This window comes from Salarias fasciatus, unplaced genomic scaffold (genome assembly GCF_902148845.1).
Source record: "Salarias fasciatus unplaced genomic scaffold, fSalaFa1.1, whole genome shotgun sequence".
NCBI classification, from domain to species: domain Eukaryota; kingdom Metazoa; phylum Chordata; class Actinopteri; order Blenniiformes; family Blenniidae; genus Salarias; species Salarias fasciatus.
Window position 1 is genome coordinate 38074 of NW_021941374.1, and position 71934 is coordinate 110007.

A 71934-nucleotide genomic window follows, 5' to 3' on the forward strand; every position below is an offset into this window, starting at 1 on the left:
TCATAAAACTGAATTTAACTTTGAATTTGAAGACGTGAGATGCAGTCAAATGAAACTGACAGGAACATGTTTTTACCTGCATTTGTTAAACTGTGAGTTTCACAGTGCTGACCACATGAAGGTGTGACTGGTTCTCTTAACAGGTGAAGACAGGAAGGAAGCTGAGGGCAGAACCACAGCTTGTGAAATCCTGTTTGTTGTGAGCCTCAGTTTTCAGCCTGCAGAAGATGCGTCAACACCTAAACCTTTTTTTTTCTTCATTTAAATCAGACTGCTTTAAACTGAGAGAATATCTCTAATTATATATCTCTAATTCTGTCATGGAAACACAACCCCACCCTGACTTATGACAGCAGCCTCCTAACAGATCTGATTATACAAGTCAGTTTCTCAGGAAATCACTTCTTACTCAGCATGGAATATCTATATATATTAGTGCTGTCATGCAATAAAAAAAAAAGTAATTACAGGATTCGTAATTCAATAATCTAATTAATCACATTTTAATCTCATATCTGCTTTCGGTCCCCAAGTGAAGAATTAGAATTCTAGGACGTTACAGATTCTAGTGCGTGACTCATCACATGAAAACACTGAGAAGAGAAGATTTGAAATGCACATTTTTATTGATGATGAATGAAGCTCAGTCAGGACGTCTCGTCCAAAATAAATTCTAAGACCAATCAGGCAACTCAAGTAACACTTTCAGTGTGTTTCACTAATGAAATTCAAAAGAAGAAAAAGTTTAAGGACATCCCAGCAAACCAACTCGGTCTGGTGCTCTGTTCAAAAATGCAGTGCAAATATAGATTTAAAAAAAATCTGAAATAAAATAAAGCTGAATCTCAAATAGCCACTGAAGCAAACTAAATTCAAAATGAACACTACTGAATAAGTATAACGTTCCTCTAAATAAGACAATTCATTCACACTGAATTGCCACTCAAGTGTGCTATAATTAATCTTAATTTTTAATGTGATAATTTGCGGTGTAATAATCTAATTAATGCATTAAAGTGACATATATATATATATATATATATATATATATATATATATATATATATAGATTTAGATATAGATATACACATACACATCTATACACATGTATAAAAGAAGAAAATAACATGCTTTCTTCTGAAATTATGTATATTTCAATTTTTGACGTCCCTGAATCAACCAGAGGTCGTGTGTCAACCTGTGCTGGAGGGTCAAAGAAGTGAGACCAAACTCTGGTGCGGGTCCTGCTGTGGCCCCCTGCAGGCAGGCAGGAGAGAGTGCTACATGGAAACACAGGTTGTGTTGAGGACACACACACACACACACACACCGTCTCGTATTTCTATCCTCATGGGGACCGTCCATTGACTCCCATTCATGTCTAGCCCCTAACCCTAACCCTAACCCACACCACAACAAAGCCTAACCCTAAAGAAATGTTTTTGCACTTTTACTTTTTTCAGTAACAACAACATGGTCAAGAAAACACTGTTTCTCCTACTTAGGACCGGAAAAAGGTCCCCACAAGGCACGTCGTTCCACGTTTTGCTATCCTTGTGGGGACATTTGGCCCCAACAAGGATAGAAATACGAGAACACACACACACACACACACACACACACACACACACACACACACACACACACACACACACACACACACACACACGTTTGTATTTATATCCTCGTGGGGACCTTCCATTGACTCCCATTCATGTCTAACTCCTAACCCTGACCCTAACCCTAACCCACACCAAAACAAAGTGTAACCCTAAAGAAATGTTTTTGCACTTTTACTTTTTTCAGTAACAACATGGTCAAGAAAAAACTGTTTCTCCCCATGGGGACCCAAACAATGTCCCCACGAGGTAGGTCGTGCCAGGTTTTCCTATCCTTGTGGGGACATTTGGTCCCCACAAGGACGGAAATACCCGTACACACACACATACACACACACACACACACACACACACACACACACACACACACACACACACACACACACACACACACACACAGGTTCGTATTTCTATCCTTGCGGGGACCTTCCATTGACTCCCGTTCATGTCTAACTCCTAACCCTAACCCTAACCCACACCACAACACAGCCTGACCCTAAAAAAATGTTTTTGCACTTTTACTTTTTTCAATAACAACTGATTAAACCGATTATTCAATCCTTGTATTTCAAAAAGTGTATCTCTTTTAAACAAATGCAATTTCTTTTAGGTCTGGACCCGCCACGTCCTCGATACTTCTATCTCCTTCCTAAATCCAGAAACCATCCAGTTCTTGGACTATTCCTCATAGATTCCCATCGGGTCGACCCATTGTAAGTGATTGTGGATCCGAAACTTAATAATAATAATAATAGTAATAATAATGAATTTTATTTATCATGCACTTTACATTTGTAAAACAAATCTCAAAGTGCTACAATGGAATTTAAAACAACAGTGACGATTAAAAGTAACAGATACAGGCTAAATCAGTAAAAACACTCATACTTACACTCATAAAATGCAACAGAGAACAGTAAAATCATTCAAAAGCTTTCAAAAACAAAAACATTTTCAGGCGAGATTTAAATGAGTCCACCGACTGTGGTGCCCTCAGGTGGACAGGTAGGGCATTCCACAGTCGGGGTGCTGCAGCCTGAAAAGCCCTGTCCCCCATGGAACACAGTTTGGTTTTGGGGACCTTCAGCAAATTGATGTTGGCGGAGCGGAGGCGTCTGGTCGGGTCATGTGGGGAGAGAAGTTCTTTAAGGTACACTGGTGCACTACCATAGACACACTGATGGGTCAGGAGGCAGATTTTGTATTCCAGCCTGAACCTAACCGGGAGCCAGTGAAGGTTATGGAGAATGGGAGTGATATGGTGTCTTTTTGGCACCCTCATCAGGATCCTGGCAGCACAGTTCTGGATCGACTGAAGCCGTTGAAGGCTTCTTCCAGAGATCCCGATGAGGAGTGCATTGCAGTAGTCCAGCCTGGAGGAGACAAAAGCATGGACCAGCTTCTCAGCAATGGGGAGGGAGAGGGAGGGGCGTAGTTTGGAGATGTTCCGGAGGTGAAAAAATGAGGTCTTACAGATGTGTTGGATATGGAGGTCAAAGGAGAGGTGGGGTCACAGCGGACACCCAGGTTGGTAACGGCAGTTGTTGGGTTGATTATGTGACCGGCAAATGATAGAACTGTGGAAGGGGAGGACTTGAGTTGATGTGGAGTTCCAATTAATAGAAATTCAGTTTTGGAGCTGTTGAGCTGGAGAAAATTGTCATTCATCCATGCTTTAGTCTCCTCCAGGCAGGCGGTGAGTGATTGAATAGAGAGGGAGGAGGTCCGGTCCAGCCTGACATAGAGCTGAGTATCATCAGCATAGCAATGGTAGGAGACTCCATGCCTGCTGATGATGTGGCCCAAAGGGAGCATGTAGATGGAAAACAGGCTGGGTCCCAGCACTGACCCCTGGGGAACCCCACAGGTGACAGCGTGGGACCTCAACCTGGCTTCCCCAAGGGCCACATACTCAGCCCTACCAGTCAGGTAGGACCGGAACCACTGGAGCGCTGTATCTGAAAGACCAATGAAATGCTAGAGTCTATGGAGGAGGATGGAGTGGTCAACAGTGTCGAAGGCGGCTGAGAGGTCCAGGAGTAACAGGAGTGATGGAGAGCCCTGGTCAGAGGCCACCAGCAAATCATTGGTGACCCTGAGCAGAGCTGTCTCAGTGCTGTGAGCTGAACGGAAACCGGATTGGAATTTGTCATACAGATAAGAGGACTGGAGGTGTGTGTAAATTTGTGAGGAGACTACCTTTTCAATGATTTTTGACAGGAAGGGAAGATTGGAAATGGGCCGGTAATTTGATGTTTTTTCAGGGTCAAGGGAGAGTTTTTTGAGAAGTGGTTTAATTATTGCAGTTTTCAATGACTGTGGCAGGTGACCGTATTGCAGGGAGTGATTGATGATAGTTGTGATTAGGGGGCTCAGTGTAGAAACATGGGATTTGATCAGGGAAGTGGGAAGTGGATCCAGGTGACAGGTGGAGGGCCTCATCTTGCGAATGACGTACTCCACCTGTCTGTCTGTAACAGGGGAAAACTGGGAAAATTTGGAAGCTGGAGTGGGAGGTGTGGAGTTAGGAGAACTGGAGGGCAGAAGAGCAGAACGAATGTTATCAATCTTGGATATGAATGTATCCAAGAATGCATCACATTGTTCGTTATTGTTTGTTTTTTGTGTAAGAGGTTGTGGTGCGAGGAGTTTGTTTACAGTTTTAAACAGTTGTTTAGAGTTTCCCGGGTTATTGTTAATGATGTTTGAGTAATATTCAGAGCGAGCAAGACTGAGGGCTTTGGAATATGATTTTTGATGTTGTCTGTAAATTTGTTTATGGACTGTTAAACCTGAGGCCAAAAAGCGCCTCTCGAGGACCCTCCCAGCCGCCTTCTGTCTACGCAGTGCACCAGTGTACCACGGAGCAGATTTTGTGAAAGTCACGGTCCGAGTCTTCAGTGGGGCATGGGTGTCAAGGATCAGCTGTAGTCTGGGTGAGGTTATGGAAGTCACGGGTCAGGTGGTCTTGGTCAATGTCTTTTATTTTGCGGAAATGGATTTGTCGTTTGTCCTTATGATTTGATGCTTGCAGGGGGAGGTCGAGTGAGATGGCACTGTGGTCCGAGATGCCGAGGTCACAAACATGGAGGTTTTTTATGGGGGTGTTTGTAATGATGAGGTCCAGGGTGTGTCCTTTGGCGTGGGTTGGAACATGTATATGCTGGGTGAGGTTAAGTGAGTCAAAGAGTTGGGTGAGTTCCATAGAGTACTGACTCTTGGGGACCTCAACATGAATATTGAAGTCCCCAAGAATCATGACATTGGAAGATTTTGCACAGACAGAAGGAGATCAGTCATTTCTGTGATGAAATTTGAATGTGGTTTGGGTGGCCGGTAAATGAGGAGAACAGTCAATGGAGATGGATTTGAACAGGTAAAAGCCAAACATTCAAATGAGGACAGAGTGGGAAGTGAGAGTGGCGTCAAATGTAAGTCAGTCCGGTAAATAATCGCTAAGCCTCCACCCCGCCCGGTCCCACGTGCCCTGTCTAGGTAGGAATACCCAGGGGGGCATGCTTCATTTAATATGAGGTAATCACCAGTTTTCTGCCACGTCTCGGTGAGGCACGAGTCCAATATTCTTTTCTAGGATGTGACTGTTGATCAGGGACGCCTTATTTGTTAATGACTGACAGTTAAAAAGTTCTATTTTGATTTGTGGTTTTGATGGAATACACTTTACCAGTGAGCGCAGAGAGCTGAAGTCCACCCCGCGTTTTCCGTGCAGCCTGCCGCGGCGCTGTCCCAGGACTACAGGGCTGTAGTTTTTAAGCCCCGAGAAAGCCGCGCTCTGATGACGCGTCGGATGACGCAGTGGGTGAGCGCCAGTGCGAGCAGGTGTCCACACGCTGGGGATGAAACCCTCTGCCCGCGGTCCGGAGTACCAATATCTCCGCACGGCTCCTCTATGGAGGCATCGGGGCCGGCCGAAAGTTCCCGGAGGTTCCGCGGTTGCCGCGTGGGCACCGAGCTCCCGAAACGGACCCGGCAGATGACGGAGCATGGTGGACGGTGGGGTTAGCTTCACGTTGCTACTGCCTCCTGGGAACCATGGACCAGGCACCCAGAGATTGAAAACTGCAGCGGACAGCAGCAACACGTTCAGTGCCAGAGGTGTGACGGATAAGCGCCGAGGAGGGAGACCCATGGAGACAAGGTAGGCCAGATGGTGTTGCCAGAGAGACCGCGTGCTTGTCCCAGAGGTGGGCCAACGGTGGGCCAGACTCTGCAGGCTCCAGGAGGGGGCTCCGGCTCAGGCTAGCAGGTTTCGGGTGTAGAGAAGGCTCCAGGAGGGGGCTCCGGCTCAGGCTAGCAGGTCTCGGGTGTAGAGCAGGCTCCAGGAGGGGGCTGACTTATAGAGTTGCTGAATTCATTGATTTCTATATCAACCCGCTTTCTAAGAAACATGCTAGTTACATTAAGGATACTTATCAATTTGTTTCAAAACTTCAACAATTGATTGTTCCAGAGGAAGCGTTTCTCTTTTCTATTGCTATAGAATCACTTCATACAAACATTGATACACAATTGGGTTTACAGGCGGTTAGAAAAGTCTTCTCTGAAAGTCCGGATCCCAGTCGTCCTGATGATGAAATATGTCAGTGACTTCATCTTACTCTAACGAGAAATGACTTTATCTTCAACGACAAATGCTATTTGCAGGTATGTGGGTGCGCTATGGGCTGTAAATATGCACCGGCCTACGCGGATATCTATATGGCGGAATGGGAGCGTCCTGCCTTAAAGAGATGTAAGGTGCGGCCCCTCTTATATTTGCGTTATTTGGACGACATTTTTGGAATATGGAATGACTCCACTGAGTCGTTTGAGCAGATTCTTGAAGTTCTTAACACTCATCATCCAAATATAAAAATAAAGCATAATAGACAAAAATATAAGATTGAGTTTCGCAATACCACTGTTTTTTTTCATAATTACAAAACCAATACAGAACAGTTGGCTACGAAAGTGTACTTCAAGGAAACAGACAGACACACATTACTCCATAAATCCAGTTACCATCCAAAACACACTTTTAGGGGGATCATTAAATCCCAACTGATAAGATTTCATAGAATCTGCACTTACCACGAAGATATTGAGGAGGCGACAGGCATCCTGTTCAGAGCGCTCAGACTCAGAGGATATTCTGAACGAATTCTGAGAGGGATCAAAATGGAGGTGAAGAATAACCCTCCTCGTGTCTCCCAAGCTCCCGGCGCCGGAGAGAGCCCCCTGCTGGTCCCATTTATCTCTACTTTCAACCAACAACTTCATGTTTTCAATAGAAATCTTCAAATTAATTTTCATCAATTGCAGGAGTCATGTCCACCTCTTCAAAGATTTAAAACGATCACCGCGTATCGGAGGAATAGGAACCAGGGGTGGAAAGTAACAAATTACTTTACTCACGTTCCTGTAATTGAGTAGCTTTTATGTGTACTTATACTTTTTCAAGTACTTTTTAAAAAGTGTATTTTACTTTTACTTAAGTACAGTTTCGTTTAAGTAAAGTACTCCGGTACATGTTACATCATAAACGTCACTGAGTAAAAAAAAGAAAAGGAAAAAAGGCTGAAACAGAAGAGAAGACGCGTTCTGGTGCTGAATCACGGGAGGGAGGGTTCATTGGTGCGAGCAGAGACAGACATGGAGCAAGTCTCACACAGACGATGGCGAGCATGGAGACAGGCGAAGGCGTTGTGGTGGACGACCGTGGAGAGGTCCAGGACAAAGATACAAAAACTGCAGCGCACCCCTGGCTCCTATGCGCAGGCATGTTGAGGTGAGTCGTGTTTCTGGTTTTCTTTCCAACAAGCTAACTAATGCTGTTATTCGGCTGGCTAATCATGAGCGCAAGTTAGTTTGCAACCTGACGTGATCAGTATTCCAGGTACCACAGCAAACATCCTGCAGCTGCTCCCACCCTGTGGTCTGTACAGTCCAGGCAGGATTTGGCAGCTTTTTAACTCTTTTATCGCCTCCTGATAAATAACTAGCTTGCAAATTTGCATTTAACATCTGTCTTAACCTGGTAATCCTACAGCTGAGAAAGCATAGGAATTCATGATGCAATCTTTTCATAAACGGACACTTTCTTCCCTCCATTTTCCAAAATAACTGCTCACACTCCAGCAGACAGGATGGAGGCACTGATTCTGAAGCCAGCCTCCATTTTTCTCTGCTGACATGCAAACGCCAAACCACAGGGTTTTTTTTCAAGCCTCCACTTTTAATGTCAGAGTGGGAGCCCTAAATCTTTTCCATTGGCATCCTCAAAACAGATTAACAAATCACAATTGTTTAAGTTTTATCTGTTCTTTTATTAGATCATTATTTGAACCAAACTAAGACACATTGTGTGAATAAATTCATCATTTAAGATCACAGTTTCTCTTGTTTATTATTATGTACCTCATACTCATAGGTGAAAGTAAGCCGGAACGCACCGGAACGCCGTGCCGGTAAGAAAAATACTGGCCTGTTCTACAGGAACGCCCCGGAACGCCTCTGAAAAGCAACTTTCACTCATGCATACAAAGCGAGCCCTTTTTTTTCCAATTAAATTTTACCGAAATAAGTGTAAAATTGATGAATACATAAAATCTCATCTCCAGACTACATCTTCTGTGACGTGTTGAACAAGGTTAATGTGCCTGACGAGCACTGGAGCACTCGCTTACCGTGACAGGTTGCAGCTTGTAGCGGCAGTCACTCTCTGCAGCGTAACGTTAATCCAATGTCCACTGTTGTGTGTTTTTTGCAGACAACAGGGAAGTCATTTTTGCAAAATAAACAAAACATAAATCCACAAGTAATAAATTGTGAGGGTTCACGCGTCATAAAATATTCTCCGTCTCTCTGTCATACCAGCAGCATCACTCCTTCCGCAAACAAGCACACGTGGAAGTGAGGTAAACTCAATGCTTCTTTTCATTCGATGGCTGGTTGCCTAGGTGATGTAAGGACACTCCCCCCCGTCCCCGTCTCAAGAGACAGCCAGGACAGGTCAAAAATGCAAAGAAAAAATAAAAAAAAAAATTTAACTAAAAACAACATATATTATATATATATATTATATATGTTGTTGCGGCGGCTGGCGCCGCTGGGGGCCGCCATACTGTTTGGTGCCGCAAGGGATCATGGGAAGGGGTTTGTTCGGGCCGTTTCAAGATGTATTTTGTGTTAAAATGTGTTAAAATCTACTTCGTTTTGTTATAGTTTGTTAAGTTATTGTTTTTCTATGTGTTGAAGCCGTTTTTCCGGTCTTTTTATGTTAAGTTTCATTTACGTTATGTTGGACCAACAGTGAGAAGGGTCGGTGTGAGAGTGACTTGGCCTCTGTGCCGGTCTTGTTTGGCGTGAGCGTCATGTTTCCAGAATACATTGGGTGTTACAAAAACAAAACATTAAGATGGACTGAAATGCAGCAGTCCTCGTCAATTGTTACCTTTGTTGTGAATAGGTTGCTGCGCTGTTACAATATGTATTGTATTTAAACATTCAAAATAATAATCAAGCAATTAAAAAAACATGCTTTCAAGAATGTCAAAAAAGAGCAGGATTTATCAATATCTGTTTTGTAGGATGCTTGCACGCTTTGTGCACAAACTAAAAAAAAATTTTGAGTTGCACAGTTCCTGCAAGAATCTTATCTTACTTTCACCCCTGCTCATACTTAATATGTTTTTGTGACCAAATTTTGCATTCTGATGCACAAATGCATTAGCTGTAGAAAACATATCTATGAGTACAATAAATACAATAATAATAATAATAATACATTTTATTTCAAAGCGCCTTTCAGGGAACTCAAGGACACTTTACAAAGTTAAAACAACAATGAGAGGAACAATAATAATAATAAATAAATAAAATCATAGGTACCAACACAGCAAATAATGTCGGTAAGGAACTGAGAATAGTAGAAGAAAACTAAGTGGAGGATGCAGATCTGAACAGATGGGTTTTAAGTCTGGACTTGAAGAGGGGCAGAGAGTTCAGATTACGGAGGTCCGGGGGGAGAGAGTTCCAGAGCTGGGGAGCAGAGCGGCTGAAGGCCCTACTCCCCATGGTGCTGAGGCGGGCAGGGGGCACAGTGAGGTGGATGGAGGAGGAGGATCTGAGGGAGCTGGAGTGGAGATGTGGAGGAGGTCACACAGATATGGGGGTGCCAGGTTATTGATGACCTTAAAAGTGGACAGTAGAATTTTGAAATGAATCCTGTGCTTGACCGGGAGCCAGTGCAGGTGGTGGAGGATGGGGGTGATGTGGTGGTGAGAAGGGGTCTTTGAGATGATTCGAGCAGCTGAATTCTGGACCAGTTGAAGTTTATGGAGTGATTTCTGTGGAAGGCCGAAGAGGAGAGCTTTACAATAGTCGATACGGGAGGTTACGAGGCTGTGGACAAAGATGGAGGCAGCGTGAGGAGTGAGGGAGGGATGGAGGTGATTGATATTGCGGAGGTGAAAGTAAGCAGACCGAGTAATGCAATTTATGTGAGACTGGAAGGAGAGAGTGCTGAGGGGAAGGGGAGACCGAGGAGCTGTCAATGGGGAGAGAAAAACTGTCAACTTTAGCAAGTGTGGATTTAGTGCCAACTAGGAGGATTTCAGTTTTATTGCTGTTTAATTGGAGGAAATTTGCAGTGAACCAAGACTTAATGTCAGAAAGGCAGGAGATGAGGGAGGGGGGTGGGAGTGTGGAATTGGGCTTGCAAGAGAGGTAGAGCTGGGCGTCGTCCGCAAAGCAGTGGAACTGAATGTTAAATTTGCGAAAAATACTGCCAAGGGGGAGGAGGTAAATGATGAAGAGGAGGGGCCCCAGGACTGAGCCCTGGGGGACACCTGTGGTGACTGGGGAGAGGTCTGATTTAAATGACTGAAGCTGAATGAACTGAGTGCGGCCTTTGAGATATGAATGCTGAGTAATGAAAATATTTGTATCTTTCTGTTTTCAGAGGAGACATCCATCAGAGCTGAAGGCCTTTGGTGACGGTGTGGCAACACGGAAACAAACACTGGAGCCTCCAGGAATGCTGCTCAAACAACCTGAACTGGACGACATGATGGCAGGACGGCAGACGAGGACCACAGGCAGCAGTGGACAAACTTGTCATGAGCTTCATGTGTGGTGGGCTCATCCAGCTTCAGTGGTAGAGCGAGTATATATTCAGACAGTTCATGTTGATAATTGAATTTGCTTCACTACCTGTAAATAAAACAGTTTAATTGATATGTACGTACAACACGTCCTCGTTTCCTTTTTGCACAACACATTAGAGGCAGGAAACACCTGTTGTTAAAAAGTGACTTTTTACTTTTACTCAAAGTACATTTTAAATCATTTACTTTTACTTGAGTAGATTTTTTGACAGGTAACTTTACTTGTACTTAAGCAAAATCACAGAGTAACAGTAGTTGTACTTGAGTATAATATTTTATACTCTTTCCACCTCTGATAGGAACCTTCAGGACATTCTAGTTTTTTCTCAGTTTAAAGCCTTGAGCAGGAATAGATCTCCTTCCCACATTCGAACAGCTCCTTCACATCTGTCTAACAGTTACTCGGGTGAGGGAGCTCCCACCAAAACTTCTTGGCAATTACAAGAAAGGAATCTGATTTATGCCATAGAATGTGGCCGTTGCAACAAAATATATATAGAGGAAACGGGGAATCCTATTAAAACTACAATGTTCCAACATTTCCACCTCATCAGAACAGGGAAAGCAGGAGGTCTCCTACATACACATTTTCAAGAAGTTGGTGCTCACTTTCTTCATTACCGTGTGGTGGAACAGAACCCAAACTGGTCAACAACTCAGCAGAGACGTCAGGAGCAAACTTGGACCCGGACCCTGAAAACCATCTGGCCTCAGGGTCTGAATGAGAGAAGGATCTCCTTCTATTCTCCGGCTGAATTACCAGCCCCTCACGACCACCTTCTTCACTGTAGGCTTATCCTTTTTTATTTTCCATTCTTCTCCTTCAAACAACAACCATCAAATCATTTAATTATTTATTTTGTAAAGAGTCCATATTTATGAAATGGGGGGCACACACACTGGCCTCTTCTTTAACCCTCTTGGTTTGATTTTTCTAATGATTTACAATATAATGGTTTGATCATGGTTTGGATTCTTGAATGATTTATTGTCGTGGGGGTTCTCCTCCACCTTTTTCCTTTGTCGTGTTTAACCAACTGAAGAGTCTTGGGAAGACGCCGTTGTTTATATTCGGTTAAAATAATTGAATTATCTGTTCACCATGAATTTGCTTTGTATCAGATAGAATATGGAGGAAGAGATTTTACTCATCTACATTCTATCTCCCACCCTTTTTCTTTTTGTGTTCTCCCCCCCCCCCCCCCTTTTTTTCCACAGATACTGGGAGGAGAACGAGTTCACTGATTGATTAACATGGGATTGATTTTATCTTATTTTTGCAATTTTGGGTTGTTTGGTTGTTTCATTAATACTGAGTCATTTTCCCCCTATAGTGTGCAGAGTGAAGCACCTACAGTTAAGTCTCCTCCAGTTTCTCCCCCCTCCTCCAAATCCTGCCTTATTTCCACCTTGTATTTTACCTGATTGATTTTCTGATCCTCATATAGATCCTCTCCTTTTCCTGAACCTAAATTCTAGCCCCCCTTTTTCCCCCCTTCTACATTAATTGTTGTGATCCCAACCCCTTTCCCCTCCTTAACCCTGAACCTAACCCCTCCTTTGACCCCCCCCCTTTTTTCCCCCCTGCCCCCATCCCTTTTTTCCCCCTCTTCTCTTCTGTCTAATCCTCAGCCTTGCAACTGTGAAGGTGGTCTGATAATATCCATGGGCTTGTTGGACTAATCTTTCTAAAAATTCTTTATCCGAATACAATCTTATACAGAAACCCACCTCAGGTTCTGCTCCCCCATGTTAGGACTCCTTCTTTTAAAGATTTACTGTTCATAAATTTTCAATCTTCTGGTTTTTATACTTCACGGAGTGTTTCTCTATCAAATATTTTTGTCTCGCTCCCCTTCTCATCTATTCTCTTTTGGATTTCAAAAAGTTATCAGACTGTACAGAAAATCATTGGGATTTGGAAGAAATGATTGCTGTTGCTACAAGGAAGGATGCTGTTGCCCATGCTTTTCTCTTTTATGTTTTCACACCTAACCCAAACCACAACACAGCCTCACCCTAAAGAAATGTTTTTGCACTTTTACTTTTTTCAGTAACAACAACATGGTCAAGAAAACACTGTTTCTCCTCATTAGGACCGGAAAAAGGTCCCACAAGGCACATCGTGCAGGTTTTCCTATCCTTGTGGGGACAAGGATAGAAAAACAAGTACACACACACACACACACACACACACACACAATTTCTACAATTCTACAATTTCATTGAGCAGACGCTTTTGTCCAAAGCGACGTACAACACAAGAAGAATACAGACATAAGAAAGAAAGAAACCATCAGTAAATGCTTCAATTGCTTCCAGTGCGATTGGTCAAGGGAGTTGCCATCAAGGTGCAGAAGAGGAGCCACTACCCCCCCCCCCCTTTTTTTTTTTGTGTGTGTGTGTCAACTTAGTCAGCGGTACATAAGTGCTGGGTTTTAGAACACCTGATCTATTCTTCCCCGAACATGATGTCGGATTAAGACCCTCGGTGTTCTCTTAACTATTGAGTCTTCAATTGTCTCTTGAAAGTAGAAAGAGACTCGGCGGAACGCACCGAGTTAGGAAGTTCGTTCCACCATTTGGGAACAACAGAGGAGAAGAGTCTGGCTGGAGGTTCAGAGCCGAGCTGGGCTGGAAGCTCCAGACGTCTCTCACATGCAGAGCGAAGAGGGCGTGAAGGAGAGCAGACCTGGATCAGGGAGTCCAGGTCGGCCGGAGCCGGTCTTGAAGAGTTTTGTAAACAGATTATCATCTGTGTGTTATATTGTAAATCTGTGAATAAATGTAGTAGAATTAAAACTACACCTGTATTTATTTATTTATGTGAGAGGGGGAAACTGTATTTAACCGATGGAGTTCTGCTTCCGGGTGCTGTGACGTCAGCGGTGTGTTGACATGTGGGAACAGCTGATGGCAGAAGATGGCCTCACTGAGTGAAGGTTGGCACGTTAAGCCAAGATGTGAAAGACTCCAGCCTGAGCCGTAAGCAGGCCAAAGCAGGATGTTCATTTTCCTCTGTAAATATGTGGATATATTAGTGCTGTCAATCAATTACATTTTTTTTTTTAAACTAATTAATCACAACTCTCACCATAGTTAATTGCAATTAATCATACAATTTGTGAATTTGTAACCAACACAGAAAATCATCAAAACATAAATGGCCACAAAAGGATTGTGAGGGACCGAGTGGTCCCCCTGACTCGGGACCAGCTCGCCTGGATCGCGTTGGAAGAGGATTGGTGGAGAAATGAGGTGGAGGTTCACAGGTTCTTTGCAAATTCTCTCGTTTATTTGCAGGTTTCAAAGTTGCACACCCTCAAAACAGGCTGCTGACAGAGGCCTCTCCAGACTGTCAGCCTCACAGGGTCTCCCCCTGACTTCACCATGGTCCTCCTTAAATAACTCCAGCCCAGACCGAATCAACCAATCCCTGGGCTGGATCAAATCAAAGTTCTAGGAGGGGTGTCGGTCGTCTTATTAATGTTTACAAAAAGATTTCTACAAAACCCCCAGTGATATATTAACACAAATGAAAATATTACTTCAGTTGCACACCACAGATGACCTTCCCCATAAATCCATTCCCCAGAACATCAATATTTACAATAAATACACAACTGTGCTCCCCTTCACACCTGGACTGCTGCTCCCTGCATCAGCCAGGTGAAATGCAGCTTCTCCAGCGGCGCTCCGCTAGTTTCAGCTGGGCAGAGAGGAGGAGGAGGAAGTGTGCGTGGTGAGTGTTTTGGTGGTGTTTCTGCTTGTATGTGTCCTCAGGGGGTCGTGGGTACCTCACTACCCGCACTCCAGCCACAGCCACGCCTCTCCTCACTTCCACACTCCCCACTGTCACACGTGAGAGAGTCTCAGTTCTGGATGAGAAGGGCTGCCACCTTCTCACAAGGATATCTGTAACATTTTCAACCTTCAAATGAATCTAATCCTCATAATGCAAAAACAATGTCCCATAATGCACCTGTACTGCACAGGGATGAAACAATGGCTGTGTCCGAAGTCACCCCCTACTCCCTACATAGTGCACTATATAAGGAATAGGCCATTTAGTAGGGGCGTCCGAATGCCGAGTGAGCATCGATGTTCCCCACATAGTGCACTCAATGTATCCCACAATTCACCGAGAAATCTAGTGGACAGCCGATGGTCACTCGATGAAGCAATATATCCCATAATGCACTGCAGTCGTGACGTCACATCGCACAACAACATATGGAAGAGGGACGCAGGGAAGAGCCTCAGCGACGGCAGAACAGCTATAAATGTGAGTAAATTCCCATTTCTAACAACTTTTACGCGACATGTCACGGAGAAAGGGTCAAAAAACGTTGGACACTTTTCCGAAGTCGGAGGAGCACAGGAGGAGACGATGAGGCCGCTCGTTCACACCAGGCCAAGGGAGGTGAGAGTTAGCATGGATGTTAGCACGTCGTTAGAGCAGCCTTCTGCGAGCCGCGATGTTAAACATCAAACTTTAACCCAAAGTGGTCAGCTGACCCTAAATTTAGCAGATGGCTCCACAAGTCCGAGTATAGTGAGCATATTTTGTACTATATTAGAATATTAATATTATGCTGGCTAATTTCATGCTGGTTTATCAAATGTTGCTATTCCATTGAGCACTAGAGAAGTCCCAGCTGGAGGTAAAGCAGGAGCTGGCCTCAGACTGATGAGCTGAAGCTCCTGGACCAAACCTGGCCCAGCTCTCTGCCACTGCACCGACACTTCCTGTGTCAAGTTACCTGTGATGTTTATTGTGGTGCTTATTTAACACTCCAGTGTAAGAGTGACGCATAAGCAGTTAATAAATATTAATTGTGAATACATGTAAGGTGATCTCTTCAGGGACCGACGAGGATGTGGAACAGCTGATCAAACTGAGGACACAGAGGGACGATCTGTTCTCAGGCAGGAGATCTGCTGCTGCTGCAGGATGGAGTGAGTTATGTCAGAACAAAAGAGAAATTATTCTTAATCCTTTTACTAAATGACCATATATGAATGTTGTTAACGGCACGGAGAAATACATTTGTTTTCAGTTCACACATTACAATATGTTTATTTCATGTCTCAGTGCTGTGCTGAAGGAGAGGGGCTGGGCTGGGTGGTGGGTCCTGCCCCAGCAGCCAAGACATGGGAGAACCTGGAAAAAACCTATAAGGTATTCATTGCTTTCAACTGTCATTCCACACAGGGAAAGCTCAGATATAAGATCAGTTCCTCCTGTCTGTAGAAGAGAGTATATCATACAAACTGTTGAAATGTGTGCAGGAGCTCCGGACACCCCCATCAGGGAGTGGCTCTGAATCGGGGGAGGCTGCAGCAGCATGGTGGGAGTGGTTCTCCCTCATGGATGAGGCATGAGGCAGCAGGCCATCCATTGCGCCTCCTTGCCTAATGCCTCAGCCTGGGGGGAGAACCCTCCAGCCTCAGCATCAGCCCCCCTGATTCAGTGCCCACAGAGCCAGAGTCAACTGAAGAGGGCGATGCAGAGCCAGGGCCTTCTGAAAGGCAGAGGAGGGACCCAGACCCCATTCTGGACCTGCTGGGGAGGGAGGAGAGGAGGGCTGAGGAGAGGGCGAGGAGAGAGGAGGCCAGGGAGGAGAGACTGTTGAGCCTCTGAGAAAATCGTTGAAGAAATGTGAAAAAAAAAAATAAAGAAGTTGAATAAATATCTTGCAGAAAGAGAGTTATGAGTGTTGATGTTTATACAAATTGGGAAACTTGAGAGATTTTCATTAAAGGTCCATATTATGCAGTGGAAGAGTTTCAGTTCCTCAGAGCTACAAAGTCGTGAAGACAAGTGTCTGATGAGGATGGAATGGATTCACTTCTCTTTTTTTAGGAACAATTACAACTAATAATTACAGTAACTAACAATATCTGCAGCAAACTGTCTCCCTTCTGTAAAGCACAACAAGACATGTATCAACCATTCATGTAACATTTGGAACACATTTAACAAAATACTGGTTCATAGCATTCAGAAACACTGGAACTACTCACACTGACACTTCTTTATTCAATAACAGTCATGAGGAGCAGGAGGAGCGTCTGTCGGTGCAGAGAGCAGCAGCCGGTCTCCACACTGCATGTCTGCCTGAGGAGGACCATCTCCATCCTGTGCTTCCAGATCCTCTGCCATCGGCTCAAGATCGGCTCCATTTTTCAGGAAAATGTGCAAAATGTCACAGCATGCAATGATCTTCACTGCAAACACGCGGTTCACTTCAAGTGCCTTATAAAGTACAGAGCGCCACCGTGTTTTCATGACGCCAAAGGCCCGTTGGATGACAGAACGAGCCTTTGCCTGGTGCCTGTTAAACCTGGCTGCCACCACATTTCTTCCTGGCTCCCTGCATGGCGTGATGAGAGCAGCTGGCTCCGACATACAGGGGGAGCCTCCGTCGCCCAGAATGGCGCCGCTCATGATGTGCGTGCCAAATTTGATGAGTTTTCGTGCATGTTTAGGGGGTCAAACTGGCATTTATTTGGGCATTAGTATAATATAGAACGACAATAAACGAACGAAGAACAACAGAGACCTGGGTCACCATGCCCGGAGGGCTCGGTCCCCAATAACAGCCTTTCTCTCACGGAGTCTCACAGGAACACATGCTGCATGAGAAACAACCAGGAAGGGCTGGAAAACTGCTGCTCATGTTTAAACTACAGAAATATGATGAAGAATGTTGAGAAATGTGTGTAACCCAGACAAGTGTGAGAGAATATATGAAGATTATTGAATTATGGAATGAGTTTTGCAAAGAAGTGAAATTTATGTTTGTTTGAGTAAATGTTTACCATCTGACTGACAGAGATGAGGAATGACATGTATGACTTGTATTTTATTTTTGTTTTGTTTTGAAGGGCGACACACAGGAAGCTCTGTGTCTGTGTTTTCTTATTGGCGCCATGGTGTATATTAGCTTGATTGAATCTGGAGGAGGAGGTGTGTCCTATGCACATGCTTGACGGCAGAAGCCACGGAGAGGAGACGCTGCCGTCGGACTAATGAAGTGGTTTTTCCTGAGATCGCTCGCCCAGCGGTCGTCAGGGGACACGGAGTCCTGCTTTGTGGACCGGCGGTAGTCCGGAGCCACCCGGTCTGGCCGGTTACAATCCTGTTTGGGCCATCAGCGCCGTAGCCTTCGCTGGCACAGCGGAGGCAGAGGAGAGTTTGCTGCACAGGCAAACTCTGCAGACGCTTCACGATCCGGCCTGGAGGTGAAGACCACGACCTGCTCAATGCTGCTCAAACAACCTGAACTGGACGACATGATGGCAGGACGGCAGACGTGGACCACAGGCAGCAGTGGACACACTTGTCATGAGCTTCATGTGTGGTGGGCTCATCCAGCTTCAGTGGTAGAGCGAGTATATATTCAGACAGTTCATGTTGATAATTGAATTTGCTTCACTACCTGTAAATAAAACAGTTTAATTGATATGTACGTACAACACGTCCTCGTTTCCTTTTTGTACAACACAGTAGAGGCAGGAAACACCTGTTGTTAAAAAGTGACTTTTTACTTTTACTCAAAGTACATTTTAAATCATTTACTTTTACTTGAGTAGATTTTTTGACAGGTAACTTTACTTGTACTTAAGCAAAATCACAGAGTAACAGTAGTTGTACTTGAGTATAATATTTTGTACTCTTTCCACCTCTGATAGGAACCTTCAGGACATTCTAGTTTTTTCTCAGTTTAAAGCTTTGAGCAGGAATAGATCTCCTTCCCACATTCGAACAGCTCCTTCACATCTGTCTAACAGTTACTCGGGTGAGGGAGCTCCCACCAAAACTTCTTGGCAATTACAAGAAAGGAATCTGATTTATGCCATAGAATGTGGCCGTTGCAACAAAATATATATAGAGGAAACGGGGAATCCTATTAAAACTACAATGTTCCAACATTTCCACCTCATCAGAACAGGGAAAGCAGTAGGTCTCCTACATACACATTTTCAAGAAGTTGGTGCTCACTTTCTTCATTACCGTGTGGTGGAACAGAACCCAAACTGGTCAACAACTCAGCAGAGACGTCAGGAGGAAACTTGGATCCGGACCCTGAAAACCATCTGGCCTCAGGGTCTGAATGAGAGAAGGATCTCCTTCTATTCTCCGGCTGAATTACCAGCCCCTCACGACCACCTTCTTCACTGTAGGCTTATCCTTTTTTATTTTCCATTCTTCTCCTTCAAACAACAACCATCAAATCATTTAATTATTTATTTTGTAAAGAGTCCATATTTATGAAATGGGGGGCACACACACTGACCTCTTCTTTAACCCTCTTGGTTTGATTTTTCTAATGATTTACAATATAATGGTTTGATCATGGTTTGGATTCTTGAATGATTTATTGTCGTGGGGGTTCTCCTCCACCTTTTTCCTTTGTCGTGTTTAACCAACTGAAGGGTCTTGGGAAGACGCCGTTGTTTATATTCGGTTAAAATAATTGAATTATCTGTTCACCATGAATTTGCTTTGTATCAGATAGAATATGGAGGAAGAGATTTTACTCATCTACATTCTATCTCCCACCCTTTTTCTTTTTGTGTTCCCCCCCCCCCTTTTTTTCCACAGATACTGGGAGGAGAACGAGTTCACTGATTGATTAACATGGGATTGATTTTATCTTATTTTTGCAATTTTGTGTTGTTTGGTTGTTTCATTAATACTGAGTCATTTTCCCCCTATAGTGTGCAGAGTGAAGCACCTACAGTTAAGTCTCCTCCAGTTTCTCCCCCCTCCTCCAAATCCTGCCTTATTTCCACCTTGTATTTTACCTGATTGATTTTCTGATCCTCATATAGATCCTCTCCTTTTCCTGAACCTAAATTCTAGCCCCCCTTTTTCCCCCCTTCTACATTAATTGTTGTGATCCCAACCCCTTTCCCCTCCTTAACCCTGAACCTTACCCCTCCTTTGACCCCCCCCCCCCTTTTTTCCCCCCTGCCCCCATCCCTTTTTTTCCCCCTCTTCTCTTCTGTCTAATCCTCAGCCTTGCAACTGTGAAGGTGGTCTGATAATATCCATGGGCTTGTTGGACTAATCTTTCTAAAAATTCTTTATCCGAATACAATCTTATACAGAAACCCACCTCAGGTTCTGCTCCCCCATGTTAGGACTCCTTCTTTTGAAGATTTACTGTTCATAAATTTTCAATCTTCTGGTTTTTATACTTCACGGAGTGTTTCTCTATCAAATATTTTTGTCTCGCTCCCCTTCTCATCTATTCTCTTTTGGATTTCAAAAAGTTATCAGACTGTACAGAAAATCATTGGGATTTGGAAGAAATGATTGCTGTTGCTACAAGGAAGGATGCTGTTGCCCATGCTTTTCTCTTTTATGTTTTCACACCTAACCCACACCACAACACAGCCTCACCCTAAAGAAATGTTTTTGCACTTTTACTTTTTTCAGTAACAACAACATGGTCAAGAAAACACTGTTTCTCCTCATTAGGACCGGAAAAAGGTCCCACAAGGCACATCGTGCAGGTTTTCCTATCCTTGTGGGGACAAGGATAGAAAAACAAGTACACACACACACACACACACACACACACACACACACACACAATTTCTACAATTCTACAATTTCATTGAGCAGACGCTTTTGTCCAAAGCGACGTACAACACAAGAAGAATACAGACATAAGAAAGAAAGAAACCATCAGTAAATGCTTCAATTGCTTCCAGTGCGATTGGTCAAGGGAGTTGCCATCAAGGTGCAGAAGAGGAGCCACTACCCCCCCCCCTTTTTTTTTTTGTGTGTGTGTGTCAACTTAGTCAGCGGTACATAAGTGCTGGGTTTTAGAACACCTGATCTATTCTTCCCTGAACATGATGTCGGATTAAGACCCTCGGTGTTCTCTTAACTATTGAGTCTTCAATTGTCTCTTGAAAGTAGAAAGAGACTCGGCGGAACGCACCGAGTTAGGAAGTTCGTTCCACCATTTGGGAACAACAGAGGAGAAGAGTCTGGCTGGAGGTTCAGAGCCGAGCTGGGCTGGAAGCTCCAGACGTCTCTCACATGCAGAGCGAAGAGGGCGTGAAGGAGAGCAGACCTGGATCAGGGAGTCCAGGTCGGCCGGAGCCGGTCTTGAAGAGTTTTGTAAACAGATTATCATCTGTGTGTTATATTGTAAATCTGTGAATAAATGTAGTAGAATTAAAACTACACCTGTATTTATTTATTTATGTGAGAGGGGGAAACTGTATTTAACCGATGGAGTTCTGCTTCCGGGTGCTGTGACGTCAGCGGTGTGTTGACATGTGGGAACAGCTGATGGCAGAAGACAGCCTCACTGAGTGAAGGTTGGCACGTTAAGCCAAGATGTGAAAGACTCCAGCCTGAGCCATAAGCAGGCCAAAGCAGGATGTTCATTTTCCTCTGTAAATATGTGGATATATTAGTGCTGTCAATCAATTACATTTTTTTTTTTAAACTAATTAATCACAACTCTCACCATAGTTAATTGCAATTAATCGTACAATTTGTGAATTTGTAACCAACACAGAAAATCATCAAAACATAAATGGCCACAAAAGGATTGTGAGGGACCGAGTGGTCCCCCTGACTCGGGACCAGCTCGCCTGGATCGCGTTGGAAGAGGATTGGTGGAGAAATGAGGTGGAGGTTCACAGGTTCTTTGCAAATTCTCTCGTTTATTTGCAGGTTTCAAAGTTGCACACCCTCAAAACAGGCTGCTGACAGAGGCCTCTCCAGACTGTCAGCCTCACAGGGTCTCCCCCTGACTTCACCATGGTCCCCTTAAATAACTCCAGCCCAGACTGAATCAACCAATCCCTGGACTGGATCAAATCAAAGTTCTAGGAGGGGTGTCGGTCGTCTTACTGATGTTTACAAAAAGATTTCTACAAAAACCCCCAGTGATATATTAACACAAATGAAAATATTACTTCAGTTGCACACCACAGATGACCTTCCCCATAAATCCATTCCCCAGAACATCAATATTTACAGGAAATACACAACTGTGCTCCCCTTCACACCTGGACTGCTGCTCCCTGCATCAGCCAGGTGAAATGCAGCTTCTCCAGCGGCGCTCGCTAGTTTCAGCTGGGCAGAGAGGAGGAGGAGGAAGTGTGCGTGGTGAGTGTTTTGGTGGTGTTTCTGCTTGTATGTGTCCTCAGGGGGTCGTGGGTACCTCACTACCCGCACTCCAGCCACAGCCACGCCTCTCCTCACTTCCACACTCCCCACTGTCACACGTGAGAGAGTCTCAGTTCTGGATGAGAAGGGCTGCCACCTTCTCACAAGGATATCTGTAACATTTTCAACCTTCAAATGAATCTAATCCTCATAATGCAAAAACAATGTCCCATAATGCACCTGTACTGCAAAGGGATGAAACAATGGCTGTGTCCGAAGTCACCCCCTACTCCCTACATAGTGCACTATATAAGGAATACGCCATTCTGTAGGGGCGTCCGAATGCCGAGTGAGCATCGATGTTCCCCACATAGTGCACTCAATGTATCCCACAATTCACCGAGAAATCTCGTGGACAGCCGATGGTCACTCGACGAAGCAATATATCCCATAATGCACTGCAGTCGTGACGTCACATCGCACAACAACATATGGAAGAGGGACGCAGGGAAGAGCCTCAGCGACGGCAGAACAGCTATAAATGTGAGTAAATTCCCATTTCTAACAACTTTTACGCGACATGTCACGGAGAAAGGGTCAAAAAACGTTGGACACTTTTCCGAAGTCGGAGGAGCACAGGAGGAGACGATGAGGCCGCTCGTTCACCCCCAGGCCAAGGGAGGCGCGAGTTAGCACGGATGTTAGCACGTCTTTAGAGCAGCCTTCTGCGAGCTGCGATGTTAAACATCAAACTTTAATCCAAAGTGGTCAGCTGACCCTAAATTTAGCAGATGGCTCCACAAGTCCGAGTATAGTGAGCATATTTTGTACTATATTAGAATATTAATATTATGCTGGCTAATTTCATGCTGGTTTATCAAATGTTGCTATTCCATTGAGCACTAGAGAAGTCCCAGCTGGAGGTAAAGCAGGAGCTGGCCTCAGACTGATGAGCTGAAGCTCCTGGACCAAACCTGGCCCAGCTCTCTGCCACTGCACCGACACTTCCTGTGTCAAGTTACCTGTGATGTTTATTGTGGTGCTTATTTAACACTCCAGTGTAAGAGTGACGCATAAGCAGTTAATGAATATTAATTGTGAATACATGTAAGGTGATCTCTTCAGGGACCGACGAGGATGTGGAACAGCTGATCAAACTGAGGACACAGAGGGACGATCTGTTCTCAGGCAGGAGATCTGCTGCTGCTGCAGGATGGAGTGAGTTATGTCAGAACAAAAGAGAAATTATTCTTCATCCTTTTACTAAATGACCATATATGAATGTTGTTAACGGCACGGAGAAATACATTTGTTTTCAGTTCACACATTACAATATGTTTATTTTATGTCTCAGTGCTGTCCTGAAGGAGAGGGGCTGGGCTGGGTGGTGGGTCCTGCCCCAGCAGCCAAGACATGGGAGAACCTGGAAAAAACCTATAAGGTATTCATTGCTTTCAACTGTCATTCCACACAGGGAAAGCTCAGATATAAGATCAGTTCCTCCTGTCTGTAGAAGAGAGTATATCATACAAACTGTTGAAATGTGTGCAGGAGCTCCGGACACCCCCATCAGGGAGGGGCTCTGAATCGGGGGAGGCTGCAGCAGCATGGTGGGAGTGGTTCTCCCTCATGGATGAGGCATGAGGCAGCAGGCCATCCATTGCGCCTCCTTGCCTAATGCCTCAGCCTGGGGGGAGAACCCTCCAGCCTCAGCATCAGCCCCCCTGATTCAGTGCCCACAGAGCCAGAGTCAACTGAAGAGGGCGATGCAGAGCCAGGGCCTTCTGAAAGGCAGAGGAGGGACCCAGACCCCATTCTGGAGCTGCTGGGGAGGGAGGAGAGGAGGGCTGAGGAGAGGGCGAGGAGAGACGAGGCCAGGGAGGAGAGACTGTTGAGCCTCTGAGAGAAAATTGTTGAAGAAATGTGAAAAAAAAAAATAAAGAAGTTGAATAAATATCTTGCAGAAAGAGAGTTATGAGTGTTGATGTTTATACAAATTAGGAAACTTGAGAGATTTTCATTAAAGGTCCATATCATGCAGTGGAAGAGTTTCAGTTCCTCAGAGCTACAAAGTCGTGAAGACAAGTGTCTGATGAGGATGGAATGGATTTACTTCTCTTTTTTAGGAACAATTACAACTAATAGTTACAGTAACTAAGAATATCTGGAGCAAACTGTCTCCCTTCTGTAAAGCACAACAAGACATGTATCAACCATTCATGTAACATTTGGAACACATTTAACAAAACAGTGGTTCATAGCATTCAGAAACACTGGAACTACTCACACTGACACTTTTTTATTCAATAACAGTCATGAGGAGCAGGAGGAGCGTCTGTCGGTGCAGAGAGCAGCAGCCGGTCTCCACACTGCATGTCTGCCTGAGGAGGACCATCTCCATCCTGTGCTTCCAGATCCTCTGCCATCGGCTCAAGATCGGCTCCATTTTTCAGGAAAATGTGCAAAATGTCACAGCATGCAATGATCTTCACTGCAAACACGCGGTTCACTTCAAGTGCCTTATAAAGTACAGAGCGCCACCGTGTTTTCATGACGCCAAAGGCCCGTTGGATGACAGAACGAGCCTTTGCCTGGTGCCTGTTAAACCTGGCTGCCACCACATTTCTTCCTGGCTCCCTGCATGGCGTGATGAGAGCAGCTGGCTCCGACATACAGGGGGAGCCTCCGTCGCCCAGAATGTCGCCGCTCATGATGTGCGTGCTAAATTTGGTTAGTTTTCGTGCATGTTTAGACAAACTTCAGAAAAAAAGCATCTTTTCATCCTGATAATGAAAGAAAACCAGGAAAGATCAGCTCTTCAGGAAACATGGAGGATGAAGAGGACTGAAGGAGGAATAAAGACTAAATGTTCTGGACTGTTCCTTCACTGTGAGCCACTCTGTATTTTCACATGAGCTCAGTGGAAACAGGAACGGCTGAACGCTCTGATGATGTTGTTTAAAACACTCAGAAGACCCTTCTTGTTCTCTGAGCTCTGATTTCTGTTTCTGCTCAACAGAAATCTCTTTCTGAGCAGTGATCCACCTGTTTCTCTTTTCACTGGAGCTTGTTGGAGGTTTTACTGCTGTTGACATCAGAGGAAAGTTTCTCTGCTGAAACAAGATTTTTACATCGAGAAATGTGGATCAGGTAAGTATCCACATCAGTTGGAATACTTATTTGTTTTAGGGTTTCCAGCTAAAGAAAATGTAACTTTTTTTTTTTTTTGAAGGAAGATGTTCTTCCTTATTTCTAGCAAATCCATTTTTAAAACCTTCTTCTCTACTCCACCAGTTCAAGCAGGTGTGGGTGACTTCTCATTTTGTTTAAGAACATATATCTCAGAGACAAAGACCAAGAGGTTTTCCACTCTGCCCACCAGATGAGAGCTGCTTTAATATGGCCCATAATCCTCTGCTGCCTGCTGAACCAATACTCTCTGACTCTCTCAGCCTGGTCTTCATGCAGGCTGGTGGCGGGATGGATGAAGCACCGAGCCCAGGAACCCGGTTGACTCTTAGCCAGCTAACAGCCACCTGGACAGTTCTGGAGTGCCCCCGAGCAACAGCTCCAACCACCTGCTGCACAAAAACAACTGACTGAAACAACAAAAGGCTCCATGTGGACATTAGTGGCCCTCATTGCTGGAACCTGCAGGAAGATGGTTCCCAATGGACTAACAGCCCTCAGCCAGTCAGCAGAGCAGGAAACAACCTCCTCAGCAGGACACACACCTACACAAGTCCTCCAGTCTGAGACAGGAACTGTGGGAAACACCGGCCTTTCACTCTGAACCTGCTCACACACAACACGGGGTCAGAGGGGCGGAGCCTATCCTCCACTGCTTCCAACCAGCCACACACACACACTGCTGAGCTGCAAGTGTGTTTCGTCACACACACATATCTATATTATCTAGAGCAGCTCAACACACACCTGCTGCTTCACACACACGGTCCACCTGGCCTCAGCAGCCGGTCTGAAGCTCCTGATGGTCACACGCCTCCTGGGAGAGTGAAGCACATGGCATCAGGACCACAGCCAGCAGTGTCCTCAAAGAGAAGCTGAAGAACCAGCAGCTCTCTACCATGTGGCGACCCGGTGGAGCAGTGTGCTGCTCTGCTACAAGGCTCTGAGCAGCAGCTGCAGTCTGGGGGCCCTGCTCCAACCCCAAGTCCACACCAATGAGGAGGATGTGAGAGAAAGCGGCGGTGAGGAAATATTTGGGATTTGGAAGGAAAGACGCTTCACAGACAAAACTCAGCCGTCAGCAAACAGAGCCAGTGGGAGTTCAAATACTCGGGAAACAACAAACTGAAGCAGCAGCAGGGACTCCACCCCCATGCTGGCTCCGACGTCACGCCAGCTTTAACCAGTTTCTCTCCACAAACACTGAGCAGAGCCTCAGAAAGAGCGCTGAGGAGAACAGACGCCGTTTCAGATTCCATCTGTAAAGATATGAGAGCTCACAGTGTGGTCCAGAATGACGGCTTTCTCCAGCTGCTACATCCTCTGGACCGCCAGATAAAATCCCTCCAGACAGACGATGTGAAGAAGACATCAGCAGCTGAAGACTCGGTTCAACTCCTGGACCAGTGGAAAGAGCCACGACCATCATGTGAGGAAGAGCAGCCACAGTGTCTATGACTGCTCCTCTCACAGCTCAGTGATTGGAGCGCTGCATGATCTCAGAGGAAGACTCCGGTTCAGTCAGAGAGATGAAGCAGACCATGTCCCAGGAGCTCCAGCAGCCATATGTCCTGCAGAGAGCCTCTGCCTCAGACACCAGCTTCAAGAAGCTGCCGTTCCTCAGTGATGAGGAGAGAGATCAACTTTCCAGAGTGTCCAACACGAGGCTGAGAGCTGTGGGACCAGACACTAAGATCACATTCTGCTTCAGGATTGCTGCTAGAAATACTGTTGTTCATGAAGAACAGATCAGCTGCTGCTTTATGATTAAAATACTGACATTTGTTTTAATGACCTGCAGAAGGGCCCAGAGCCACAGCTTGAGAACCAGCTCTTCACTCTGCTGCTGATCAGCCTGACCTGGTGACGGCGTCTCAGGTTCAAACCCTGGACCAGGTGTGTGTTTCCCTTCTGTGGGAAGTGTGTGATTCAGTGTTAGAGAGCAGTGAATGAGTTCATGAACAATCAGCTGATCAGTGTGAGGAGTGAACAAACCAGAGATTTCCCTCTGAAATATTAAAACATTGTCTTCTCTGTCATGTCAGATGATGTCCTGCTTTCTAAAAGTCTCCGGCCCTTGAGGATCTCTGGTCCTCCTTCACTGTGGACCCAGCCGGACTGTCCAGACCTCCAGAGAGCTGGCCCACACTGAGGCTGCCAAGTCTATCAGCTCAGCATCTCTGGTCCTGGAGGGAGGCTGCTGGAGGCTCCCTCCTGGCTAAACCTGGTCCCAGTGGACCCTCTGAGCCTGGATTCAGCACCAGGAGACACTGTGCCTTCAGAGCAGAGTTTTGTCTCCTCAACATGTTGATCAGCTGCTTTTTGGAAGAAAAACCTTCCAGAGAAGAAAACTACAAGACAGCTGTAGAGTAAAAGCCAAAGAGCTGCTGATCATCACCTGCAAAGGATCTGCTGAAGGATTTACCTTTGTTCAACTGGTTCTCAGCTGAAATGTCTCACTTTGTTTGGACTGAGAACTAAATCAAAAGTTCCTCCAGAAGAAGAGGCTCCTGGATCTAGTAGCTCTGATGCAGGATGAGTGAACTGCATCTGGAAGAACAGGGTGAGGAGGGATCTCCGCTCACTTCTCTCAACACTCTTCTGTTTGACACACTAAAACATGAGTGAAGCTTTCCACTAAAATCCTGCTTTCATTGATGGAAAGAGGACTTGAAGCTCTTTGAGTCTGGTTTTCCAGGATGGGAATTGTTCTGTATGACTGAAAGCTCATCAAGGCTCTTTAAGTTCACTGAGAAAAAATGCTCTTATTGTGAAAAACCAAGCAGCTGATTTCAGAGCAGTAAAAAGGCCTTTTATTCCCATCAGGAGTGTTTTCAGTTGACAGGGAGTTAAAGCTTTAATGGCTCTATTTCCTCTGAGGGAGTGTTTAGCTGTGCAGCCAGCAGTCCTCAGTGCCTGCAGTGTGTTTTGATCTGCTGAGATCTGCTCCAATAGTCTTCAAACATCTCCAGGATACACTGCCCTGACTTGAACCTCATTTCAAAGCTTTGACTTCACAGCAGCTGAGCAGCCAGACTTCATTTCCACCAGGACTCTGGCCCTGAACAAAGCTGCTGCTTTCCTCTAGAAGCACTAGAAGCTCAGCCGGGGCTGGATTCACTCCAAACTCTCTGCTCCAGACTGACACACACACTTTAGACAACTGGATGGAGTTCAGGGGAAAACCTGGCAGAGGACACATTTCACTGCCACCACTCACTTCCACAAGCTTCTCTTTAGCCTGGAGCGCCACCTGCTGGCTGGAAACTCCCCACATTTCTGAGGAGAACAGCTGCCTCCATGTTAGAAGAACGGCTTGATTGCTGTTCTGCTTTTTATTTCTATGTTGTCAGTCCTGTCAGGGTTTCATCTGGAGCTCAAAAGAAGCTCTAAAGCAGAAACTGAAATGTTTCCTGCTGGTTGGTAAAGAGCAACAAGGACCTTCAGACCGGCTCCCTTCATGGAAATGGACTTTCCAGTCCTAGAAAAGGCTCCAGATGCTGTCTGAAGCAGCTCCAGAGAAGTCCCACATCACATTCTGAAAGAAACACAGCTGCAGCTGCTCAACAGGAAAAACTCCTCCTCCTTTAAAACCTCCTGGACTGGATGGTGTGTGAAACCCACAGAGCTCTGATATGGACAGAGGACCCAGACCTGATCCTCCAGACACAATGAGAGCTGCTGATCAGAAGAAGACAGGAACCAGGTAGAGACTCCCTGCTTCCTCCTGGACGCTCTTTCTATTGAGGAGGCTGATCTGAACAGTTGCTGAGAGCATCAAGTTCCTACCAGCACCCTGGATCCCAGCAGGACGGAGGAGACCAAGGGGCTGGAGGACATGAAGACCAGGATGGAGGCAGTGGAGATCCAGGGCCTGAGGAGAGGAGGATGATGATGATGAAGAGCAGGACTGACTGGAGGAACAGTCTCAACAAGATTCACTCCCTGCTCCACATCTACTGATTCACTCTCACATTTCTCTCAGCACCAACATATGAAGCTCATATCAAACCATTTCACATTTTAACAGCATTTCTTCACATTTCTCTTCATCCTGACTGAATCTAGTCTGTAGATCCTGATAAAGCAGTTTACTGAGGCCAGCAGCAGCATCAACACACTAAATATACAACACTGCTTCACTTTAACCTCCCTGCAGCCTGATTTAAGGCTGGAAACAGCTTCACCAGCTCACTGCTTTCATTCTCAAGGTCAACACGTGCTAATTAGCTGTTAGCATGCAGCTAGCTCACCGGAAGTCCTCCAGAAACGTGGCTTTGAAGGAGCTGCAGCTCCGTGGCTGTGGTTCAGCTTCTCCAGCAGCTTCCAGCAATATTTCCACCTTATCAGGACTTATTTTCTCCTCCAATCCAAGAGCTTCACTTTCTTCCTCTGGCAGCAGGACGCTGCTCGCGGGGGTTTCGGATTAACTGGTCTCCGTGTTAACTGGTACCCCACTTCCTGTAGCGTCTCTGCTGCTGCTAAAAGCAGATGTTAAAAACCGACAGGAATCAATCCGGAGCTTCCTGGAAAACTCACTTTAACCGCTCTGAACACAAAGTTTAAAGAGTTGGACCTTTACTGAGTCTGGATCCTTGTTGGACCAGCACGTGTCAGACCAGGACTGGCATCAACTGCAGCTGCAGCTTCTTCTTCTACTGACTTCCGGCAGGCTGGACGCTGGATCAGCGGAATGCTGCCCCCACCTGGTCACTGTTCATACTGAGAGGTTGGGGGAAGAAGAAACTTTACAACTGCCTGATCTAATGGCGAGTTCAGCCCAGACAGAAATATCCTCTTTAAAGAAAATGAATGAAGCCGAGGCCTGAAAGCTCTTTAAAGTCCCGCTCCAGTCCTCTTTTGGAGCTGTTTTAAAGTGTCCTCAGGAGTCTCTACATTGTGACCAGGAAGTTTTTAGCCAACATCACTAAACCTGAGTCATTTTCCAGCCTCTGTATCTGCAGAGCTCCAGAGATCATTAACTATTTGCTGCTGGGTGAAGACCGGCTGTGGGGGGACTGTCCCCCAGTGTCCAGACTGAAGGCTGTGGGGGGACTGTCCCCCAGTGTCCAGACTGAAGGCTGTGGGGGGACTGTCCCCCAGTGTCCAGACTGAAGGCTGTGGGTGGACTGTCCCCCAGTGTCCAGACTGAAGGCTGTGGGGGGACTGTCCCCCAGTGTCCAGACTGAAGTCATTGTTGACCTGGGTTCCTGCTTCCTGAGAACCAGAATGAAGACTGATCTTCTCCAGAGCTCTGCTGCTGAATGACTGTCAGTGGAGAGCTGGAAGAGTTGATGCTGAGCTGGATTGAGTTCCTCTGCTGAGGTTTTACAGTCAGACACTGACATAAAGCTTGGAGATGCTGGGGATTGATCCCAGGACCTCCTACATGCTGAACATGTGCTCTACCACTGAGCTACATCCCCTGTGTCTGCAGCTGGATTTGTCCTTGAAATGAATCAGCTGATAGAGTCAGTGAGGAAAACTCCTGAGAAGCAGATCTTCACCTTCACTGTCAGAGCTTTGATTGTGTTGTGTGTCTGGTTGCTGTAGGTGTGTGTTGGTGGAAGGCTCTGGGTTCACTGTTAACAATGGGAGGATTGGACATTCGTCTGGACAGACCACCAAGCTGGACTGTTGCTACTGTGAACTGTAATGAGGAAACTCTTAAAGGGCAACTTCGGTTTTTTGACACCTGGACCTTATTTCTAGGTGTGTCATGCTCATATACTCACTCAGACAAACATGGTGCAGCTCGGAGTCCTTCAGAAGTTATTTAGATCCAACCAATGTAGCCGCACTTAGCGGGGGCCACGGCAATGGAGCATGCATACATTTGCCCTGGGTCCGCAGCGAGGTGTGCCGCGGTCCGGTCGTGGACCGCGGTCCGCTAATTGAGGAACCCGGCTCTAAACTGAATCAGCAGTCGGGTTTCATCGGGGGTCCCTGTGTCTAACATATTACGTTAAAAACATGATAAAGGATGACGTTCAGTGATTAGTGCTCTAAAGAAGTTACAAATTCACGATTGGAAACAGTGCTGCGCAGCGCTAAAACGTTAATCCATGACTGGGACACTGTCACGCTAGTTTATCTATAAATTCAGTGAAGCAAATACACTTTTTATAGCTTTTTAAATAGTATACAGAAAGCAATCTTACATTTGTGCGACTCCGTGGTGGGCGCCATGTTGTTTTTTTCTGGCCAATGTGAAACTCCGCCTACCCCTATTGAGAATAGGGAGCATCGATGCAGACTTCGCTGAAAGGGGTGAAATAGCCCTTCCCCTTTCCCCTACCCCTATTCAAAAAGGAGAATTGGGATAGCCCTGAAGCCTCGTGAACGCGCATATCATAGGGGTAGGGGTAAGGGGTAGAATTGGGATTGGCCCTTAGTGTGAATAAATAGAAGAGCTGCATGAAAATGTAATATCTTCAGAATCAGTTCAGCTTCAACATCATGTCAGTTTTAAACTTTGCATCCTGGAGCAGCGTCCAGTGAAACGTCTCTTTCAATCCTGCTGCAGCTGAAAATGGAACAACGACTCAACTCTCTGCACAGTCATCTCACCGGCCGGACCGGAGCCTCTGGAGTCCCTGGTTTGGCCCACAGACCAGATGTTTGACAGAGATGAGCACAATGAGAGAAAAGCTGGAGGAAAGCCTCCCTCCTGATTGGACGAGACAGAGAGAGGACAAAGGAGGACCTGAGGACGCTCAGCGAGGACCAGCTGAGGAAACACACTCAGGACAACCACCTGAAGACTGTCCAGGCTGTCAGGAGGCTTCAGCACCTGCCTGGTTTATGATGACCTACGTGTCGGCTCGTTGGTCTAGGAGTATGATTCTCACTTAGGGTGTGAGAGGTCCCGGGTTCAATTCCCGGACGAGCCCTTCAGTCATTATTGCTCTCTTCTACCGATGGTTTTCAGGTTTGGTCAAAGCAGAAGTCTGTCCACCAGAGGAGAATAATGTGATTAGTTTGATATATTCCAGTTGAAAGTGAGGGTAACCAGTGTGGAAACCCTCCTCAGATTCAGAGTGATGATCTGGTTGGTGGAGGAGCGACCGGCCCCCAGTGACGTGGAGGGAAACCCCGTAGCGTCAGCACAGGTTCAGACTGCTGAACGAAGCCACACCTGGCTTTACCAACGTGACACAGCTGCTGAAGGAGCTCCGGCTCCATGCTGCTCACTCAGAGGAGGAAGAACCAGATGTTGGACTCTGCAGGCCAGGGGCCTCGCTGATCACACACTGTGGAGGATCCACACTAAAAGTCTCGCAGCACCAAAAGCAGAAACATCCTCTGGTTTATAAAGCATGCAGCTCTTTCCCTTTATAAATCCAGTCCAGCTGGAAGGCTGTGCAGGTGGATTCACCTCATATCACCCTCCACACACACACTTTCTACCAGGAATGGTCACAGTACCTCAGGAAGGTTTGATCTCAATAAGCTGCTGATCGCTGGAGTTTTACTCTCAATCATGGCAGAGAAGACGAGGAGAAGGAGTCTCAACAACTTCTACATGGATCAGAGTCTCATCTTTACGGTTCACACAGACAGATGGTCTATTCCAGCCGGTCAGAGGGAAAGAGAAGCTCCTGGGTTGAAAGGAGCCCCGCCCCTCTCTCTCTCCTCACTTCAGCTGCTTTTCCTTCAATGGAGGGAAAATTTCATTCAGACAAAAGTTTTACTGAACAGATTAAACTGAGTGAGGCGGAAACCAAAGCCTTGTAAAAATCCATGTTTTAAAGCTGCTAGCTGCTAACTCAGAGGCAGAAGTCCTGACTTTCAGGAGGCTGTGGTTAGACTCCCCATCAGGACGGAGGATTGTTTATCAGTGTTGTTTGTTGTTGTTTTGATGGTGTGTTTCCCAGCGGCTGTTCAGCCTTTTCAGTCGGTGCTGTCAGCTGATTCCTGCTGGAAAGAGTCCGTTTCCAGAAAGCCAGACTGGTCCTATGGAGGAACTCTCTGCTGCTGAAGCTCAGTTCTCTGGAAATGTCAGGCGGGTCGAGGACACAGGCAGCATGGAAACCTCCAGGAACTCAGTCCAGTAGTTCTCTGTGTGTTTACTGCCTGAAGCCCAGACTGTTCTCTGATCAGACTTTGGAATTGACGGATTACTGTGAAGCTCCATCATAAAACCTGATCAGTCTTCAATCCAACAAGTCATAAATGAACCTTTCCTCCTCCTCTCAGTGAAGTCTATAAAGTTCTAGTCAGAGTTGAAGAAGGAGGAGCTCCTGCTCCGTCATGGTGCTGCTGGGGGCTGTAATAATCCCCTTGACCAGCCCAAAGTCCAGCAGGATATTCACTGTTTTCCTGCCACCTCGGCAGCTCTTTTGGTGTGCAGAGATTTGGTCACAATCCACTTTGTAAACAGATCAGTGGCCGTCAGTATATATCTGCAACATAACAAGCAGATGGTTGTAAATACTTTGCATCTTTGACTGTCACTTAAAATGAAAACAACTTTTACATCAAACATTTACCATTTTCTCTTTGCTGTGGGCTCCATCATAAAACCTGATCAATCTTCAATCCAACTTGTCATAAATGAACCTTTCCTCCTCCTCTCAGTGAAGTCTATAAAGTTCTAGTCAGAGCTAAAGAAGGAGGAGCTCCTGCTCCATCATGGTGCTGCTGGGGGCTTTGGGGTGGGGGCCTCCTCCAGGTACAGCTGGTTCGGTGTGGTCTGGTCCTGGTGGTGGTCTAGTGGGGACAGCTCTGGGTTGTGGCCCTGGAGCTCCAGCTGAACACTGGCAGGGAGGAGTCCTCCACACTCCTCCAGAGAACAGAGACTCCTGGGGGTGTGGTGGTCTCCCTCTGGGTCTGGGTGGGGTCCTGGTCCCTTCAGCCCTGCAGCTCTGGACCCTGTCTGTCTTGGTAGCTTGTGATGGGGCCTGGAGCCCCCTTCCTGTCTTCCCCGAACCACGGAAGGCAGTAGCACTCTTTACACTGTGACCTTGTACGACCTTCAGGGAGGACTGGTGAGACCCTCTGAGGACCGATGATCCTCTGAGATCTCCATCAGATGGAAATGTGAACCTGGGGTGTTGAAACCAGACTCAGAGGAGCCTTCCTGTTGTTCCAGCTGCAGGTCAGAGCAGAGTGGTGGGACGGGGTCTGGTCGTTTGAGGAGCTGGTGTGTGTCACACACTTCCTGTAAGGTGAGGCTGTGATTTCCGATCATAAAGGAGGAGGAGCAGCTGAGCTCAGGTGATCCAGGTCCAAGAGTCCAACAAGGAAACCAGCAAGTCCAGAGTCCAGCTGACAGTCAGAGGAGGAGAACCGCCGAGGGTCTGAACAGCTTCTGTCTTCTAACGTCAAAGAGGAACTGAGTTTTGTCTCCGTGGACGTCAAGAGAAACGCTGTGTGACTGTTGGACAGGTTTGTCCTGATTCTGTCTCAGCTGACTGAAGATGAGTGACGTGGACAAAGAGGAGGACAGATCAGAGTTTGTGGACAGGTAAGAGACGGCAGCTGCTCCTGCAGAGTCCACCAGCACAGTCCACACAAAGGCTACGTTCAGACTGCAGGGCTTAATGCTCAATTCGGATTTTTATTTATTTTTTTTTTTATGACATCTGATTTTTTTGCGAGTTTGTTCACATTTACAATAAAATGCAACTTGTATGTGATCTCCTGTCTGAACTTAAAGCGATACTTCAACATTTTGGCAAATTGGCCCATTTAGCGCAATTCCTTAGTCATTTCGAACAGCATACTTACTGTTTCTGTGAGGGCGAGCTGTTGTTTATTCAGAGGTGAGTCGGGGAAGGTTTTCGGGACGGACACAATGGAAGTGGACGGTATTTTCGTTCCCCCTCATCAAACTCATCAAATACACAATCCAACAACCCCAAAACACTTTGGTGGACACGTTATAATCCACACATTCACTACGCTGTGAAATATTAATGCAAAATTACCAGATTGAGTTCTTTATGCGAAGATTGCTAAGACGGAACTACTTACTAAATATGGCAAAGGAAACATTATTTTCCTCTCCGTTGTCCTGGCGCTGCAGAATTTGGCGAATGAGAAGGATGAGAGCCAAGTTTTTGAAATAAATGAATAAATGCGACCTGGCCGTTCAGACTGAAGTCGCATGGCAAAAGATCAGATACGTATCGGATTCAGGACCACATATCCAAGTGGCCTGGGTCGCATTTGAAAAAAATCGGATCTGTGTCGTTCAGACTGTCATGAAAAGATCCGACACAGGTCGCATAGGGGCAAAAAAATCGGATTTGGGTCACTTCAGCCTGCAGTGTGAATGTAGCCTAAGAGACATGTTGAGATGAGAAACGCTGAGGGAGAACATGAAGACAACACAGTGAGAGAGAGAGAAACGCTGAGGGAGAACATGAAGACAACACAGTGAGAGAGAGAGAAACGCTGAGGGAGAACATGAAGACAACACAGTGAGAGAGAGAGAAACACTGAGGGAGAACATGAAGACAACACAGTGAGAGAGAGAGAGACGCTGAGGGAGAACATGAAGACAACACAGTGAGAGAGAGAGAAACACTGAGGGAGAACATGAAGACAACACAGTGAGAGAAGAAACTTTTGATAGTAAACACACGATTCAATGTACTTATATATACAAGTAGTTGTGTGTGTGTGTGTGTGTGTGTGTGTGTGTGTGTCACAGTTGAATCCCATTAAATATTAACAAAAAGTACAATTTATGATTATGATGCAGCTTATCTTTTGTCTCTCTCTCTCTCGCTCTCTCTCTCTCTCGCTCTCTCTCTCACACACACACACACACACACACACACACACACACACACACACACACACACACACACACACACTCCCCCATGTCTCATCAGAGAGTAGTGTTTCCAGCGTCTGGTCATGTTGTTCATTCATCCTCTGCTGTCAGGCTGGTTCATTTATTTCTCTCTGACTTTTGTCCTCATGTCAGAGGAAACGCTGTCAGAGAAGTGTGAGCAGCTCTGAATGCAGTGGATTCCTCTTCTTTCACCACAGCATGGAGCAGTTCAGTCAGTCAGTGAATGAAGAGCAGCTTTAAAGATCTGAGATCATCCTGATAACTCACCAGGTTCAGAACCAGAAACACAAAATCTAACATGAAGCTTTCTGAGTCTGCAGCTCACTGTCCACTCCTGTCCTCTAAATCAGGGTTACTCATCTTACGGCCCATGGGCCAGTGCCAGTTTTTGTGTAATTCATTGCTGGCCTTCCTCTCCTGACCACAAACTGAAAAAGATGATGATCAAGAACTGAGAGACTGATCTGAACAGCAGCTGAACTGAGAGCATCAGAGGACTGTCTCAGAGTTACTGAGACTCTTTGTGTGTGTGATCGTCCATACAGGGGGAGGCAGCTGAGAATAATGTCTGCTCTTCTGTTTGGGACTGAAAACATCTCCTCTAAATAATGGAAGGTATTTTCAGAGAGAGAACAGTTGTTGATGAAGCTCCAGTCTCTCCAATCCAGCTCACACATTACTCTGCTGTTAAAAACTCCACACTGATGAACATTCACATGATCACTGTTTGAAATCTGTAGATTAAATGAAAAAAGCTTTCTCTATCTTACAGTGTGCTGGATCCTCATGCTGTTGGAAAGGAATATTTTATCAGTATTTTTCACCAAGCCTCATCTGCTTTGAGGAAATGTTTCACAGCTACTTTTGATTTCTGCTGAAATGGTTTACCGCATCGTGAACTAAAGTCAAAGGACGCTGTTGTTGAATTTTCTCCGGAAAATATTAAATTAAACTGGATTTGGTGATAGTTTTACTGTTATGGTGAGACGGTCTGAGGCTCAAGAGCAGAAAGCAAACTGTACAGGGTGAATCAAGATGGAAGAGTTTATTGAAGACGAGAGTCTGAAAGATTCATAAATCTCACATGAGTCCTGTCATAGGACACCGCTCAGACTGGCCCTGTTTCAAGAGAGACATAAATGAGACCCAGTGAGAGCAGAGAGAGACACTGATGGGGAACGTGAGGACAACACAGTGAGAGCAGAGAGGAGTCAGAGATTCTGTTACTGAGCTCAGATATTCAGGACAGAGAGCAGATCTGATGTTTTGTTCAACCAGTTATAATATTTCTTATTTATTCTGTTGACTTTAGTCATGGTCCATCTCCAACCAACCTGAGTGTGTGTGTGTGTGTGTGTGTGTGTGTGTGTGTGTGTGTGTGTGTGTGTGTGTGTGTGTGTGTGTGTGTGTGTGTGTGTGTGAAGACACACAACAGAGTCTTCAGGATCCAGCAGGTTGTCTCTGAAGAGTGACGGGTCCAAAGACTTTCCACCACACTTCAGTGTTGAACCTGGACCTTCAGACACAAAGTAAGAAACTCTTAGTTTCTTTGATTTCCTCCAATGCAGAGTGAGAGATGTTGAGCTCCCTTTCAGATTCAGCTCCAGGATTGTGAAGCAGTGTGAGAGTTGAAGCTGGATTTTTGTGTTGTGTTGCTCAGAGTAAATGTTGCTTGGTGTCCACAGAGAGAAGAAGAGGACTGATGTGTGTGAGGAGCAGCCAGAAAGATCCAGAAGCGCCGCTGCACTAAGTAAGAGTGGACATGTGTCTGCTGAGGGACTGGTCTGTCTTCACTGGACTTGTTGTTGTGTTGTAGAGACATGAAAGCTTGTTGTTTGTGTGCAGTGTGATTGTTGTTGTTGTCTGTGAGCAGGTGTGGGTCTGCAGCAGCTTCTAGAAGAACATAAGAAGAGTGTGAGGAGCAGATGTGAACGTGTGACTGAAGGAAGTGATGAAGCAGGAGGAGGAAGCCTCCTCAACAGGATCTACACTGAGCTCCACATCACAGAGGGACTCAGTGAGGAGCTTCAGAGGGAACCTGAGCTGCAGCAGCTGGAGACAGCTTCCAGGAAGGAGAGCCTCCATCACACTGCCATCAGGTGTCAGCACATCTTCAAAGCCTCGGCCCAGCAGCACACACACATCCGAGTGGTTGTGACCAGCGGCGTGGCCGGCAGCGGAAAAACCTTCTCGGTGCACAAGTTCAGTCTGGACTGGGCCGAGGGCCTGGAGAACCAGGATGTGGGGGTGCTGGTGGTGCTCTCCTTCAGGGAGCTGAACCTGCTGGGAGAGCGGCCGTACAGCCTCCTCTCGCTGCTGGCTGTTTTCCATCCCACGCTCCAGAAGCTGACGGCAGAGGAGCTGGCCGTCTGCAAGCTGCTCTTCATCTTTGACGGCCTGGATGAAAGCAGACTTTCTCTGGACTTCAGCGGCGGCCGGCGGCTGCTGGACGTCTCCCAGCAGTCTTCAGTCAGCCTGCTGCTCACTAACCTCATCCGGGGGGATCTGCTGCCCTCGGCTCGGGTCTGGATCACTTCCCGACCGGCGGCGGCCCATCAGATCCCTCCAACATGTGTGGACAGACTGACAGAAGTGCGAGGCTTCACTGACGCCCAGAAGGAGGAGTACTTCAGGAGGAGGCTGAGTGATGAGGAGCTGAGCAGCAGAGTCATCTCCCACATCCAGACCTCCAGGAGCCTCCACATCATGTGTGGAATCCCAGTCTTCTGCTGGATCACTGCTACAGTTCTGGAGCACATGTTGAGCAGCGAGCAGAGAGGAGAGCTGCCCCAGACCCTGACTGACATGTACTCCCACTTTGTGCTGGTTCAGACACACAGGAAGAAGCTCAAGTACCATGAAGGACCTGAGACGGGTCCACAGGAGCTGACGGAGGCTGACAGGGAGCTTCTTCTGAAGCTGGGCAGGATGGCCTTGGAACATCTGGACAAAGGAAACATCCTGTTCTACCATGAAGACCTGGAGCAGTGTGGTCTGGATGTGACTGAGGCCTCGCTGTACTCTGGAATCTGTACTCAGATCTTCAAGAGAGAGTCTGTGATCTTCCAGAAAGCGGTCTACAGCTTCGTCCATCTGACTGTTCAGGAGTTTCTGGCTGCAGTCTTCATGTTCCACTGTTTCACCAACAGGAAGACAGACGAGCTGAAGACCTTCATCAGAGAACATGACACTTTACCGTCTCTGGATGCCTTCCTGAAGCTCGTCCTACAGAAATCCCTCAGAAGTCAGAACGGCCACCTGGACCTGTTTGTCCGCTTCCTTCATGGCCTCTCTCTGGAATCCAACCAGAGACTCTTAGAAGGTCTGCTGGGTCATATAAAGGTCAATGTCTGGACGATCCAGAGTGTCATCCAGAACCTGAAGGAAATCAACAGTGAGGAAGTGTCTCCTGACAGAAGCATCAACATCTTCCACTGTCTGACGGAGATGAAGGACCTCTCAGTCCATCAGGACATCCAAGAGTTCCTGAAGTCAGAGAACAGATCAGAGAAGGAACTCTCTGAGATCCACTGCTCAGCTCTGGCCTACATGCTGCAGATGTCAGACCAGGTCCTGGAGGAGTTGGACCTGAAGGAATACAAGACATCAGAGGAGGGACGATGGAGACTGATCTCAGCTGTGAAGAACTGCAGGAAGGCTGAGTGAGTCCACATGTCCTCATGATCAATGTCTCAGTGATGTTTGTAGAAAATAGTTCCTGTAGTTCCTCTGTGGAGATGATCCTCAATGATCTGTCCCGAAGAACCCATCAGTCCACTGTCTGATCTGCTGTCTCAGACTATGACATGATTATTATTCAGCTTTTCATGGCTCAATTTTGCACCATGGTGTTTCATTTGATACTGTAATTAATCAGAATTGATCAGAATTGATATGATAAACTCCCTCTAGAACTGCCACCTTAACGTGGTGGGGGAGTTTGAGAGTCCACATGATCCCAGGATCTATGTTGCTTTTTTATGGCTTTATGCCCCTAATAGGGTCTCCCATGGCAAACAGGTCCTCGGTGACGAGCCAGACTGAAAGCAGTTCAAAAACCCCTATGAGAGGAAAGACAACAAAGGTCGTTACGTCGCCCGGTATGCCGCAGCTGGGGCCCCACCCTGGAGCCAGGCCTGGGCCTCGTAAGCGAGTGCCTGGTGGCTGGGCTCAGCACGATGGGGCAATGTGGACCTGACCTCCGGTGGGCTCACCACCCACCGAGGAAACCGTAGAGGCCGGGTACAATGTGGATTGGGTGGCAGCCGACGGCAGGGTGCCCGCGACCCGATCCCCATATACAGAGACTAGCCCTGGGGACATGGAATGTCACCTCGTTGGGGGGGAAGGAGACCGAGCTTGTGAGGGAAGTTGAGAGATACCGGCTAGATATAGTCGGGCTCACCTCCACACACAGCCGGGGCTCTGGAACACAACCTCTCGAGAAGGGCTGGACTCTCCACTTCTCTCGCGTTGCCCGAGGTGAGAGGCGGCGGGCTGGTGTGGGTTTGCTTATAGTGCCACAGCTCAGCCGCCATGTGTTGGAGTTCACCCCAGTGAACGAGAGGGTTGTATCCCTGCGCCTTCGGGTCGGGGACAGGTACCTCAGTGCTGTTTCGGCTTACGGGCCGAACAGCAGTGTAGATTACCCGGCCTTCTTGGAGTCCCTGGGAAGGGTGCTGGACAGTGCTCCGACTGGGGACTCTATTGTTCTACTGGTGGACTTCAACACTCACGTGAGCAGCAACAGACCTGGAGGGGGGTGATTGGATCGCACGGCCTCCCTGATCTGAACCCCAGTGGTGTTTTGTTATTGGACTTCTGTGTTAGTTACAGTTTGTCCATAACAAACACCATGTTCGAGCACAAGGGTGTCCGTAAATGCACTTGGCACCAGGACACCCTAGTTCGGAGGTCGATGATCGACTTTGTTGTCGTGTCATCTGATCTCCAGCCGAGTATCTTGGACACTCGGGTGAAGAGAGGGGCAGAGTTGTCGACCGATCACCACCTGGTGGTGAGTTGGATTCGCTGGTGAAGGAGGAAACCGGACAGACTTGGCAAACGTGTTGTCGTGCCCAAACGTGTTGTGAGGGTCTGCTGGGAATGTTTGGTGGAACCCTCTGTCAGCAGGGTTTTCAACTCCCACCTCCGGAAGAGCTTCGCTCATGTCCCGAGGGAGGCTGGGGACATTGATTCTGAGTGGACCATGTTCTCCACCTCCATTGTTGAAGCAACTCCCCGGAGCTGTGGTCGTAAGGTCTCCTGTGCCTGTTGTGGCGGCAACCCCTGAACCCGGTGGTGGACACCGGAAGTAAGGGCGGCTGTCAAGCTGAAGAAGGAGTCCTATTGAGCCTTGTTGGCTCAGGAGACTCCAGAAGCAGCTGACAGGTACCGGCAGGCCAAGCGAACTGCAGCCCGAGTGGTAGTGGAGGCAAAAACCCGGATCTGGGAGGACTTCGGGGAGGTCATGGAGGACTATCGGTCGGCCTCGAAATAATTCTGGCAAACCTTCTGGCACCTCAGGAGGGGAAAGCACTCCACTAACACTGTTTACAGTGGAGGTGGGGAGCTGCTGACCACAACTGAGGATATCATAGGACGGTGGAAGGAATATTTCGAGGACCTCCTAAATCCCATCGCCACGTCTTCCGTAGAGGAGAAGCAGAGGCTGAGCTCCCAGAGGTGGACTCGTACATCACCCAAGCTGAAGTCACCGAGGTGGTTGGTAAGCTCCTCAGTGGCAAGGCACAGGGGGTGGATGAGATTTGCCCTGATTACCTTAAGTCTCTGAATGTGCAGGGACTGTCTTGGTTGACATGTCTCTGTAACATCGCGTGGCAGTCGGGGACGGTGCCTCTTGATTGGCAGACCGAGGTGGTGGTCCCCCTGTTTGAAAAGGGGGACCAGAGGGTGTGCTCCAACTACAGGGGGATCACACTCCTCAGCCTCCCTGGGAAAGTCTATTCCAGGGTACTGGAAAGGAGGATTTGACCGATAATCGAACCTCGGATTCAGGAGGAACAATGCGGTTTTCGTCCTGGTCGTGGAACACTGGACCAGCTCCATACCCTCCATAGTAGGAGTGTAACGGTACACAAAAGCCACGGTACGGTACATACCTCGGTGTAAGGGTCACGGTTCGGTACGTTTTTCAGTACAGTGGGGAAAAAGTAACAAAATCTCACAAATGTACCAGAGCATCTTTCCAAGGCTTCACGTGACAGATTTATACGAGACTGGTAATTTACGTGATGATGTCGACGCAGAGTGGCTCCGTTAGTGCGCTAGTTGTTGTTTCTGGACACAGCGTGAGATTTCCTTCATCAAGATGACCCAGTATTGGCAAGATAGCGAGACCAGAGAGCTCCTCTGGATCCATGGGGAAGAGGAGATTCGTCTACAGGTAACGGGGACTGTGTTCCGCTGAATTGTTTAATTTCGCTTTGCTCCGTCGCGCTGATGATGTCATCAATGTGGGACACTACCAGCATGGGAAAACGCAGCATCGCGGCTCGCCAGCAGGCGGTTTAGACTCGGATCTGCAGGCAGTGTGAAAGGACACAAAAGGCGATTAATAGTGGGTCGAAAACACTGGTCGACCCGCTAGTTGCAGTGTGAAAGGGGTATAATTGTCATGTAATTTATTTTATTTTGAAATTTGACCAGATTCTCTTGCCTTTTCTGTTTCCGACTTCCTGTCTGGTCCGATCTGCTTGATCCAGCTTGACAAATGGCGCTCTCGGCGCTCACGGCTCGCGTGAAAACTCGAACTAAGCGGAGCGGGCACGCTGCGGAGCGCGAGCCGCGGCGCGCCCCTGCGCCCGTCTGTGCGTGCAGTCAGATAGTTTAACATGGGAGGCGATCAGAAACTCTTTGCGCAGCGCTTCCGTGTCCAGTGCGTTCTCCCCGTCAGGTTGTAAGCAGGACTCGCTTTTTTATTTTTATTTTATTTTTTTACTCACTCGTGTATTCGTCGTGTAATTGTGTGTACCGACCCGTGGCCCCCGTAACGTGACGGTACGGGACGAATACAAATACCGTTACACTCCTACTCTATAGGGTGCTCGAGGACTCGTAGGAGTTAACCCAAACAGTTCACGTGTTTTGTGGATTTGGAGAAGGCATTCGTCCCCGTCCCTCGCGGTTCCGTGTGGGGGGTGCTCCGGGAATATGGAGTCAGGGGCTCCTTGTTAAGGGCCGTCCGGTCTCTGTATGACCGGAGTTGGAGTCTGCTCTGCATTGCTGGCAGTAAGTCGGACCTGTTCTCGGTGCATGTTGGACTCCGGCAAGGCTGCCCTTTGTCACCGGTTCTGTTCACAATCTTTATGGACTGAATTTCTCGGTGCAGGAGACGGAGGGGGTCCGGTTTGGGAACCGCAGGATTTCATCTCTGCTTTTTGCAGATGATGTTGTCCTGTTGGCTTCATTGAACCCGGACATACAGCATGCAAGTGGCGGTTCACAGCCGAGTGTGAAGCGACAGGGATGAGGATCAGCACCTCCAGATCTGAGGCCATGGTCCTCGACCGGAGGAAGGTGGCTTGCCCCCTCCAGGTCAGTGGAGAGACTCTGGCTCATGTGGAGGAGTTTAAGTATCTTGGGGTCTTGTTCACGAGTGGAGGACGGATGGAGCGTGAGATTGACAGATGGATCGGTGCAGCGGCTGCAGTGATGCAGTCATTGTATTGGTCCGTTGTGGTGAAGAAGGATCTGAGCTGAAAGGCGAAGCTCTCGATTTCCCGGTCAATCTACGTTCCCACCCTCATCTATGGTTTTGAACTTTAGGTCATGACTGAAAGGACAAGATCCCAGATACAAGCGGCTGAAATGAGCTTCCTCCGTAGGGTGGCTGGGCGCTCCCTTAGAGACAGGGTGAGGAGCTCAGTCACCAGGGAGGAGCTCGGAGTAGAGCCGCCACTCCTCCACATCGAGAGGGGCCAGCTGAGGTGGCAACTGGTTAGGATGCCTCCTGGACGCCTCTCTAGGGAGGTGTTCCGGGCATGTCCCACTGGGAGGAGACCCCGGGGAAGACCAAGGACATGCTGGCGAGACTATGTCTCTTGGCTGGCCTGGGAACGCCTCGGGATCCTCCCAGAGGAGCTGGAGGAAGTGTCTGGGGACAGGGAAGTCTGGGTATCCCTGCCGAGACTGCTGCCCCAGCGACCCGGCTCCGGATAAGCTGTAGAAAATGAATGTATGGATGGATGGATGGATGGATGGATAGATGGATGATATGTTCACATTTTATTCCTTTTTTTTTTTTTAACAAATTCGGTGCTGTTCCAAAAAGTCTCCTCTACCCTCCAGAGAGACTCAGTTTTCAGAGTTGGCTCAAACTTGGACTGTCAGTCTTCTTTCATATTCTGATTCACATTTCATCTCTTATTGTCTGTAATATTCTAATGAGACTGAAATGTTTCCAGCTGCCTCCTGGAATCCATCTGATCAGCCCTCATAGCAGCTGGAAATCAAATGTCCATGTTGTGGAAGTCAGCAGACCTTCTCTTGGTCTTCTTCACACTGTAAACATGTGATGAAAGAAGTGATGTGAGGCTCAGCAGCAACCAGACTAAAGCCTGAGAGGAAATGTGTTGAATGATGTTAAAGTGAGAGCAGAACTCTGAACTGGGTCCAGAATGAAGAGCTGCTCAACATTTCACTCAGTGTTGTTTTCACAGCTCAGCAGTCTGACCAAGCTGAGAGACAGCAACGCAACATGAGACAGTGAGGGCAACATGAGACAGTGAGGGCAACATGAGACAGTGAGGGGCAACATGAGACAGTGAGGGCAACATGAGACAGTGAGGGGCAACATGAGACAGTGAGGGCAACATGAGACAGTGAGGGGCAACATGAGACAGTGAGGGCAACATGAACACAGTGAGGGGCAACAGGGCAACATGAGCACAGTGAGCACAGTGCAGGGGCAATGGGACAGGTTGGAGGCTCTGAACAGAGGTGCAGGTTTGGGTATCTGGACATCCAGCTTCATTCTGCAGCTTCACTTCAACATCTTGAACTCAAGACTTGAAGTAAACATGTGGAACTCCACGTTCTCTCCTTCATGTGGAACTCCATGTTCTGTTCTTCATATGTACATGAATCAAAGTCAAACCAGAGAAGATGCGAAGCTCTGATGTCCAACAGTCCATCAAAGTGTCCTCTGTCATAACGTCCTGTCCTCTCTGGTCTCATTACAGTCTTTCTGGCTGCAGACTCTCTGATCCTCACTGTGAAGTGATCTCCTCAGCTCTGACCTCTGACCCCTCCCATCTGAAACATCTGGACCTGAGTTACAATGACCTGCACCTCCAGGATTCATCAGTGAAGATTGTGTGTTCTGGGCTGGAGAGTCCAAACTGTAACCTGGAGACTCTGAGGTCAGTCCACTGTCTGAAGGGAGAATCTGTTGGAGGCAAAGGACTGAAAGGAGTTTAGGAGGATTCCAGATGGAGTTTGGACAGAGAGTGGACTGAGCTCTGCAGCATGTTGATGAGAGCTCTTCTCCTCCTGGAGGCTTCAGCTGTTTGGACTTTACATTTCTAAACTCTTCCAGTCTGAACCTTCTTCAGCTCTCAGTCACTTCAACATCAAACTCTGTCCTCTAATCTCACTTCTTTCTCTCTTTATTCAGGTTGGAATGCTGCAGTTTGTCAGAGATCAGCTGTTCTTCTGTGGCCTCAGCTCTGAAGTCCAACCCCTCCCTCCAGAAACATTTGGAACATCTGGACCTGAATTTTAACCAGTTGCAAGATTCAGGAGTTTCTCAGCTGTGTGGTTTTCTGCATAGTCCACTCTGTCGTCTGCGGACTCTGAGGTCAGACTCCATGATTGTCTCAGTTAAAGTAAATAAAGTAAGTAAAAAACTTTATTTGCCCCCATTGGGCAACTTAAAGGACTATTTCACCCAAACAACGATTTGGCCTCATTTTCTACTCACCCTCATGATGAGCAACACTCTCAAAAGCAGCCAGAGATCCGGAAGGATTTTCATTGTCAACAAACTTCTGCATAACAGGGACCGATAGAGCCTGAGAGAAAAAGATCCATAAAGTCCACAAAACCTGCCTATTTTCCTTCATACTGCACGTCCGCTGTAATCCACATGTCCTGAGCAGGTAACGTTCATACTTAATTCGAAACAGAGGTCATTTAGTACATTTTTTGAGCATAAACAGTGCTATATCGTACTTCCGCAGTGCACAGCTGCGCATGCACCCTGAACTCTGGAAGCCGCGGCTGACCAAGCCAGACACTTGCGCGCTTTCAGGGAATACTGTGCTAAATTGCAAGCATAGAAGAAGTCCATCTGTTTTCCTTTTCGTTGTTTCAAAGTTTTAAAACAGTAACTAGCCACTTTTGTGATTGTCCACAGCTTGGTCACAGAGTGTAAATAGCGGAACTTCTTCTACACTTGCAATTTAGCACAGTAGTCCCTGAAAGCACACAAGCGTCTGGTTTGGTCTGCCGCGGCTTCCATAGTTCAGGGTGCACGCACAGACGTGCACTGCAGAAGTACGATATAGCACTGTTTAGGCTCAAAAAATTTACAAAATGACCTTGTTTTGAATTAATTATGGACGATACCTGCTCAGGACACTTGGATTACAGCGGACGAGCAGTATGAGGGAAAGAGGTGCGTAAAAGTCAAAATTAATAAAAACAATCAATAAAACACATCTCGATCACAAACACAAGGACAAGCTCGAAACAAGCTAAGACCTAGCTGAAGGCCAGAGAGAAGAGGTAGGTCTTCAGCTGGGATTTAAAAATCCCCCCAGACTCGGTTGCTCGGATGTGGAGGGGACGGGAGATCCAGAGTCTCGGGGCTGCCACAGAAAAGGCTCTGTCCCCTCTGGTTTTCAACCTAGACCTGGGTACAACAAGACGGCGTTGGTCAGCCGACCGTAATGCTCTGGAAGGGATGAAGGGGTGGAGAAGATCAGCTAGGTACGGTAGGGCAAGATGGTGAAGAGATGCAATTGCCCAGATCATCCAGTCGCATATGACTTTGAAACCCATTAAGGACCGGGAATCCACAGACTGGGGTACAGGTGACTTGGTGGGCTTCTTTTCTTCCCGGAAATTGGTTGTTAGACCAGATCATTTCCGCCCCTCTTGGAGGAGTTAGTAGTATGTGCATTGCCTTACGGCACACGATGGTACCAGAATCAGGGGACACAGTCTTGTCTGTAAATGTAGTTGTTATACATGGTGCTTGTGACCATGGTCGTGATGGTGAGTGAATGTTGGTGGTTTGTTAGGAAATGTATGTGTGTGTCATCCTCCCAAACCCAACATTCAATACGGGCTTAACATTACACATTGTGCTTTCTCTGCAACATAGATTTAGGATAAAACCCAACTCTAGGTTCTGTTGGTTAACAGAGATCAGAATGGTACTGCCAAGTATCATTAAGGAGAATGAACCTGCATGTATAGTCATAAATCTTTAGCTCGATCTGCACAGAGCCATAAGCTCCCCGTTAGCCGCCTCAGTATAGGTGAAACAACTTACTTAGTCCAGTTACCCTGGTTGAGCAGACTCTCAAAACTACCACTACCATGACTGTACAACATCCACAGGTGCCTCTGGCATATATTCTTGGCACACGTCACACGTCAGCCTGCAGGGCATAAGAGAGACAGAGAAGATTAGAATCAACTCCAGGAGACAGCCACTGGGGTGGCCTCTACACCACAGGGCCCATCTGGAAGGCAGGTCAGGTGGGCCACCAGTGTGGATATCTAGAGGCCGGTCACAGGGGTGACCTCAATGCCACTGGGCCCCCTCAATGAAGCTGGGAGGCAGATTGCTATCATTCTTCCCAAGATCAGCAGATCAAGCTTCCTTTTATCAGCAGCTGAGATGTTGCTGCCGCAGTAGACTACACCAAATAACATGAGTGATGAGTCACCGGAAGTCTTCAAGAGTGTCCCCTGCAACCCCAAAAGACCTCAGCTTCCCGAACAGATAGAGTGTGCTCTGGCCCTTACTGTAGAGTGTCTTACTGTAGTCACCCAGCAACACCCAGGAACTTGTATGAGTCCACTCTCTAAATGTTCATGCCCTGGATGTTCACCGGTGTAGGGAATGAGAGACCGCACTTGTGGAAATTCATCACCAACTCTTCTGTCTTTCCTGAGTTGATTTGGAGGCAGTTCTACTGGTATGAGTCTACAAAGTCCTGGATCCGTTCCCTGTACTCCAGATTATCATCTTCTGAGATTATGGGGTTGTCATCGGGGGCCATTTTCTGGATGTATTCTTGGAGGGATGATGTTTCCTCCTGGATGGTGGCGATGGCACTCGCCAGTCTTTGGCCTACTTCATCAACGCCATGTTTTCTGATTTTGTCCAAAGTTATCTTTCAGCTCTAGTAGCCAACTAACCCTATATATAGACAGAGCAATAAACAAAGAGTGCCCTCCATATAGTGGAATGTGCCCTCTGGCATATGGGGCAGGTTAAATACTGCTCCTATTCCGGGGCGCGGTCCTCCTGAGGAACAGTGGAATGGTACATGAGGAGGAAATGTGTGTGGTGAGTCTTTGAGTCTTTGCTGGAGTCGTCGCTCCAGCAAAAAAAAAAAAAAACTCCCTCTGTTCAAACACCCATCTCTATATCTGTGAAATTGTGTGCAGGTGTGCAGTAAGAAGGGATATATGACCTTCTCACAGTCTGTTTTTCAACTGGGCTCTCTTCTCAGTGCCTGTTTCAGCTGGTTTCTCTTCTCAGGGTCTGTTTCAGCAGGATACAGTCAAGTCGGCCCAAATCCAAGTCGGCACATAGCCAAGTAGGCCCCATGTGAATTCAGGGCGGGGGGGGGGCTCTCAAGGGGCTGAGATCTTTGGCTGTTTAAAGGGAGCCGACTCTTGAGGAGCCGTTTAAAGGACCGGTTCCTTGCTGAACGTCACATGATCTCTAGTAGCGGGACTGACAGAGACGTCACCCTGTTTAGTGAGGAGTCTTCTGTTATTTTCTGACACTTGACACTGTTGGTCTCGCTTCTGAGTTTTCATGATGTTTTTCTGACACATTGAAATTTGTGCTTTATCTTGCTCGTCTCCGGAAAACTACTTCCAAATTCTTCTACGTGTCCTTTGAATGAATATTTTATGCTTTGTTTATGACAGTTTTTTTTCCCCATTTCTCCTGTATTCCTGTAACACTTCTTCCATTTTTCTCTCAAAAATATCTGGTGTCTCCAGTTCTGACCACAACACCAGTTCTTCATTCAATGAACATCATGACTGCTTTCCATCTCTTAATTATACACAGATGAACTGCCTGCTGCTTTTCATTTCCAGTATCTGATCATTCTCCTCATGTTCTTCCTCCTCTGCAGCTGTGCTCCAATGCTTCATCAACCTAAACTAAATCCACCTGTCTAGGGTCCTGCTCTGATACCTTCGTTTAGGAGACAATCTTTCCAGAGAATGTTGGGAACCTGGGTCCACCTTTAATCTGTGTGTGTGTGTGTGTGTGTGTGTGTGTGTGTGTGTGTGTGTGTGTGTGTGTGTGTGTGTGTGTGTGTGTGTGTGTGTGTGTTGATCCAGATGTAGTTTGGACAGAGAGTGGACTGAGCTCTGCAGCATGTTGAGGAGAGCTCTTCTCCTCCTGGAGGCTTCAGCTGTTTGGACTTTACATTTCTAAACTCTTCCAGTCTGAACCTTCTTCAGCTCTCAGTCACTTCAGCATCAAACTCTGTCCTCTAATCTCACTTCTTTCTCTCTTTATTCAGGTTGAGGGGCTGCAGTTTGTCAGAGATCAGCTGTTCTTCTCTGGCCTCAGCTCTGAAGTCCAACCCCTCCCTCCAGAAACATCTGGAACATCTGGACCTGAGTGAGAACCCTCTGCAGGATTCAGGAGTTTCTCAGCTGTGTGGTTTTCTGCAGAGTCCACTCTGTGGTCTGCAGACTCTGAGGTCAGTTGACTGTCTGTTCCTGTTGTAGAAGGAGAAATGTTTGTCAGCAGCTGTGATCTGAGACTCTGATCCTGCAGTGAGAGAGTGGACTGAGCTCAGCAGCAGCTGACTGCTGTGTGTGGACATGAGGAGGAGTGTGTTGTGTGTGATGAAGATCCACAACAACAGAACAGCTCATTGATCAGGACTCAGTAATGTGGAGCTGCTCATTTCTCCATCAATACATCTGATTGGTTCCTCCTCATTGATTCTGCTGCTTTCTCTCTTTATTCAGGTTGGAGGACTGCAGTTTGTCAAAGATGAGCTGTTCTTCTCTGGCCTCAGCTCTGAAGTCCAACCCCTCCCACCTGAAGGAGCTGGACCTGAGGGTCAACCAGCTGCGGTCTCCAGATGTGCAGCAGCTGGTTGCTCTCCAGCAGAGTCCAGACTGCAGCCTGCAGACTCTGAGGTCAGTAGATGGTTGGAGTGAGTCCATGCTGCTTTCAGCAGGTTTGGACTAAACACAGTCAGTGTGAGAACAAAGATCCAGTGTTTGACTCTCAGTGAGGCTGTGAGAGGAGAACGCTGAGCAGCTTCAGGATTGGACAGCAGAGGACACACAGTCAGCCAATCAGAGGAGCAACAGGCTTGTTGTGTTGGTCTGACAGTGGTGGTCCTTCATGAGCTCTGAGCTGCTGACTGCTGCTCTGAACAGGACTGAAGTCCTCACTGCTTCACACACTCTGACCACCTCCTCTCATCTCTCTGTAGCTGGATCTGAGAGCAGAGAGGAGGCTGAGAGTCCTGAAGATCTACTGAGAGCAGAGCTTCTTCAGAGGAAGCAGCAGAAGAGCTGCTGAGTGTCAGTGGTGCAGTGTGAAGAGCTGTGAGAGTCCAGCATGGAACCATGGAGCATCAGTAGATCTTCAGCGTTCAGCCCTGCTGCTCTCCCTCATTTCACCATCCCGAAGGAGATTTATCCAAAGAACCATTCAGAAAACGTTTTCAGATCAACAACATCTGCTCCTTCTGTGAGACTGGTGATGAAACAACTGTCCAGATGTTCTTCTCATGCTCTCAGATCCAATCTGCTTTGATTTTCAAAGTGATTCCAGACTAAATCTCTTCATTTCTGAGTCATGTGACAGAAAACAGGAGAACTTTTGGACTGACTGCAGAAGAAAAATGATGAATTGTTCAGTCATGTAATTCTCTGCTTGGTGAAGTTTTTCATTCCTCTGAATCACATTTTAAAGTCAATCCTCAACTTTCAGTGATTTCTAATTGTTTAGCAGCTCAGTAAAAATGATCAAACTACTAAGACACAGATCTTAGACACAATCTTTGAAACAGTCCAGATTCATTTGTCCTCTTTGTTCATAAAAACTCTATTCTGATCAATATTTAGTGAAGCTGGTTTCTTGTTTCTTCTGTTTTCTTCTCATCTTCTCTGAAGCTTAAACTCCTGATTGAAGTCTTGATGTCAGCTGATAGTCAGAGAACTCTTTTCCTGTTGGAGAGCTTTGTTTCATTGGTTTAGAAGGAAACACAGAGAATTCCCTCCTGACTGGATTGATTAGGGAACATGTTCAATGTTTGTTCTAATAAAGTCTGTTGAACTGTTTCTTGTTCCGTCCTCTTTCCACCACCACGCTGCTCACAGCCTCTGAAAACACAACCTTTAGAAAACTGCTGCCACTGGTCTCCATGGAAACGGAGGAAACAGCCGCAGTCAGCAGTTGTTTGGCGTCACAGCAGTAAAGAGAGTTTTCCAGTTGTCATCAGGACTCCACAGGTGGAGCAGCAGTGAACCAACAGAGCAGGAAACAGAGTTTCCAGTCAGGCTAGTTTCTCTTTAGTTGATGGTTTATTTGTTGAAAAGCAGAGGATGAAAACGCGGCTCTTCCTGGACTCTCCTGGATCTTCTCTTGGTGGTCTGTCTGCTGCTCTGTTCCTACTTTCTTCCTGATCTGTTTCCTGCTCTGTTGACAGCTGTGTTGACAACAGTTCAGCCTGGATTCAAATGACTGCAGCAGACCGCTGCTTCAGAGAAAGGCCTTGATTCTTTGTGGACATGAGACTTTTCTCTGTGCTGTCAGTCAGCTGACCTGCTGCTGCTCCTCCACAATCCTCTCCATGGCCTTTCTTAGCGCCCCCCTCTGGCCTCCTCCTGAAACACAACTAATCCAGCAGTGTTATCATGAAGTCTGAGCAGCAGGACTCCTTCAGTCAGAGCGGAATGAAAAAGGCTGCAGCTGCTCTTTAAATGTCCAGACTCCATGACTGGGTGTCGTCCTGTCCCTCAGGGTTCCTCACTTGAAGACTAAATGTGTGTTTGATGAGTGAAGAAGTCAGCATCTCACTCCGCTCTCTCCAGCTCTCCTCCTCCGACTCTTCCACTGCAGCTGTTGTTGTCCTCACTGTTTCTCTAGATTCAATCCCCGGGCATTGCAGAGCAGCAGCAGACACTGTCCTCCCCCCAGGAGGACTCTCCCTCCCCCATGTTGTTCACAGTCTCTCTCTCCTTGGCATTCTGGAGTGTCTGGATCTCCATCCAGTGTTTGGTGACACACAGCAGGACTTTTCCACAGAGCGGCCGTTCCCCTGGCTCTGAGGCTTTTCTAATGTCTACAAGGAAAGAAAGTCACTGAATCATGAAACATCATTGATGTTAAAGCTGCAGCAGCTTCACCTGTTCAACTCAAAGCTGAATTTTAATGTCCAAGTAGTGACTGATGTGTAACAGACACTCTACAAAGAGACTGTTAAACTTCATATTTCAGCTTCAACAGATTAAACTCTGGCTTTGTTCACAGATCCACACTGTTTAGACTCTAACAGACTGACTGACAGTGAAACTATGTCTCATCAGGATCATGTCATTTTTCCTCATTTTGAGAAAAAACATCCAGACCAGAATTTTCACACTGCCTGAGTTCAGCTGGGAGCCAGAGAGAGAAGTGGAGCCCCGGCCTTGGATTGGTCTTCCCCTTATAGACAGTCCCATCAGCCTCCGTCCAATCCGTGGCCAGCCTGAACCTCCTGCTTCCCACAGAACATGAGAGAGACAGATAGGATATTATATGTCAAACGAAAGATTTATGGCCCCCAATAAACCCCTCCCCTTGCCATTTGTCCACCATTTGTCCAGCGTATGTCCAGTGCGCATTTGTTCCCCCCCCCCCCCCCCCAACTTCCTTCCGTCTGAGGTCTTTTGAAGTTTTTACGACGGGTTAGGTGTTGACACATCTGAAGGGGTGAGAAGGAGTCAGACAGTCGGTTAGAGGGGGGTGAATTTATATTGTACCCGGAGATGGCGGAGAAACGTGTCATGAAGACGCAGCCGGAATCTCTCATCAGCGAAACTCCTGTCACGATTTTTAATGAATTTTCAATGTTGGGCACTACGCCGAAAAAGAGCGTTATATACCTTTACCGGACTCAGATGCCCCCGGAAGAATTGTTACATGAGGAATGGTCTCTATCCTCATACGGCGTTGGAGGTAGCTGGGGATTTTTCTTCAAATATGACATTGGCGAACTCTGTCTTTATCAGTTGGACGGCAATGAGAAATTTGGGCCTTTTTCGTCTCAGACAGCTGTCTCATCGAATGATTGGGGTGTTCTGACGATGCTGCTTGACAGGTATCACAGCTGGTGTACGGGGGATAAAGATTCAGGAGACTGTGCCCGCTTAACACAGTCTCCTGATTCACAAATTGATCAGCGAAAGATGAGATTCTGTGCTGTATGGCAGACTAAAACAGTGGCGTGCGGTCGGTGGTTTTTCCGTGCGAGCATGCAATCGTCAAACGACGAACGGCCGACAGATAGTTTTGTTTTGGAAACCTTTAACAGTGAGTGCGGAGTATACAGAAAGATTCTTGACTTACCATTTGATGCAATGATAGAGAAGATGAAAGAAAATGGTGGAAAAATAACCACTCTGTTTCACAACTCGCGTGATTGGAGAGACGTGGTTAGCGTGAGAAGAACACTTACGTTTTAAACCACGCCTTCTGCCTCGTACATGTCGTCGAGGACTATTTATTGAGAGGTGGGAGAAGTTGTGGCGTCAGTACATCTGTTATTTTTTTCTTCCTCGACATATAAAAAGGAGCTCTCTCTCGACTTCAGCCATGCAGAAGTACAGCAACAGGAGATTTTCTGCCGGGTTCAAGCGTCCTCACCCGGGGTACCCTGATCTGCTGAGTGAGGACTCTCTGTCTTTATTTTCTGAAACCCTCAGTCAGGAAGAAGAACAAGAAGACTTTCAAGCATTTTCTCCATCATTGTTATCATGCTCTCAGAACCCGAATATTTCTGCATACGGACCATCCTCTGTCCTGAACGAGGATGAGCTGACGTGCGACTGTCCTCATGCCCTCAGCCACGAGGAAGCTGTTTCATCATCATCATCATCATCTTCGTTGTCTCCCTGTTCTCACCCGACAACCGGCTTCAACAACGAGGAACTGGCCTGCAATTGTGATTTTGAAACTCTTCATCAGCGCGGTCTGGTGCAGGCGGGCAAGGCCGCTCCTGTGCAAGCGGAGGAGGAGGAGGAGGAGGAGGCTGCCCCGGTCTTGGTCAAACCCGGGGGAGGTGCAGGGCCTACTTCTCCAAGTGCTGGAGAATCTGGAGAGGATGATGTCGACGGCTGGATCTCAGCTGGTCTGATCGGTACAGTGAAACTGGGTTTGCTTCATCTGCTGAACCTGGTGATAGGCAGATACCAGAAGGAGACCTGTTACGGGTGCAGAACCAGTCACCCCAGTCAGAAGCATCACCCGTGTCTTGATGTTGAGACAGATGGCTATTTTTCGGAGCATTACGACCGCTTGATGGCCAGACTTTTCACACCCAAGCTGATCCCATCCATACAAAAGCTGTTGATCCTCAGGAAAATCCGTTCCGACGAGGAGAGAATCAGAGCGATCGTGGAAACCCTGATCTTTGAGCTCAAATCTGTTCGGAGAGTGGCAGAGCTGATCTGCGACTTTTACGACTCTGATGTCGGGCAGTCCGTGACCACTGATCAACTCTCTGCTGTGAGTGACTGCTGGAAGAGTGAGTGAAAAACAAGAAGAAGAAAAAAAAAAAAAAAAAAAAAAAAAGGAGGAGGAAAGATGGGGAATTTGTTAAGTCAAACTATCGAGCTAGATGATGTTATTTCTCAGCTGAAGAGACTTCTAACCAATGTTATCTGTAAGAGAGTCCTGGGTTGTGCATACAGTATGATTACCGATGCTGAAATTCAACGCATGGAAAAAATTCATGCTCAAGTCCGGTCGTGTCGGGGAGATGCAGCATGGTGGGTTATGGTGCAAAACACGATAACGAGTGCTTCCGATTCCAGTCTGTCCTCTGTATTTGCGGGAATTGTACACGAATTGTCTAAAGATTCTCTTTCTACAACTAAGTACCACATAATATCTTTGTACACGCTGTTTGTCGATGCCGTCTCACTCTCCATTCAATGCGGGCTCGGTCTCAGTCCTTCGGATGAAGTGGACAGACTTCATTCTGCTTTGCAGACGAATTTGGATTGTTCTATTCTGCGTAATGTGTTGGTGATGATAAAGCCGTATTATTACTAGTCAGTAGCGATTGATTTCACTCTTGTAGAAGTATTTCTGATTAAACTATGCCTCGAATAATAAAAATACTGTTGAAGTCTTCCCCCCACCGTCTGACTGACTGTTTGATCATTTACGACCGTACTGTAAGGGTGTGAGTGTTTGAAGCTCGCTACAGCTGCAGATTCTGGGTAGAAAACAAGACCTCACCATACAGAGACGCATAGGGTGTGCGTGATTTAAGGAAGTAGAAGGAAGTCACATCCGAGCGAGATGTCTGGGTGCGAGGATGGGAGCGGGGTGGGTTCTGATCTGAGGAAGTCAGGCATCCTCCGTAGGTGAAGAAAAAGAAGGGATCATAAAACGGGGGTAATCTAGTTCGACAGGTCTACTTCAAAGCTTTTATCAGATAGCATACGAGCAGGGGACGTCTGGGAGTCGATTGTGGGAACAGCATAGGAAGTTGTCTTATGAACAGGGTCACTCTGATAGAAAATTTAAAAAAAAAAAGTTTGTTTAGTTCAGATACAATATTTATATGCTATTCTTAGAAGAAAATTGATTGTGAGCAGGTCATAACTTTTCTCAGAAACAAACTATGATACCTGTGTCCGAAGGATAAAAAAAAAAAAAAAAAAAAAAAGATCTTTAAGTTTTCATCCTCTACTTTTTCCACTATTTCAACAGTCACATTCAGGAAGACATTACAAAGTACCACAACCCCATAAAATCTTTTATTCCTCCTGAACAAAATAAAAATAAGACAGTAAGTTCTACATATTTATTTTATCCGCTACTGTTCTCTCAACATCTCTTTACCCGTGAGCATGCGTCTTAGCATGTTTGTGTAATTATATTTTATAGGTGGATCCTATCAAAGAAGAATTTCTATCACCACCATGGACAGACAATAAGTCTATCTTTCTTCTATCTTGTATTGTTTGATCCGTAATCAGTTTCTCACAAAGAGTAAATCCGGTCTAATTTTAATTCGTACAAGAATCTTTGGGCTTCTCTTCACACCCTCACACTTCCCCCTCAGAAAGAATATTCACTTCCTCAAAGACCCAACCTCTCTCCAACACCTCATGCCGATCCTGTGATCTTATTGGAAGGATCAACAGTCATAAAAACCACAAAAAAACAAATGCAAAATAGCTAGCTAGCACGGATATAAGTGACAGTCAGTCACTTCAGCTTGCAACAGGCAGAGCGAGGAAGGAGAGAGAAGAAGAAGAAGATCACTGCTTGAGAAAAATACCAAACACCCCGTCAATAACGCCACAAGATGGCCGGTAGGACGAATGGACTGGAAAATTATTTTCTCTTTGAAAAAGTGTGAGAGCGAGAAAACAAAGTGCATTTTAATATATTTTTCTAGACAAGACTAATTTCTTCGGTGAATCATCATCATCCACAGAGCCGACGACCCATTCTCGATGTAAGTACCATGGTTTTTAAATTTCATGTTATTTGATCAGACAAAAATGGACTTCTTTTTTTTTTTTAAACAAGTTTTTACCCCTGTTTAACTAAGTTTTTTTTTTTTTTTTTTTTTTAAGTTGAAGAAGAAGAAGAAGAAGACTTTAACCTGACCCGGGATGATTTTGGTAAATTGTTAAATCAATCCTGTATTTAATTGAGAATAATCGTCTATGGGATCTAATGAGGTTTGTTTTGTTTTTACGATTGACAGATGAGCTGGACAGGCTCGATAATCAGACTCGAAATCTGACCTCGACAGCCAGTGAAGTCCCAGGACCTTCAAACACAGGCCGTCAGAATCTGACAAGAAATAGGTCAATTATCACGGATTCTCTACAAGAGTTATCCTCTCTCCGTACCAGGGGTAATTTTTTTTTTTTTGTTTTTAAATCTTCAGAGATCTCAAGACATTATGGAGGTCTCACTATCTCTGTTTTATTTAAATTTCCAGTTTTTCCTCCAAATCGAGAAGACACTCCAGGGACTTCTGGTTCTGCAGTAAGAGCTCGCTTTTCCCGGGGTAGGTTTACCTGATCTGATTCATACCTGGTTGTACATATGAGTATATATATATATTTTTTTTTTAAAGTAATTATTTGATGTCTCCTAGCTCTGAGCCGTTTCGACGACATTGATCACACTCAAGTCTCGGGAGACCTCAACAACCTCCGTACTTCCGGTAAGTCTTTTTTTTTAAAGTTTATTAAGTTTGTTTAAAATAAAAAATAAAACTTCTGACGATCGTCTTCATATTAAAGATCTCCTGTTCGCACCTGGTCGAGTAGAAACCGCTGTCAATACAAGCGAGGTGGTTGATCTCACTGGTAAGATTTTTTTTTTTAAAATATTGATGGTGGGATAAAATAATAATGCCATGCATGTGTGTAACCTTTTCTTAAATTATTCCTGTATTTTAAGGGCCTACGCAGACCGAGCCTCCTACTACAATCCAGGAGCTCGGAGGCATGTATTTTATTCTTTCTATATTCCTTGTTTATTTATTTACTCAGTCTTAAATGATCCTTTGATTAATTTATTTATCTGTTTATTTTTTCAGCTCTCGTTCCAAGAACACCATCTCCACCGATCGCTGATCACGACCCCGAAACTGTGTCTGAGCCTGAGGCTGATCCTGGACATGACAGCGAGACTGACGATGATCTGAGGGGTAGGTTTTACGACTGAGATGTGGAGAAAAACTTTATATTTATAACATGTATGTATGTATTCAATTTTTTTTTTTTTTTTCTTTTCATTTAAAGGCCCGGCTGAGGTACCACCACCACCACCACCACAGGATGGTGCGGACATCCACTATGTGAATGGTAAGTACTTTATTTTGTTCTCACTAACTGTTCTGTACATAATTGGGGAATATATATATCCTATACGTGACTTTTCCTCTATCCTCTTTTTAGATTTTTTTGTTCGAGATACGGAGTTGGGAGAAGACCGGACTCTTCTCGGCATCGTTAGAAATGCTGCTTTCGACACGGCGCTTCGGAAGGCCAAAGCAGTTGCTGCCGACGTTCTGAACTGGAGCTTCATGCGCGGTGGGATAGCATATCTTCAGTACGGTGATCTGCAACGGCTCATGGATGAGCGCTTAGAGCAAGCCTTGTCCTGTTAAAAAAAAAAAGAAAGAAAACATCCTGAAGCAGTAAAGCACGACATTCAAAAATAAATGATTGAAAATCCCCGAGCAGTGTGATTTCAGAAAAATTAAAACCCCATGGCGCGCATTTTAGACTTAAACTTTCTGTTAGAGTGCCTGGTTCGAGATCCTGAATCATTCATAATAAACGATGTGAATTTATCACCGAGTGCATTTCAATCTGGGTCTGGTTACCATTCCGATTCGTCAGCATCATACCCCAGTGTCAGTCATGAACCTCCTCCTCCTCCCCCTCCCCCTCCTCCACCTCCTCCTCCTCCTCCTCCTCCTCCTCCTCCTCCTCCCCCTCCCCCTCCTCCCCTTCCTCCTCCCCCTCCTCCTCCTCCTCCTCCTCCTCCTCCACCTCCTCCTCCTCCTCCTCCTCCTCCCCCTCCTCCCCTTCCTCCTCCTCCTCCTCCCCTCCTCCTCCTCCTCCTCCTCCTCCCCCTCCTCCCTCCTCCTCCTCCTCACCTCCTCCTCACCTCCTCCTCCTCCCCTCCTCCTCCTCCACCTCCTCCTCCTCCTCCTCCTCCCCCTCCTCCTCCTCCTCCTCCTCCTCCTCCTCCCAGTCTACCCCACTCAGAACCATCTTGCTCCAATTCAGATTTGCAAAATGATGCTTCAGCATCAAGAATTTTGCGTGATCGATTTAATAATGTTGAGATAAGACAGACGTTAAACCTTCCAAATACACAGACTGTACCAGATCTAGCAGAGTTCTACGAGAATGTTATGAGAGTCATCGAACATCTTGCAGAGAGAACCAGGTCGGAATCTAACCGTAATGACCTGGTTCAATTGGAAATTGTCGGTGAGAATGTGCGAGAGCACGTTTCTTTCACTGTTGACCAGCATGGTGATAACATTCTCCCCGCATTTGAAAATTTACTCGATCAAATGGTTCAGTCAAATACAGATGTTGCTGCCGATGCAGGACTCGAACTCGTTGTACAGGTTGTACGTGACCCGCGAGGGGGAATTAAGAGAAAATTAGAATGCACACTTGAACATGAGGTGTTACAGCGTAAGAGGCGTCACCTCTACATCGTCTACAATAGGACCGACAAGCTCTGTTTCTCCATTTGTCTGGCACATTTAACAGATCCCAAATTAAATGATTCACAGGCTGAAGAAAGGGGAAGATGGTTACAGCACCAGGCAGGCTTGACAAGTCAGACTGAAGTCTCCTTCACTGACGTTCCTAAATTTGAGGAGCTCTTACAACGGAAAATAGTCATATTCATGAGAAATCATGAAAATAGAGCCCTCTCGAAATTTGAGACAGCTTTCAGTGACCGATCTCGCCCAATTTTCTTGTACTTAGCTGAAAACCACTTCTCGGGGATTAAAAACCTCAAAGGGTTCCTTGGTGTCCGCTATGTATGCAGTTTCTGTTTTCAAGGATACCATAACCCTCATACACACAGCTGTGGCGGTTACTGTCCTGTTTGTAATGACCCTGACTGTAAACAGAGGGTGTGGAGCCCTGTGACCTGTGATCGTTGTAACAGAACCTGTCGTTCGTCAGAGTGTTTCGACAAGCATAACGAGCCGAGAGAGAGAAACCGTGGTGAGACGTATGCTAGTAACTGTGATATTTACAAGAAATGTCTAAAATGTAACATTACATACAGGAAAAGATTGTCCGGGGAGAACAGAGAGCATGTGTGTATAAAGAGACGTTGTAAAACCTGTGGTGAGAGCCTCGCAGATGAGTCAGAAACCGCAGGTAATCAGGATCGTCACCTCTGTTACATGCAGCCTTTAAACGTAGACAAGAAACACTCGGAGAAGTTGATTTTTTATGACTTTGAGACATTTGTTGATCAGGCAGGTGTGCATAGACCGTATCTGGTCTGTACAAAAACCTTGAGCGGTGTTGAATGGTATGCTTACGGTCTTGACTGCGTGGAGAAATTCATCGCTCATTTCAGAAAACCTCGCTACAAAGACTCGGTCTTCATTGCGCATAATTCGAAAGGATTCGATAGCTACCTGATCGTTAACACCATGGTTAAATTAGGTATTGAACCCTCTCTTATTATGATGGGTGGTAAAATTCTGCAGCTCAGTGAGTCGGACTATAACCTAAAATTCATCGACTCTCTCTCTTTCCTCAGCATGCGTCTCTCTGATATGCCGAAAGCAATGGGGTTCGAGGATCAGTCAAAAGGCTTTTTCCCTCACAAGTTCAGCTCCGCAGGGAGTCTGAAATACACGGGACCGTACCCCCCACCTACTGATTATGGTTTTGAGCGTATGTCGCGCCCCGAACAGATGAAATTTCAGGAGTGGTATGATTCGGTCTCTCGCGGTGTATTCGACTTTGAGAAGGAAGCTTTGTTTTACTGCAAAAACGATGTCCAGATTCTCTTTGAAGGGTGCGTGAGATTCAGAAATCAGTTTCTGAATGAGACAAAAGTTGACCCGTTCAGTCGGATAACTATATCCTCAGCCTGTATGAAAGTTTTTCTCACAAACTTTCTACGTCCTCGCACACTCGCCATTCCTCCTCCTGATGATTACCGTCGTCAGGTCAAAAGTTACTCTCATGCTTCTATCCAGTGGTTGGAATATGTGTCACACAGCCGGGGTGTTTTCATTCAGCATGCTCTAAACAGAGGCGAGAAGCAAATAGGTCCTTACTTTGTTGACGGGTTTGCAAAGATCGGTGATGTGGAATGGGTTTTTGAGTTCCAGGGTTGTTTTTTCCACGGCTGTCCCATTTGTTTTCAGCCGCATGAAACATGCCCTCTGACTGGGAAGCCCTTTGAAGAGCTGTACACAGCTTCAGAGGAAAAATTACATCGGCTGAGATCCGTCTACGGTCTACAGACCTGTGTGATTTGGGAACACGAGTGGCTGGAGATGAAAAAATCAGATCCGAGAGTAGGCGAGTTTCTGAAGGAATTTGACCCTCCTGAACCTCTCTCCCCCAGACAGGCTCTGTACGGAGGCCGTACGAGTGCGCTGCGGCTGCGGTACACAGCGGGTGCTGGCGAATCTGTGCATTACGTGGATGTAACTTCATTATACCCGTACGTAAACAGCAGTTGCGCTTATCCTTTAGGCCATCCCTCCATAATTCATGAAGATTTTGACGACCCTCAAAACTACTTTGGGTTAATTCGAGCCGTCGTCAACCCTCCGAGGGGTCTCTTTCACCCAGTGTTACCTTACAAATCTTCCAGAGGTAAACTGCTGTTCACTCTCTGTCGCACCTGTGCTGAGATAAATAACCAGATGACCTTATGCGATCATGATGAAAACGCCCGTGCATTGACGGGGGTGTGGGTCACTCCCGAATTCAACAAAGCTCTGGAGCTTGGGTACAAAGTTGCAAAAATCATCGAAGTTTGGCACTTTAGCGAGCGTAGCGACTCTGTTTTTGTAGGATACGTGCACACTTTTCTGAAGGGGAAACAGGAAGCGTCAGGCTACCCGGCAGATGCGGTGGATCAGGAAAGCAGGGACAGATACATACAGCAGTACAAACTGGAACAAGGCATTCAGCTCGATGCGGACAGAATCCGGTTTAACCCGGCGCTTCGCTCTGTCTGCAAACTGGCTCTGAACTGCTTCTGGGGAAAGATGGCAGAGAGGTCTAATCTAACACAGACCTCGATCGTGTCTGATCCTGCACAGTTCTTCAGTTATCTGTTTTCAGGAAAGTATCAGATCAAGTACTTTTCTTTTCTGAACAACGACGCTGCTTTGGTTCAGTGGAATTACAACGAGAGGTGTGTTGTTCCACCCGGGAGAACCAATAACGTATTTGTCGCAGCTTTCACTACAGCTTACGGACGCTTGAAGCTTTACAGTTATCTGGAGAGATTACAGGAGAAGGTGATCTATACTGACACAGACAGTTTAGTTTACCTCGTGAAGGATGGTGACACGCCTCTCGAGCTGGGTAATTATCTGGGGGATTTAACGGATGAACTCTCGGGTGACACCATTTCCGAATTTGTGGCGGCAGGTCCCAAGACTTATGCGTATCAGACAAAAAATGCTAAAAAGGTGGTGATGAGAGTGAAGGGGATTACTCAGACTCGTGACTTTTCTGACAAAGTCAGCTTTGACAGCGTGAGGGAGCTGGTGGAGGGCTATCTCAGATTCCAAAGGAGTGATTCGATTGACATTCCTCAGCAAAACATCATCAGAGACAAAAGGGGGTTTCTGCTGAAAATTCTTCATTCACGAAAAAGCTGCGCATCGTTTATGACAAGAGGAAGCTCTCCCATGATGGTACTTCTGTACCGTTCGGTTATTAGTAAATAACCTGATCTCGTTGCTGATGTTGATGATTTTTTTTTTTTTTTTATGAAATGTCAGACTTTACTGCGATGGAGGAAATTGATTTTGATCCTAGATTTTGTACGCCTTTTTCATGTCTCATCTCAGGCCCGAGCGGCTCTGGGAAGTCATTTTTTGTAAAAAGTGTTTTGCAGGATTGTGAAAATGTAATGAATCGAAAACCGGATAATATTGTTTGGATTTATACTTCGTTTCAACCTTTGTATGCCGAGCTGAAGAAGACCAATAAAAACATAACGTTTGTGAAAGGATTGCCTGAATCATTCGAAGATGAGACCCTGTTTCCTCCTGATAAGCAACATCTGGTGGTCTTAGATGATGTGGTTTTCGAGGCTTCAGATCATCCTGAGGTGGTGCGGATTTTTACTCAGTACAGGCACCACAAACAGATGTCCGTATTCATGCTGACACAAAATGTGTTTCATCAGGGTAAATACTCACGTACAATCAGTCTTAATTCAAACTATTTTGTCTTATTCAAGAACCCGCGTGACAAGCTTCAGATGAAAACATTAGCTCATCAGATCTTTCCATCACAAAAAGCATTTTTCCTGGCGAGTTTTGACGATGCTACAAAGGACCCTCACGGGTATTTAATCGTCGACCTGACACACAGCTGTCCAGAACAGTACAGACTTAGGACAGGTGTACTGCCTAACCAGTGGCCTGCGGTTTATATTCCAAAAAACAGATAAGACGACATGTCAGCGCGATTAAAAAGGAACGCTCCCTTTCTGAAAGCTCTGTATTATGCCACGCCTAAGAAGCGGAAGGATATTTTAAAGGACTGCCCGGCGGATCTCCTTCAGTCTTTGGCCGAAATCGCTCTCAATCTGTTAAAAGGGAACATTCCTCTCTCTCGCTGTCAATTTAAAAAACTCCACAGACATAAAAACTTGCTCAGACAGCTGGCTGATAGAAAGATCAGTCTAAAGCGGAAACGCAGCGTTTTGCAAACGGGTGGTTTCCTTCTACCTCTACTAACAACAGCCATTCCTCTCCTGGGAAACTTGATAGGAGGCTTGATCAATAAACGCAATTGAAAATGCAGAAAATGTATCTCGTGTCACCTCATCAACTAAACCGCCTGACTCACACAGCTTCAACCGCGTCTGATGCAAATGCATCTCCCAGCAGCAGCAGCAGCAGCAGCAGCAGCATGCGGCAGAATGCGGAACAAGACTTGGATTTCAAAATGAGGCAAATATTACAAGAAAGAGGACTTGGCGCCTATGAAAAAATGAAAAAGTACAATACTCTGTTGCAGCGTTACCTTAACCTGGTCAGACAGGGAGAAAATGAACTCCATTCTCTGACTCTAACGCTGCCTCCTGAGGAGGGATCTGACAGACAAGCTAAGGAGCTGAAAAGATCAGAAGAGGAGGAGGAGGAGGAGGAGGAAGAGAAGCGAGAGGGAATGCAGGAGATATTAACAAACCTACCTACCCGTGATCGCAAAAATGCAGAGTATGTTTTAAATAAGTTATTGGAGACCGACAGCGGCTGGAGTTCCAGAGGAGAGTTTATCTATAGAGGTAAACCGTTAAAGGGTTCTCATGTGATTGATCTGGTGAAAAACTTAACAGCTGCGTATAAGAAACCCCCAAAGTCACAGCCACGAGGGTGGAAGCTGTTTCTTGAGACATTATCTGAGCTGAATGTCCCTGAGAGCGCGGTGTCTAACCCTTTCGCTCGTGAGCAGTTTAGAGTTCTCAAAAACCAGACGCATACAGACTATGATGACATGCTATCTTCACAATCCTCACCGAGTACCGAGATGAGAAAGAAGAAGAAGAAAAAGTCTACGAAGAGAAATATTCCGTGGATCGACTTCACACCGTGATTTAAATAACACCATTTCCAGAGTTTTTTTTTTTTTTGTCTTTTAGAATTTTATTGATGTGAATAAAGTAAAAATGAATGAGATACAGAGTCTGATTTTTTTTTTCGCAAAAGCAAAGCAATACAATTCATATTTTATAACAATCTCTAAACATTTTTAACGTACATGCGAGTTGATGTGGAGAAGACGAAGGAGAAGCAGTGATGCATCGTTGAAATTTCATAACAAACTTTCTCACCAAAACATCATTATGTATCACACTGTTTGTGTAGCGAGCTAGCACTTGTTTGTAAGACAAACCACTGGCTCTATGACACAGGTAAAAGACACAGTGATGCCCACAGACGGTAGACAGCTCGTGTTGGAGTTGACGGTTGTGATAAATGATGTTTCTCGTCCCACCATAATTTTCCAGAAAACCAAGGATACTTTTCGGATAATAATGGTTGTCAGGACTTAATCCGAAGGAGTCAAAATAGGTGGAAACCCCTCCTTCTTCCAGCGTGATTGCTAACCAGTGTTCACCGGGTAGATAGTGAGGGTGGGTGTTTACGATATAATACGCTGGTAACTTTGACGGGGGATGGTTCTGTAATTCATCCGAAGCCCAGACACCGCAGAACGTGTCACCTAACAGATGGTTCATGAGTATTTCCAGTTCAGCCGTGTTCATCCTTTTATTCAGTAATAATCCACCAGCACCTGTCGTTTCGAATTGATCTCGAGGATAGTATCGTACGCTGCGTAAACCACCAGAGTCGCTGTATGCGGTAAGGGGACCCTGAATCTCATCTCCAGTCTTAAAGTTCCGCTTGAAATGGGGTTCAGAGCTTCCACGTCCTCGTCAGGGTTTAGATTAAAAACAAATAAGCTATAGCCGTTTTCAAAATCGTCCCTGTCGATGCATAGAGGTAAATCTTTCAGGTGTCTCCCGGTGGCGGTGTACAGATTGTAAAACTCTCTGACCGAAATGCTTTGGTCAAATCGTGGCTGGAAAGCTTTCGAAGGGATCTGTCTCCCGTCCTGACAGAGAGCTAGATATTCCACATCGCAATGTTGAAAATCGAAAGGGCACATGTCCCTCCGCCCAGTAAATGCGTTATGGTTGACCAGCCCTAGAACCACGTATTTAGGCATCGTCCCTAGGAAAAGATTCTCCTGATTGCATACTCTCGAGTTTTGTGGAATCGAGTAAGTTTTCACATTGATTCTGGATATCGGGTAGAGCGCGTTACCTTTCATCAGGGCCGCTGCATGTCCCAGACGCACTGCAGGGGAGACTGTGACCTTTTTCACAAACAGAGAGGCGCCTAGTATTTTTAATTTGAAATCAGAATTGTTCGGAGCCATTAAACAGAACGCATCACTGCCTCTGGTCAGCTTGATCCGCATGTCTACGCTGTTTAATAACAGCCGTTCGCAAAAGAAAATGTCGGCGTGTAGAGGACCCATCACATGAAACTCGCTAGAAGCTGCACTAAATTTCGCCCTCTCGACCAGGCCTCTGTTGGGACCGTCAGCTCCGATGTTGATAGAATTCATAGCCCTAGAAGTATCTTTGTAAAAGAGACCTGCTGTGAACTGGCTTTTCAGAGATGCGTCTGAAAAGTTCAGCAGGGTTTCGATGATGGCTCTGTACGGATGAGTAGCGCTGGATTGAGAAATGAGTCTGTCACCCAGGGTCACATCCACCTGTGAGAAGATGGTGTTGACGGGGTAGTTAATCACCCCGACACCCGCATCCCGTGCCAGATTTGTCCCGTCCCTGTTAACAATCTGCAAACGTAGATGAAGGAGGGTGTTGGCGAGATCCAAATACCTATCCCCATCGCCAGGGATGAAAAATTCAACGGGACCACCGTCTGTCAGTGCAGATATCGGCATAACCTCCAGATACTGACTCTGTTCAATAGAAAACTGTGTAGCCGGAGCACCGAATAAGTCCAGCTCTGACATGGTGCATTCTTGTGATTTTGTATGCAAAAGAGCCATGGTTAGGAGAATATGTCGTCGGACCTCCTTCTCTTTGGAGCTCTTCTCTGCACTGATTTCTTGCTCCCTTTTGTCTTCCGCTTTTTACGCGTTGCTAAACGACGCCCCGGCGGTCGTTTTACAGGTCTGCGTGCCAGAAGCATGAGTCCCGATCCTGCCTGATCCTCTGCCTCCGGTTCCTGGTTCCGAGTCACGCGTCTCACGACGTGTCCGACAACATCAGAAGCAATGTTTTTAGCCGCCGATTTTAAATGAGGCCTCGCAATGGCGAATCCTCTCTTGAACAGAGGTGTAACAAAACGAAATAATTTTGAAAACATTGACCCTATACCTCTACCGTACATCATAGGGGCTCCATTAAATCCTGGTAAATCTCCCCCCACCTGATTTTCATAATAATTCACAAACCTGTAAATGTCAGGTTTAGAGTATAACCGTGTCATTTTTTAAATTTTTTTTAATATAAAACTATCACGGAAAAAAAAATCGGAGCAACACCTCACAACGAACAGTTACCCGCGTAGGATGTCTGGTACTGAGCGATATCTTTGCGGGTTGAAGAGTTATATAGACTGGTTTTCAGTTTGTGGGTCTGAAGTGAAGCGTAACAATAGATTTACCAAAGCTGAAGTTTGCTGGTTTGTTCTGATCCGTTTTTATCTGGACCTCGATATTTTCAATATGCTGCTTGGCCACTGGTAAATAATAGGCGGGGTTGAAGCGCTGTGTGACAAACTCTCCGAATGTACCCTGGATCTCAACGCTTCTCAAAAGCGGAGCGTAAACGTCCCCTACTAACTGCGGACGAACCACATCGCTGTAACAGTAAAGATGATAAAAACCAGCCCTTAAATCTACGGGATAGGGAGCTGTCTTCTCCTCAAAATTGAACCATTCTCCGGCTTTGAGTCCTATCATGTATGCCAAAGGTGGGTAGAAACATACATGGATTTTACCACTTGCCAGGAAATCAAATTTCTTTAGGTTGTGATTAAATACGGGAACAATATCGGCATAGACTTTTTTAAATTGGGCTTCCAGCTCCAGCTTTAATGGGTGTACGCTGTTGAAATGTCCTCCCTGAAAATAATGACGAGAAACTTTGCTCTCTGTCCCAGGTTCTCGAGGCTTCCGCCTCCAGTCAAAGTAAGCCTTCTCATGAGGTACGTTATACCATGTGTGTGGATAGGAAATCTCTGTTAAAGCGACCTCCCATTCTCCTATTAAGTCAATGTGTTGTGCTAAATCTACACGGAAACTGTCACTCTTATTATCTTTGAAAACTTCCAAGCTTGCGTTGGAGGGTAGAGTGATGTAAAACCCCTTATCCCTCGAACCGTACATGATGGAATGATGGTCTGTGTAACCGGTTGAGGTTTTTATATATCTTTTAAATCTGCGGCCTTCACCCAGCTGTTGAATTTTTCAGGCCAGTTTTTCCACCGCACCAAGACCTGCTTTTCCCCTCTCACGGTACGTTTATTCAGAATTTCTTCTACATGATATGTCCTGTCTCCAGCCATATCCACTTTCTGAAGCTCCTGCTCATAGAATGAACCTTCAATCACTTCGCCGTCAAAGTCTTTGAGTTTAAATACCATCGGAGTACGCGGGATGCATTCTGACACCGTAAAAACTTCGTCCGTGAAACTCTGTTCGTATTTTTTATCGAAGACCCCTCGCAACTTTGATATTCTGACAACATCGCCCACCTTAAATCCTACCTTTAATTTTTGTTTGCTCTTGTCTCGTGGTGTAGGTGTACCGTACAGATTGTGAAACACACGGCGGGTATTTTCCTTAGTCACATCAACCGGACGCATTTTTATACTGCTGTGGTAAGTGTTATTATAGCTTTTTACTAAGTCTGGTAGGACCTCCACGTACCGTCTAGTGTTCTTAGCAGTGAAATATCTCCACATTCTGGTCTTTAACGTTCGGTTAAATCTTTCAACCACGCAGGCTTTTAGATCACTGGCTGTGGCAAAATGTACGATGTTGTGTTTCCTCATCAGAATCTTGAAACTTTTGTTGAAAAATTCTCTTCCTGCATCAGTCTGTAGTTTTTCAGGCGTCTTGCTCTCGCGAAAGACGGATTCAAAGGCAGACACCACCTCAGCCGCAGTCTTCTTTCTCAAAGCTCGCACGTACGCTAATTTGGAAAACACATCGATGACCGTGAGTAAATAACTATACCCATCATTTTCATCCGCTAACGCTCGCATATCGCAAAGGTCTGCCTGAAATTGTTTGAGAGGTCTTGTAACAAAAACTCTGTTCCTTGGAAAATGTATCCTAGCCGGTTTATGCAGAGTATAGGTGTCTTGAGATGATAAAAAGTCTTTCACATCTTCCACCCTGACTTTCTTTCCCGTCTCATCTTGAACCGCTTTATGAAGCCGCTCTACCCCGCCGAAACTACCAGGATGACTCGGCTTGTAATATAACCTCTTCATGACACGTTTCTCCGCCATCTCAATATAAATTCACCCCCTTCTAACCGTCTGTCTGGCTCCTACTCATCCCTTCAGATGTGTCAACACCTAACCCGTCGTAAAAACTTCAAAAGACCTCCGACGGAAGGAAGTTGGGGGGGGGGGGGGGGGGGGGACAAATGCGCAGTGGACAAACGCTGGACAAATGGTCCACAAATGGCGAGGGGAGGGGTTTATTGGGGGGCCATAAATCTTTCGTTTGACATATAATGTAGTAGATTCTTTTTTATTGATAAAACATTCCATGCATGATTTTTCATATTGTATATTTTATAGATACTGTAAAGACACTGGCAGTGCAGTGAGCTGTGAGTAGGAATGCAGCAATACCACTTTTTTCCAAAATGAGTAGTGTGTAAAGGCCTTTGTAAGCTTCTCCGTCACAGCGACGCCGTACCTACGCTGGCAACCCGACGCCGTCACTGAACACATCTTGCTTCAGCGTCAAGGGAACGCCCTCCTCTGCAATATCACTGCCAAGCCGCTAGGGGGCGTGGCGGTGTCACCGTTTCGCCATCAGCAGTCACAACAACAATGCGGCTTCGTAGCTCCGGCTTTACCGAGACATAGATCTACAGACATAGATCTATACACATAGTTATCTAGACAAGCTGCACTTACTGAACATATATCTGCATATATGACGTATCTGGCGACACCAGGCTGTGGTGGAGGAGAGGCTGAGCGGACCGTGATGAAATATTGGTGAAACTAATGAGCTTTCGGACGATTAAAGCTGTTTTAGGAGCGGCTCTACACACAGCCCCGTCTGCTAACGGTATAGGGATGTGTCCGCTCAATTTTGGATCTAAATTTCTCCCGAAGCACTGTTTGGCATTCGGGGTGAGTTCTACTTCATTCTATAACAACGCGAAAGCGGACCAATCACAGCCCTCGACGTTCACGTCACCACGCGTCGGAGGTGCGCGTCAAGCCCTAGTGTCGGGGCTACGTAGGGCGCAGCGTAGACGGCGCCCTGCGTATGTCGCTGCGACGGAGAAGCATAAAAAGGTACTTAAGTACTTGCATTTCAGTACTCACCGATACCAAGTACTTACGCCATTACACATCATTGCTTTGATTTTTTTTTTCAATTTCCCCCTAGACCAACTTCTGTAATTTGAACATGTTTTATTGTTCATGGGTGGCTGGAACAAGTTTCAAAGCAGTGCAAAACACAAGGCTGCTGACTTGTAACAAAAGTGCTCTAAACACACAAACAAAAAGCTTTTTCAGATGGCTAAACTTCAACACTGACTCAACATAAACTGTCAACACAACGTCTGTGACGATCCGACTCATTTTGTGTGAATGAGGAGCAGGTTGTTTCTGATGAAAAGAAGCTCCTCAGCATTTTCAGCTGAGAGCCTGTTCCGTTGTTCATCAGTGATGTGACACTGAGCTGAACAGCCGCTCGCTGTCCACGCCGCTGCATGGGGCTGACGGTATCTCTTCCACAGTTCAGCCAGCATTGGGAAACGCACTGTGTGAGCCTCCCAGCACCGTGGAGGGTTTTCCCCTCCAGCAGTCGTGGTCTCCGCCAGATATGTCTCCAACTGAGCGGCAGCTCCAGCTGGTGCTCGGCTGGGTGATGTTGATTCTCGCCACCTGCTGTCTTGTCAAACTGTCCAGACTGCTGCTGGGGTGCAGCTCATGAAGCTTTTTGACTGGTAGCTCCTCAAGATCCTCCTGCTGGTCTGCCTCTCCTGTGGTCTTCCATCAGCATTTCCTTGGCCTCTGAAGCGCTGCAAGTGTTTGAGAAAAATAAATCTTTGTACCTGAAATGGCAGTAATAATATTTAGCTGGTTAAAGAGACTCACAGAGACACAGATAAATTACACAGATAGAAAAATATTCAGAGAGATTTTCTGTTAGTCCAGGACTAACAGAGGAACTAAAAGTGTTTCTCTCTCACTTTGTGTAATATCTAAAGGGTTAAAAGAAGTATCAGTATGAGAGATAATATTTCACAAATAGTATTTAGGAATATCTTGGTCTTAATGTGCAGACTGGCTGAGGCAGTCTGTGCTTGACATGTTTTACAGTCCAGGGGCAGAGAAGGGAGGCAGTGGACAGCTGGACAGACTGCACATACACACACACACACACACACACACACACACACACACACACACACACACACACACACACACACACACACACACACACACACTGAACACAGACAAAAGACCCACAAACAGACAGACCCACTGGACTGCATCTGGACTTTACTGGACTGCACTGGACTTTACCCGGATCGAGAAGAGTGACTATGCAGTCCAGTGGGTTTTTTCCCCATCATTAAAACTAGAGGTCGACCGATTTATCGGCCGGCCGATATATCAGGCCGATATTTGGACATTTTTCTCCATCGGCCATCGGCCGTATTTTCTTTTAAAAAGCCGATTTTTGATCCGTTGTATAAAATGACGCAATTTTTGATCAGGCACATGTGCGGGCAGCTAAAGCTGCCGCTCAAGAAAGGACCCCTGTGGCACGCTGCTGCATTCAGTTAGTCAGAGCGGAGCGTGCCCGGTGGATTCCAAGCTGTGGGAAAAACCTGCATCTGTTGCATCTGCAATGAATAATGGATTTGTTGAACATTTCAACGTTTTTGTGGCTCTCTGGCTCTCCAGTCTGCAGCTTATCAGTGTTTACTGCAGAAAAAAAAGTTTGGCCGGGGAGCGTGCCGTGTCGTGCCGCGGGGCTAACGCTGCTAATGCTGCGTCG

At 46.4% G+C, this 71934-nt stretch overlaps 1 protein-coding gene, 2 long non-coding RNA genes and 2 other non-coding genes across 5 annotated transcripts; 4 read left to right on the plus strand and 1 right to left on the minus strand.

The window, feature by feature from the left end:
* Positions 1-30475: 30475 nt before the first annotated feature.
* On the minus strand, positions 30476-30547 carry trnaa-agc (transfer RNA alanine (anticodon AGC)). The gene has a single exon. It is a non-coding gene; the product is annotated as a tRNA-Ala (tRNA).
* Positions 30548-31942: 1395 nt separating this feature from the next.
* On the plus strand, positions 31943-32014 carry trnap-agg (transfer RNA proline (anticodon AGG)). Its single transcript has one exon. It is a non-coding gene; the product is annotated as a tRNA-Pro (tRNA).
* Positions 32015-37809: 5795 nt separating this feature from the next.
* Positions 37810-50299, plus strand: LOC115385073 (NACHT, LRR and PYD domains-containing protein 12-like; the record flags this gene model as incomplete). The annotated part of the gene is made up of 6 exons (XM_030087163.1): positions 37810-39585; positions 41552-41613; positions 45147-45311; positions 45566-45748; positions 49677-49859; positions 50134-50299. Coding segments are annotated over 6 exons (2535 nt in total), but the record flags the coding sequence as incomplete, so codon positions are not given.
* Positions 50300-56714: 6415 nt separating this feature from the next.
* Positions 56715-57856, plus strand: LOC115385074 (uncharacterized). Its single transcript, XR_003931026.1, has 7 exons — positions 56715-56858; positions 56980-57027; positions 57114-57266; positions 57354-57422; positions 57513-57581; positions 57661-57726; positions 57821-57856. It is a non-coding gene; the product is annotated as an uncharacterized LOC115385074 (long non-coding RNA).
* Positions 57857-57957: 101 nt separating this feature from the next.
* LOC115385071 (uncharacterized) lies at positions 57958-58541 on the plus strand. Its single transcript, XR_003931025.1, has 3 exons — positions 57958-58070; positions 58165-58227; positions 58321-58541. It is a non-coding gene; the product is annotated as an uncharacterized LOC115385071 (long non-coding RNA).
* The last annotated feature ends 13393 nt before the right edge of the window (positions 58542-71934 follow it).